The sequence below is a fragment of the Oncorhynchus gorbuscha genome, linkage group LG16, assembly GCF_021184085.1.
Source record: "Oncorhynchus gorbuscha isolate QuinsamMale2020 ecotype Even-year linkage group LG16, OgorEven_v1.0, whole genome shotgun sequence".
Classification (NCBI taxonomy): domain Eukaryota; kingdom Metazoa; phylum Chordata; class Actinopteri; order Salmoniformes; family Salmonidae; genus Oncorhynchus; species Oncorhynchus gorbuscha.
This window is the reverse complement of record NC_060188.1, coordinates 47793551-47865639: the sequence shown is the minus strand read 5'-3', so window position 1 is coordinate 47865639 and position 72089 is coordinate 47793551. Positions and strand designations below refer to the sequence as shown.

Here is a 72089-nt window from a genome sequence, read left to right as displayed (position 1 = left end):
ATTTGGCCTTGTGTTTTAGGTTATTGTCAGGCTGAAAGGTGAATTCATCTCCCAGTGTCTGGTGGAAAGCAGACTGAACAAGGTTTTCCTTTCGGATTTTGCCTGTGCTTATCTCTATTTTATTTTGTTTTTATCCTGAGAAATTCCCCAGTCATTAACAATTACAAGCATACCCATAACATGGTGCAGCCACCACTATGCTTGACAATATGGAGAGTGGTACTCAGTAATTTCTTGTTTTGGATTTGCCCCAAACAGAACACTTTGTATGTAGAACAAAATGGTAATTGCTTTCGCCACATTTTTTGCAGTATTACTTGTTTGTTACTTGCCTTGTTGCAAACAGGATGCATGTTTTGGAATAGTTATATTCTGTACAGGCTTCCTTCTTTTCACTCTGTCAATTAGGTTAATTAGGTTAGTATTGTGGAGTAACTACAATGTTGATCCATCTTCAGTTTTCTCCTGTCAAAGCCATTAAACTCTGTAACTGTTTAAAGGTCACCATTGGCCTCATGGTGAAATCCCTAAGCGGTTTCCTTAGTCTCCAGCAACTGAGTTAGGAAGGACGCCTGTATCTTTGTAGTGACTGGGTGTATTGATACACCATCCAAATTAATTAATATAATAATAATTAATAACTTCACCATGCTCAAAGGGATATTCCATGCCTGCTTTATTTTTATACCTATCTACCAATAGATGTCCTTCTTTGCTAGGCATTGGAAAACCCCCTTGATCTTTGTGGTTGAATCTGTGTTTGGAACTAACTGCTCGACTGAGGGACCTTACAATAATCTATGTGTGGCGTACAGAGATGAGTTAATCATTCGAAAATCTAATTGTAGACCTCCACAAGTCTGGTTCATCCTTGGGAGTAATTTCCAAATGCCTGAAGGTACCACGTTCATCTGTACAAACAATAGTACGCAAGTATAAACGCAAGTATAAACACCATAGGACCACGCAGCCATCATACCACTCAGGAAGGAGACGTGTTCAGTCTCCTAGAGATGAACGTACTTTGGTGCGAAAAGTGCAAATCAATCACAGAACAACAGCAAAGGACCTTGTGAAGATGCTGGAGCAAACAGGTACAAAAGTATCTATATCCACAATAAAAAGAGGCCTATATCAACATAACCTGAAAGGCCGCTCAGCAAGGAAGAAGCCACTGCTCCAAAACCACCATAACAAAGCCAGACTACGGTTTGCAACTGCACATGGGGACAAACATTGTCATTTTTGGAGAAATGTCCTCTGGTCTGATGAAACAAAAAAAGAACTGTTTGGCCATAATGACCATCGTTATGTTTGGAGGAAAAAGGTGGAGGCTTTTAAGCCGAAAAACACCATCCCAAGCGTGAAGCACGGGGTGGCAGCATCATGTTGTAGGGGTGCTTTGCTGCAGTAGGGACTGGTGCACTTCACAAAATAGATGGCATCATGAGCTGAGAAAATTATGCGGATATATTGACGCAACATCTCAAGACATCAGTCAGGAAGTTAAAGCTTGGTCGCAAATGAATCTTCCAAATGGGCAATGATCCAAAGCATACGTCCAAAGTTGTGGAAAAATGGCTTAAGGACAATAAAGTCAAGATATTGGAGTGGCCATCACAAAGCCCTCACCTCAATCCTATAGAAAAGTTGTGGGCAGAACTGAGAAGCGTGTGCCTACAAACCTGACTCAGTTACACCAGCACTGTCAGGAGAAATGGGCCAAAATTCACCCAACTTATTGTGGGAAACTTGTGGAAGGCTACCCGAAACATTTGACCCAGGTTAAACAATTTAAAGGCAATGCTACCAAATACTAATTAAGTGTATGTAAACTTCTGATCCACTGGGAATGTGATGAAAGAAATAAAAGCTGAAATAATTCTCTCTACTATTATTCTGACATTTCACATTCTTAAAATAAAATGGTGATCTTAACTGACCTAAGACAGGGAATTTTTACTAGGATTAAATGTCAGGAATTGTGAAAAACAGAGTTTAAATGTATTTAGCTAAGATGTATGTAAACCTCTGACTTCAACTGTATATGGGGGATACAATCTTCCCAGCTCTGCAGATTTTGCTGCAAGGAGGCAGAATCCTTCAATCATTTATTTTGGTACTGTCCATATGTAGCTCATTTTTGGTCACAGGTCCAGGACTGGCTGAAGAATTGCAACATTTACCGACAACTAACGCTGCAGATAGCCATACCGGGTGATTTGAAGTCACTTTACAAATTAACTGGAATAACCTGTACCCCCTCACATTGACTCGATACCAGTACACCCTGCATATAGCCTCATATAGCCTCGTGATTGTTATGTAATTTTAGTAAATATATATATATATTTTTTATTTAACTTTGTTGGTTAGGGGCTTATAAGTAAGCATTTCACCAGTTATATTTGGCGTAACTGACAAATCAAATTTGATCCTAGCCCAGGCAAATGACCTGAGAGGACGGGAAACTACCACTCAACACACCCTGTAACTCTTCTGAAGTCAATTCTCGTACCTACATCGTGATGGCTATCAACTGTAAGAAGCCAACCATACTCAAACATATTTCTCATTGGCCTATCTTTCTTCACTGCCTCAGCATAGAGCAGACATCTTCTGCACTACTCTGACCCTGGCAACCTCAACCTGCTCTCGCACAGGACACCTCCAATGACCAGCAACATGAGCACCCCTATCGTTGACACACATTTTCCCACTAAAACTACACATTCCTCTTTCCCATGTCCTCCAGCACACTTCCCACATCTTGGATTCTCCCTCCAACACACTGCTGCAACATGCCCATAAACATGACACCTAAACACAGCAATCTTTTTGGCACTAAAGCTCTAACAGCATAACTCATATTTAACATTATTTTGGCAGGTAAAGACTCGGAATAAAAGCTGTTTCACCACACTCCCCACCAGGTCTGCGTCACACCAAAAGTTGGGCGCCACAAACCTAAATTGCTCTACCTCCACACTTACAGCTACTGCAGAAATCACTCTCTTCAATGGTGCCCTGTACCTAAGCGCAAAGATACAGGTCTTCCACAAGTTGCACGAAGCGCCTGCTTCATCTGATATGAAGAAACAGAAACCAACCTCAAGCTCCACCGACTCAACAGCACCCACCATCTTTCCCACCCAGCCTGAAACCACCCATGGATCAGCCAAAATGCTTGGTTCCACCTTCTCCAAAAATCTGGACCAAATGTATCTTTAACATAACCATGTCCATCACAGTTAGGTTTGATAGCTAAACGTGAGAATTGTGTTCCATCGTGCAGCGTATAATGTCTGAAGGGAAACAAGTGCTTTCCGCTCTGGTGTAGTTTATTTATTTACACATGGGCTCTTTTAATGTTTTGATCACATGAGGAATGGAACTCCATAATATACTGAACAAAAATATAAATGAAACATGCAAGAATTTCTAAGATTTTACTGAGACAGTACATACAAGGAAATCCATCAACTGAAATAAATTCATTAGGCCCTAATCTATGGATTTCACGACCGGGAATACAGATATGCATCTGTTGGTCACAGATACAAAAAGTAGGGACGTGGATCAGAAAACCAGTCAGTATCTGGTGTGACCACCATTTTCATCATGCAGCCCGACATCTCATTTGCATAGAGTAGATCAGGGTGTTCATTGTGGACTGTGGAACATTGTCCCACTCCTCTTCAATGGCTGTGCAGTTGCTGGATTTTGGCGGGAACTGGATCACACTTTCGTCCACGTTGATGCAGTGCATCCCAAACATGCTCAATGGGTGACCTGTCTAGTGAGTGTGTAGGCCATGGAAGAACTGGGACATTTTCAGATTCCAGGAATTGAGTACAGATCCTTGTGTCATTGGACCGTACATTATCACTCTGAAACATGGGTTGATGGCGGCGGATGAACGGCACGACAATGGGCCTCAGGATCTCGTCATGGTATCTCTGTGCATTCAAACATCGATCAAAAAAACTTGTGTTCATTGTCCGTAGCGATTGCCTGCTAATTCCATAATCCCGCTAACAACATGGGGGCACTCTGTTCACAATGTTGACATTATCAAACCGCTGGCCCACACGAGGTCTGCCATCTACCCGGTACAGTTGAAACCAGGATTAATCTGTGAAGAGCACACTTCTCCAGTGTGCCAGTGGCCATCAAAGGTAAGCATTTGCTCAGTAAAGTCGGTTACGACGCCGAAATGCAGTCAGGTCAAATTCTCTAAAACGACGTTGGAGGCGGTAGAGAAATTAACATTAAATTATCTTGCAACAGCTCTGGTGGACATTCCAATAGCACACTTCCTCAAAACTTGAGACAAATGTGGCATTGTGTTGTGTGAAACTGCACGTTTAGAGTGGCCTTTTTTTGTACCCAGTACAAGGTGCACCTGTGTAATGATCATACTGTTTAATCAGCTTCCTCATATGCCACACCTGTCAGGTGGATGGATAGTCTTGACAAAGGAGAAATGCTCACTAACAGTAATAAACACATTTGTGCACAACATTGAAAAATAAGCTTTTTGTGCATATGAAAAATGTCTGCAATCTTTTATTTTAGCTCATGAAACATGGGAACAACACTTTACATGTGTTTATATTTTTTTTCAGTGTAGCCATCTCTGTGATATCCAAGCCAACGCTGCATGCATTTAACATAGCACAACCTTCAAGTATCAGACTACGTTACATAGAATTCAACACAACTATTATGTGGTGTTCTAATAGAAAAGACGCAATTATCACAATTTTCCAACCAAAACATTTACATAGAGGAAATGTGAAATAACACTCAAAATAAGAGGCCACTTGACCAAAATTAAGTTCTATGAACTTTTTTTTTTGTGTGGAGGGAGGCAGGTGCAGTGTTCTCAGTTTATACAAAATAAAGGGAGGGAGGGTAAACTCTTCCTTGGTTGGCCTGCCCTTGTCTTAAGTCCAGGCACAAGTGAATGTGATGTCCAGTCATAGTGCCCAGCCTGCTCTCCATCACTGGAGGGCCTCTGTGTTCCCTGGCTGAGGGCCTGTCTCAGGGAGCTCCAGCTTTTCACACTTAGTCAGTTTCAGGGTTAAGTGCTGGGAGATCTCATTGGGGTCGGTGTACAGAGCAGCAGGGACGTTCTGGAAGACAAGGAAGGAGATTTTGCAAATGACTAACCCTCTACAATAGCGGTATGATAGTATCAGCTGCACAGTGACATGCATGAAGTAGCATGAATGATTTGGACAATATGTTTTAGACAAAATCATACATACTTTTTAGCAAAGGGTGGAAATGTTGACCACTTGTGGTTAAAAGTGACCTGAGATTGGAAGTTTGGGAGTTCAAACCCTGGCCGAGTCATACCAAAGGCCTTATAATTGAATGCTCTTTCCTTATTGAAATTACATAGAATATGTGCAATTTGGAGGTGTGGCCACTTGGAGACAAAAGTTAGACCTCTCGCTCAAACCATTGTAATAGTTTTTTCTTATCCTGCACCTACTCCAAAATGTCAATGAATATTCTTATGTTCCTGAATGTATCCAGAGTATTTTCAGATTTCGTTATTGACAAATGCTTTAAAAAGTTCAGCAAATGTAAAACGCCCATCAACAGGTTAATGTTTGGATTCAATCCCCTGTCAGGTGAACTGTTGTGTCCTCACCTTCGGTGTGATAATTTCCCCATAACCTTAAAAGTGTTTTTGTTCAAATGCAATACTGGTCACACATGTTTTTTCCACGAGTGTAAGGGGGTTTAAGGATCTGAGGCATCAGTGCCCCAAGCTTTCAGGGAGAAGACTATACTAAACATGTACTCTCCAAACAGAAAATACAATTCTCACCTGCAATTCTGAAATGTTGCTTTCTCGAGTACTATACTCTCTGATCATGTAATTCTTTCCAGCCTGTAAAGAAAACCAGGGTAAGTGATGACTCATTTCATAAGTAGGCCTAGCCTTTTCATAGTTGAACTTCTTAACAGTGAATATTGTCCATTTGCTGCTAAAGATATCCACAGAAAATGACTCTCATGCACATCCACTCTGGTGGTTAATCGATTGTCATTTCTCAGGACAGCCCAGTCACACTTGCCTCGTGGTAGAGCCGCGTGTCATTTATACGGATCAGAACTCCATCCACTCGCAGGAAGAACCTCAGAAGCAGGAAGAAACTGGTGGGCATCACTCTCTGTATCACACAAGTGGGTAACAAGAGCATAAGTCATTCTTCAAAACCTCATCAGCCTCTCAGAGGCAAGCATTTCAGAAAATGCATTTAACATAAGTAGTTGAATAGGAAAATTGCCTTTTTTTTAATTCCTGGTCTTACAGCCCCCGCTTGTCACGGAGACGGACATATGGACATACGTTATCATAAAGTATCAGTTCCTGTCTGAAAGTACCACTCACTATTTTGACGCTGATCATGGACACTCCGTGGTCGTGCAGCTCGTCCTCAAACAAAAGCACGTCGTCGAAGAACATGATCTGCTCTCGCGCCTTCAGCTTCTCCATGTCAATGCGCTCCGACGTTTCTGTCGCCTGATGGAATAGCAGGTGTGTATTCATTAGTGCACACCATAGCAAAAAATATATATTTTGCCACGAATATAAAAGTTTCTCATTAGACACATTCAGGTAGGCCCCTCCCCATTCCGGCCCGTTTCATTCCTAGTGAATGCCCCCCAGACAAGAGACATCTTGAGACCAAAAAGCTTTAGAATATTAAGCCTATGCGAAAAAACTACTGCGTTCCAGGCTAACTACATTGCAGTCATTGCATTTCATCAACCGATGATTGTGTGACACATCAGTGACGGCACAGTCGGGCGTCAGGCTGCCGTATCATATGGCGTGGTTAGATGACATGTTAATCACCTATCCAAGCAATGTGAGATCTGGCAGGCATCTGCAATAAAGTCTGTCTTAAACACAGCCAATGACTTACGAGAAAATCTTCTACTTAGTCATGCATCGATGTCAATATGAGTCCAAGTTTAATTTGGACTTAAAAGTTAAGACGTGTCTCTTATTTTGTAATGTTTGTGTTGTATCCAAAGTGTGAACCCGAAAAGCCTCTCACCGTCATCTGCAGGTCCTCTCCTAACAAGGTGCCTCTGTAGTCTGTGGTGTATGTCCAGTCGTAGCGTTTAACTACCTCTTTGGAGTGTTCAGAATCAGCCCTGGGAATACAGCCACATCCACTCACTGAGATCATTTCCCATAATAGGACTGATTAGGACTAAACCAATTCAAACGCCACTGTTTTTTCTACTTCAATAGCATTTAGACAGTGAAGGTGGCTAGTGTATTATCACAGAGGTCTTATGATATGAGTTGTACCTGCTCTCTTGCCATTCCTGTGCACAGGCCACTTTCACAGAGTCATGCATGTTGTTGACCCTCTTGAGGGCATCGATGGCATTGAACTCAATGCCATAACCGTCTGTGTGCTGGATGCGTAGGATGTTGTCCCCAAACAGCATCTCTGGGAGCGAGGGCATGTGCATCTCCTCCCCTAACCTGGGACGAAACTGTCAAGCTTGAAACCTGAACAACTAACCTCAATGCAATTGATGAGATTTGAATGACTAAAAGTAAGTCTAAGTCGATAAACAAGCTCCCCAATGTAGACTAAACCTTAAGAATATTAAACAGAGAATAAAAAAGACAAAATACTTGGAATATCTTACCGTTCAATGTCCTTAGATTTCATAATGTGGGTTTTTGCAGCAGTTACTTTCCATGGTCCGAATGTGAAGTCTTGCTTACTGCTCTTAAACCCATGGGTCATCATGGCTGACAAATTGGCAAACATCAACTGTAAATACAGACACCAAACCCATCAGAGACAGAAGTAAAGGACGCCACGATAGCCTAGACAGCCAATAGTGGCCGCTAGATCTGCACTGTCTAGGATTCATGTGTATTCCTGGTATTACACTAGCGTCCCCGTGGACCGGCTGGTAAATAAAACATCCGTCATTGGGCCTTCTAAGACATCATTTTCCTTAACTAGCTTTAAACGGTGAGCTGTTGGGTAAAAATGGTACAAATGTGTTATGTCCTAATAAAACACATTTTCCACCACTCTTTTCAGATTCTGACAATTTATGCCCCATTTATGCCCCACACGGATTTCCTTACGCTGTAGTTCATGTTTACGGAGTCTTGCCCCGCTACTGAACAGACAAGTGTAAGTTAGTGTTCGTAAACAAAAGATGAAGGAGAGCCTGTCTTGTCAGAGATGGCATTTGTTTTGTACAAATGCTAAATATGACATTTCCATTCAAGACAGGATAAATATATTGTTTCAGGTGATAAGCATGTTTTGTTTAGTTACTTTTTCATCAACTTGTCTAACTTTATAGCAAGTCAAGCTACCTTGCACTGCAGAGCAGCTAACTAGCTAAAAGCTAGGTTGATGATACCACTGTAGCAACCTCCACCTAATAATTATCATAAAAAACAAACGTCATTACTGTCACAATAAACTAACGGGAGGCAACAGCCATAATATAGTTGGCTTAACAGGCAATGTAACATTACTATTAAAATAGTACTCACAGGAATAGGTAATTATTTACAAATTGCTAGCTAACCCATAAAGCCATCACCGAATACCATATATTTTCATCTTCTGTGGTTTGGTAACTTCCTGTTCTTCAATGAACTCTGGCTGGACTGAAGACGACGTCAAGTTAGAAAAATGTAAAACAGGCCGACTACACCGTTCGTGTCGCATGCACGAGCGTTGCAAAATACATTTAGAAATCTATATATAGGCTAACGTCACGCTGCTTAGCGAGCACTACTTCCTCCTGATTCGACTCACACAGAGGCTTGAACCACAGTTTTATAACTAATCCAAGATAGGCTCGTCTGTTGTTTCCAATGGGAACAAATTAATCATAGTGGGCAGAGTCAAGCAAGGAGGTGGGCAGAGTCAAGCAAGGAGGTGGGCAGAGTCAAGCAAGGAGGTGGGCAGAGTCAAGCACGGAGGTGGGCAGAGTCAAGCAAGGAGGTGGGCAGAGTTAAGCACGAGCTAGTGAGATCCTAATGGCGTGTTCTATCATTTATTTGCATATTTCCATTATGGAACACCTACTCTGAAGTGTGCAATACCTCTATTAGCCCGTTTACTCTTCCTAAACTATGCACTTTTTTGAATCTTTGGCAAAGGGTCAAATCTACAAACGCAGTCCACTTGTTTGTTATAGATTTTCATTTTGGAAACAGAAAATGTGCAGAATGTCTGCCTAAATCCATCTCGCTCCATTTTCAGTGAGCTTCCTCTCATCACCATATTTGGTAGTGAGTGGAAACTCCAACTGGAGGCTTCACATTTATACATCAGGTGAAATATCTGGCTCATTGTTCTATTGTTGCTTGAACCCAGGGCCAGAATATGTGAGCGGAGCATGCCCAATTTGACTGGAGCGCGAGCGAAAATCCCCAAAGGAGCGTCAGCCTGCTCCAATTTCGCTCCAATAGTGCTCACTTCATAAGCTTAGGGCATACCCACCCCAGCATGCATTTGTAGTATACTTGTGTGCTGCTATAGCCCCTTACTCCATGACAGTAGCTAAAGTTCGCTAGATATTTTCATACAGAAACTGATAAAACATACAGGTGCTACATCAAGGTGACTTACAAAGATGAGGACCAAGAGCAAGTGAGGGAGTGCGATGATGTAGTGTCCACAACTAAAGAATCATTTTGGGATCGGAAAAGAAACTTATCCCAAAAGCATGATGGTGTATTTACTACCGGCACATGCTAAAAGAAAAGAACGAGGTGGGTAGATAAGTGCGTCATTGGAGCAAAGTATTCCTAAACTAAAAATCGGATCTCTTAAAACGATTTGTTCATTTTCGTTATATTATCTATACAATAGGCCATAATAGATTTTTGCATAATAGGCCTGGCATATTCCCACATTCAAGGAGCTTTCCGTTTTGATTGGGTTATTTTGCCTTAAAACCTTTAGACCTACCTATAGAAAAAAAGTAACTCTGCATCTCTGCACAGCCTGGCAAGAGTAGCCCCAGGGGGTGTTTAGCATCCCCAGTGGCTCTGCAAGTGTGGAGAGGATATTCACCACTGCTGGCCGGCTCTCCAGGCACCATCGCATGAGCCTGAAGCCCCAGACCGGCCAAACTCTTGTTTCTAAAAATGAACCCAAAGGCACTTAGTCATTTTAAATGTAATTTGTATTTAATTCTAAGCAAGTCGTAGCCTATATGTGCAATGCATATGATTAAACGCCAAGCACTTTGTTCCTACCAGCCTATTGTGTCGCACTCGCAAATGCTTCACAATGTATTTCTTTGTAGGCTATAGCCTTGAAAAAAATATAGCCTAAATAATGAGGCTCCCTGTCTGGCTCCTGACCTATTTAGTGTTCATATACTGTTTAATATGACATGTAGCTTACTTGAAATTATGTTCACTTTTTACATTCCCCTTTCCATGTTTATTCAAATACTATTCATTGAAATCCATATAGGGGTCCAGGTAGTCACAAAAGTGGCTGTTGGTTAAATTTGGATTTTTAATGAAAGGAGTTTAGAAGTGAAAAAAAAAAACTGAGCACCGAGAGGTTTTTAGCTGAGTGGTAGGAAAGGACACAAAGCACATCTCAGATGAGTAGGATTTCCAACTGCTCACATGCTCTGCCCAAGGGCTCTGCTTTGCTAGCACAGATGTCCTCCCTCCTGAAGCACACGTCCGCCCTCTTGAAGTGGGACACTTCATACCTAGCATTACAACAGAACACAATTCCTAATGATTCTCAATACCCCATGAAAGTCAGTCATTAATAGTTACCACAATCACAAGCCAGACTTTGTGGGACTATCGCCCCGTAGCACTCACTTCCGTTATCATGAAGTGCTTTGAGAGACTAGTCAAGGATTATATCACCTCCACCATACCGGACACCCTAGACCAACTTCAATTTGCTTACCGCCCCAATAGGTCCACACGCTGCCCTAACCCATCTGGAAAAGAGGAATACCTATGTAAGAATGCTGTTCATCGATTACAATTCAGCATTTAACACCATAGTACCCATCAAACTCGTCTTTAAGCTCGAGACCCTGGGTCTCAACTCCGCCCTGTGCAACTGGGTCCTGGACTTTCTGATGGGTCACCCCCAGGTGGTGAGGGTAGAAAACAACATCTCCACCCTGCTGATCCTCAACACTGGGGCCCCACAAGGGTGCGTTCTCAGCCCTCTCCTGTACTCCCGGTTCACCCATGTCTGTGTGGCCATGCAGGCCTCCAACTCATCATCAAGTTTGCAGAAGACACTACAGTGGTGGGCTTGATTACCAACAACGACGAGACGGCCTACAGGGAGGAGGTGAGGGCCCTCGGAGTGTGGTGTCAGGAAAATAACCTCACACACAATGTCAACAAAACCCTGGAGGTGATCGTGGACTTCAGGAAACAGCAGAGGGAGCACCCCCCTATCCACATCGATGGGACAGTAGTGGAGAAGGTGGCAAGTTAAGTTCCTCGGCATACACATCACGGACAAACTGAAATGGTCCACCCACACAGACAGCGTGGTGAAGAAGGCGCAACAGCGCCTCTTAAACCTCAGGAGGCTGAAGAAATTTGGCTTGTCACACAAAACACTCAAACTTTTACAATGCATAATCGAGAGCATCCTGCCAGGCTGTATCACCGCCTGGTACGGCAACTGCTCCACTCACAACCGTAAGGCTATCCAGAGTGTAGTGAGGTCTGCACAACGCATCACTGAGGGCAAACTACCTGCCCTCCAGGACACCCACACCACCCGATGTCACAGGAAGGCCATAAAGATCAAAGGACAACAACCACCCGAGCCACTGCCTGTTCACCCCGCTATCATCCAGAAGGTGAGGTCAGTACAGGTGCATCAAAGCTGGGACCGAGAGACCGAAAAACAGCTTCTATCTCAAGGCCATCAGACTGTTAAACAGCCATCACTAACATTGAGTGGCTGCTGCCAACATACTGACTCAAATCTCTAGCCACATAATAATAAAAAATTGGATGTAATAAATGTATCACTAGTTACTTTAAACATTTTATATCATGTTTACATAACCTACATTACTCATCTCATATGTTTATACTGTACTCTATACCATCTACTGCATCTTTCCTATGCCGTTCCGCCATCGCTCATCCATATGTACATATTCTTATTCCTTACACTTGTGTGTATTAGGTAGTTGTTGTGAAATTGTTAGATTACTTGTTAGATATTACTGCATGGTCGGAACTAGAAGCACAAGCATTGCGCTACACTCACATTAACATCTGCTAACCATGTGTATGAGACCAATAAAATTTGATAAACCCAGCCTATTTCTACAATTTCTTACCCTTAACCACACTGCTAACCTTTGCTTTTTGGTCCCAATTTAAGGTTAGGAAAACAAAAATGACCATAAACATCCCACCTACTTCTTTTTCAAGTCCTATACTTAAAAAAAATATATATTATTACAAAATTCCCTATAAAAAAAACACACCACTTCGATACAGCTACGACCGATGATCAGAATGATGAGGAGTCTGACTGTAGGAGTGTTTTTGGAAAAAGTGTATTTTTGCTGATCCATGTGCTTTCAGGGTGGGTGAAAGCGGAGTTGGATGCTGTGGAATCAGTGAGGGTAACCAGAAGTGGTCTTGTGATAATAATTTGTTTCTGCTGGTCAGAGGGAGAAGGCACTCCACATTAATACAAATGGGGGCAAGAAATATTAATTGTTTTGCACTCAAGAAAAGGGTGCCATTGAAAGGAGTGATTGATGGGGTAGCAGTAAATGTAAAAGTTGACTAACTGAAGGGGAAGATTCCCAGTGGTTGTGATATTTTTCCCTTGGTGCGATGCACACAGGGTGGCGCAACAGAAGAGTCATTGTCTGTTCTTTTGAGTTTTGATGTTGAGTCTTTGCCCGACAAAGTGATGTTAGGATATATAAGTTTATCCTGTACGAGCTTTTGTGCCAAATACATTACATTGTTACAGGTGTCAAGCTTATGTGCATGTGGCAGCAGTGTGTAGGAGGGAGGTTCCTGTGTGTGAGAAGTGTTCAGAAGGGCATGAGACAAATGACTGTGTAGCATTAGGGAAAGTAGTGGTATGTGTTAATTAAAGGGGTGCCCATTGCGCTGGGGATCAGAAGTGAGAGGCAGGTTGAGGTTTCCAGGGTTAGAGTAGCGCAGAAGTTGTCATATGCTGAGGCAGTGAAGAAAGTAGAGGAAGATGGTAGATGGTAGTAGATATGTACCAGTACAGAGCAATAGGCCAACAAGTGATATGTTTCAGTAAGATTGGATTTTTAGCAATGGTTATCAACTGTACTGCAGGGATGGAAGTAAGTCGCAGAATTTGTAGGTTGTGGTGGCAGCTGCAGAGAGGGATTTGGGTGTGTGAGACTTCAGAAGCATTACAGGGTGTGTTAAGTGGTGGTGTCCCATCCCTTCAGGTTGTTGGCCTGAAGTAGGACTAAATAGATTTAGTGGACTAGGGTAGTGTTCTTTTTTTATTTTTATTATTTGAGTGTTGTGTTAGATGGTAGGGTATTTGTTTATTTATGTAACTCTGTGTTGTTTGTGTCGCACTGCTTTGCTTTCTTGGCCAGGTCGCAGTTGTAAATGAGAACTTGTTCTCAATTGGCCTACTTGGTTGAATAAAAATAAAAAATAAAAAGTTTTACAGTCTAGTAGGTGGAGGTAATGCAACATTTATTGAATAACAATTGCCATTAAACCTCATCAAAGAAGAACAGCTACGACCGGAAGTTATTTTTGAGCAGGTTATAAATTATGCAGCAGGTTAAGATAATTAAACAAGCAGGTTTGAAGAATTGGGTTAAGATTAGGGAAAACCCGACCATCCATACTACTCTGGACGGCTCGGACTTAGAATATGTGGATAAAGACAAATACCTAGGTGTCTGGCTAGACTGTAAACTCTCCTTCCAGACTCACAATAAGCATCTCCAATCAAAAATGAGATCTAGAATTGGCTTCCTATTTCGCAACAAAGCTTCCTTCACTCATGCTGCCAAACATACCCGCATAAAACTGACCATCCTACCGATCCTTGACTTTGGCGATGTCATCTATAAAATAGCCTCCAACACTCTACTCAGAAAACTGGATGTAGTCACAGTGCCATCCGTTTTGCCACCAAAACCCCATACACTACTCACCACTGCGACCTGTACGCTCATAGGCTGGCCCTCGCTTCATACTCGTCGCCAAGCCCACTGGCTACAGGTTATCTACAAGTCTCTGCTAGATAAAGCCCCGCCCTATCTCAGCTTGCTGGTCACCATAGCAGCACCCACTCGTAGCACGTGCTCCAGCAGGTATATCTCACTGGTCACCCCCAAAGCCAATTCCTTCTTTGGTCACCTTTCCTTCCAGTTCTCTGCTGCCACTGACTGGAACGAACTGCAAAAATCACTGAAGCTGAAGATTCCCATCTCCCTCACTAGCTTAAAGAACCAGCTGTCAGGGCAGCTCACAGATCACTGCACCTGTTCATAGCCCTTCTATCTACCTCATCCCCATACTATATTTATTTATTTTGCTCCTTTTGCACCACAGTATCTCTACTTGCACATCCATCTTTTGCACATCTACCATTCCATAATTGCTATATTGTAATTACTTCGCCACCATGGCCTATTTATTGCCTTAACTCCCTTATTTGACTTAATTTGCACTAACTGTATATAGACTTTGTTTTCTACTGTATTATTGACTGTATGTTTTGTTCATTCCATGTGTAACTCTATGTTGTTGTATGTGTCAAACTGCTATGCTTTATCTTGGCCAGGTCGCAGTTGCAAATGATAACTTGTTCTCAAATAGCCTACCTGGTTAAATAAAGGCGAAAATAATTATTTAAAAAAACAGAAAGTAGGCGGGGCTCATCATAGCGGCGAACGTCTAGCTATTGCAAAATTCAACGCTATATAAAAGAAGCAGCAGGTAGCTGACAAACGGGCACGGATGTTTATTCAAAAGGAGTAGCAAACAACCATGCAATAACTTGATCAAGCATCCCACAAACGTATTTATCTAGCTGGCTAACACTAGCTGCGCCTCCGGCTTGTTTTGTGACAAGCTGGCTGGCTCACCATCACCATATAAGCTTGTTATCTTAACTTCAGTACTAATGGATAGCCATCCCAAATGAATAACCTACTGAAAAGACAGATAATTGAAATTAAAATCAGATATTACATTAAGAAGATAGCTAAAAGTACACAACTTACTCCAGTATTTTGATCGTCAGATAACGTCCATGAAAGAGAGCTTCACAGAAATGCTTCCGACGTACTTTTCACTCTTGTATTATATGGTTCCGCATAATTTAGCCATATACTAGCTGCTTTGTAAGACAGGTCCCAAAAATGAATTGAACAGAAATAAAATGCTTAAGAAAATATTATCTTAGAAATGTTTTCATATTTATTTATATTTTATTTGAAGTGTATGGCAGTTTTACTTTTTATATGTTGTGGTGATATTCTGCGCTGTCACCCAGACATAAGAGAGAGAAGATGACTGGTATCAATGACATAATCAGAGGCATTACAGTCAAGTGTTCCAAAATGGTAGTTGTGAGAATGTCCTAAGTAATTGATCCCATCCTAGGATTTGGTACAGTGGATGGTACTGTCTATGGCCCGATTGGTACAGTACAGCTTGCTCGCTTTTATTTTATTTATTTATTTAACTAGGCAAGTCAGTTAAGAACAAATTCTTGTATACAATGACAGCCTACACTGGCAAAACCCGGACGATGCTGGGCCAATTGTGCACTGCCCTATAGGCCTCCCAATCACAGCCGGTTGTGATTCAGCCTGGATTCGAACGAGGGTGTCTGTCGTGACACCTCAAGTACTGAGATGCAGTGTCTTTAGACAGCTGCGCCATTCGGGAGCCCCTTGTCTATGTATGTATGGCAGTGGAGAGAGGGATTGAATTATGGTCTCCCAGTTTTGAGTAGACATGGGGATGCTCAGTCCCAGGGGATACACTGAGGCCCGTTTCTTGGGACGTTGCCAAGAGGAGAAAGGTAAAGAATAGAAAACAGTACATGTGACATTCATAAACTGAACAAAATGCATTTCTTTGGGAAAAAAATCACAAATAAGTCCCCTACAAAAAGCCTGACCCATAACCTACGTTATATGTTTATGACTCGTACTGTAGTTGGAAATGTGCGATAACAGTGAAGGTTTTATTAAATTTGTACTGTTTTCTAACTCATTCTAATCAAATCAGTGTATTAGTCACATGCTTACTTAACCCTAACCAGCAATGCAGTTTAAAATAAGAGTATTTAAAGAGCAATAAAGAACAATAACCAGACTATATACAGGGGTACCGGTACAGAGTGAATGTGTGGGAGCACCAGTTAGTCGATGTAATTGAGGTAATATGTACATGTAGGTAGAGTTATTAAAGAGTCTATGCATAGATAATAACAGAGAGTAGCAGCGGTGTAAAATAGGTGGTGGAGAGGGGGGTGGGCAATGCAAATCATCTGGGTAGCAATTGGATTAGATGTTCAGGAGTCTTATGGCTTGGGGGTAGAAGCTGTTTAGAAGCCTCTGGACCTAGACTTGGCACTCCAGTATCACTTGCCGTGTTGTAGCAGAGAGAAGAGTCTATGACTGGGGTGGCTGGAGTCTTTGACAATTTTTAGGGCCTTCCTCTGACACCGCCTGGTATAGAGGTCCTGGGTGGCAGGAAGCTTGGCCCAGTGATGTACTTGGCCGTACGCACTACAGTTGCCATACCAGGCAGTGATGCTCTTGATGGTGCAGCTGTAGAACCTTTTGAGGATCTGAGGACCCATTCCAAACCTTTTGAGTCTCCTCAGGGGGAATGGGTTTTGTCATGCCCTCTTCGCAACTATCTTGGTATGCTTGGACCATGTTTGTTTGATGGTGATGTGGATACCAAGGAACTTGAAGCTCTCAACCTGCTCCACTCCAGCCCTGTCGATGAGAATGGGGGCATGCTCGGTCCTCATTTTCTTGAAGTACACAATCATCTCCTTTGTCTTGATCACATTGAAGGAGAGGTTGTTGTCCTGGCACCACACAGCCAGGTCTCTGACCTCCTCCCTATAGGCTGTCTCGTCATTGTCGGTGACACGGCCTACCACTGTTGTGTCATCGGCAAACTTAATGATGGTGTTGGAGTTGTACCTGGCCGTGCAGTCATGAGTGAACAGGGTGTACAGGAGGGGATTGCGCACGCACCCCTGAGGGGCCCATGTGTTCAGGATCAGCGTGGCGGATATGTTGTTACCTACCCTGACCACCTGGGGGCGGCCTGTCAGGAAGTCCAGGATCTAGTTGTAGAGGGAGGTGTTTAGTCCCAGGGTCCTGAGCTTATTAATGAGATTTGAGTGCACTATGGTGTTGAGCTGTAGTCAATGAAAGGCAGTGTGGAGTGCAATCTGTGGATCTGTTGGGGCGGTATGCAAATTGGAGTGGGTCTAGGGTTTCTGGGATAATGTGTTGATGTGAGCCATGACCAGCCTTTCAAAGCACTTCATGTCTACAAACGCGAGTTCTACGGGTCGGTAGTCATTTAGGCAGGTTACCTTAGTGTTGTTGGGCACAGGGACTATGGTGGTCAGCTTAAAACATGTTGCCATTATAGACTCGGATTGGGAGAGGTTGAAAATGTCAGTGAAGACACTTTCCAGTTGGTCATGTCCTGGTCATGTCCTGGTAATCCGTCTGGTCCTGCGGCCTTGTGAATGTTGACCTGTTTAAAGGTCTTACTCACATCGGCTGCGAAGAGCGTGATCACACAGTCGTTCGGAAAACCTGGTGCTCTCATGCATGTTTCAGTGTTATTTACCTCGAAGCGAGCATAGAAGGCATTTAGCTCGTCTGGTAGCCTCGTGTCACTGGGCAGCTCTCGGCTGTGCTTCTCTTTGTAGTCTGTAATAGTTTGCAAGCCCTGTCACATCCGACGAGCGTCGGAGCTGATGTAGTACGATTCGATCTTAGTCCTGTATTGACGCTTGCCTGTTTGATGGTTCGTCGGAGGGCATAGCGGGATTTCTTATAAGCTTCCGGGTTATAGTCCTGCTCCTTGAAAGCGGCAATTCTAAATCAAATCAAATCAAATTTAGCCTTTAGATCAGTGCGGATGTTGCCTGTAATCCATGGCTTTTGTTTGGGGTATATACATACGGTCACTGTGGGGACGACATCTTCAATGCACTTATTGATGAAGCCAGTGCCTGATGTGGTGTACTCCTCAATGCCATCGGAAGAATCCCGGAACATATTCCAGTCTTTGCTAGCAAAAAAATCCTGTAGCTTAGCATCTGCTTCATCTGACCACTTTTTTATTGACCGTGTCACTAGTGCTTCCTGCTTTAGTTTTTGCTTGTAAGCAGGAATCAGGAGGATAGAATTATTGTCAGATTTGCCAAATGGAGGGTGAGGAGGGCTTTGTACGTGTCTCTGTGTGTGGAGTAAAGGTGGTCTAGAGTTTTTTTCCCTCTGGTTACACATTTAACATGCTGATAGAAATGAGGTAAAACTGATTTAAGTTTCCCTGCATTAAAGTCCTCGGCTACTAGGAGCGCCGCCTCTAGATGAGCATTTTCCTGTTTGCTTATGGCGAATACAGCTCATTGAGTGTGGTCTTAGTTCCATTATCGAATGAAAACTCTTTGGGCAGATAGCGTGGTCTACAGCTTATCATGTCATACTCTACCTCAGGTGAGCAAAACCTCAAACTGTTGTTTACAAATATACATAGTCCGCCCCCCTTGTCTTACCAGACGCCACTGTTCTATGCTGCCGATAATGTTGTCGTTCAGCTACGACTCCATGAAGCATAAGATATTTCCGTTTTAAATGTCCCATTGGAAGTTTAATCTTCCTCGTATGACGTCGATTTTATTTTCCAATGATGGCATGTTAGCTAGTAGAACCGAAGGCAGTGGGGTTTATCCTACAAATTCTCATAAGCCCGAATTTCGTCCTCTTTTTCTCCGTCTTCTCTTCCAGCAAATGATGGGGATTTGGCCCTGTTCCCGGGAAAGCAGTATGTCCTTCACGTCGGACTCATTAAAGGAAAAAAAGCTTCTGCCAGTTTGTGCTGAGTTATCGCTATTCTGATGTCCAGAAGTTATTTTCGGTCATAAGAGACGGTAGCAGCAACATTATGTACAAAATAATTTTAAAAATAAGTTACAAATAACGCAAAAAACAAACAAACACAGTTGGTTAGGAGCATGTAAAACATCAGCCATCTTCTCCGGCTACACGTCTAGTGTTTGATACTTCATAAATCATGTTATCACTATTTCCTGCATGAGAGACAGAAAAGCTGAATACTCACTGAAATTAGTACACTTGATGATCCTAATAAGGACCACTACAATCAACACCACTACAATAACGATCGCAATCAATATCCCACTCACTGGGAAACCTGCAACATAATCAGTAAAAGTGTGTGATATAAATCAAATCATGAGAGAAAAGTCATTGACATGCAGTATTCACAGAACATAATCATGCCAGAATAGAAATTAGATCAGTATTGGAAAATAAACTTCTCTTAATATGGTGATGATGGAAAAGTACATCATTTTTACATTTACAATTTGGTCATTTAACAGACAATCTTATCCAGAGTGACTTAAAGTCAGTGCATTCAACTATATAGATTAAACAACCACTGTTACAGTCAATATCCAGGTTTCCTTCCAACCAGGGCCATAAGCAGGGTTTGAGTTTTACTGAGATCCATAAGGAGGGGTTGAGTGGGGGGGTTCCCCCTCCCCAGGAATTTGTTTAAGTGAAGCTCATTTACAACATTTCTATGCAATTCCAAAACTTTTCAATGCTATTTGGAGAACAGCAAACACAAGCCAAAATGACAGCCATTATCACCTTGGATGCTGTAGGTTCATTCACCTCCATCAGGCTTAAATTGTTTACTTGCTAGTTAGGTTGGTAAATAAGGCTAAACTGTAACATTAGCTAGAAAAACACATTTTAGCTAACTGACTTTAGCTTGCATCACATTTAGTATTTCATTAATTATTTAGACTAGCTGAAAAAAGGGCATTAATATGCTAAATGAATACCTTGCTATCTATATTCAACTTACCTTGTTTTGCTTTGTTGCTGCTCGTTCCTGCAGAATTTTGTTCTTCCACTTCTTGCCTCACTTTTTTTCTCCCTCAAATGTTTTCGAATCCCGTCACATGACAAGTCTACTCTCCCGCCTGCTCTGTTTGTTTTCATTGTTTGCCTGACACAACCAATAATAATCCTTTCTGCTCTGAGAACATGTTTGAGTAAGTTAAACTTCCATTAGTCAATGAGATTCACAAACAGTTGGATATTCAAATGAGCTCTTCCCACATTGGGGCACTGGGGCAGACTGCCTGAGCCCGGCTAAATAGTATGGATGTTTTGGAAATACAGATGGCACTACTACGTACTAGGGCACTTTATTAGAACAGCAATAAATGCAGGATGATTATTTCACAAGCCTGAGCCATTTCTGTCCTTTGCTTTGTCATTATGTTATTGATATTTCCGTTGTAAGCCACATAATAAGATAGTCGTGAAGCTAGCTAACTACTACTGCTATCTATCAGTCAATAACAGTTAACTAGATTTCCTCTTGACATAAAACTTTTAGCTACAAACCCCATGATATAAAATAGAAGAGAATGGTGAGATTGTTGTTGTGTAGAGGAATTGCTTTGACATTATTTAGGGTTTCAGATAGCCGCTAATGTTATGCAGGTGAATGAGGACCCAAAAGCGACTTGGCGAAAACAGAGTCTTTAATCCAGTAAAGGAAATATGCAATACTCCTAGACAAATCGGAGCGGGAAATAAAGCATAAAAAACAATTCCACTCGTAATGACGAGAACAGACTGGAGACTCGATCATAAACTGTAGGTTGCCTCGGGAAGGCACTTGACCGTAGCAGACTCAGACACCTGCTCACCACGCAGCATCTGAGGGAAACACGACACGACAGGGCGATACAAAGACACAGCACGGTGAACAATATACAAGGATCCGACAGGACAGAAACGGAAGACAAGGGGAGAAATAGGGACTCTAATCAGGGGAAAAGATAGGGAACAGGTGTGGAAAGACTAAATGATTGATTAGGGGAATAGGAACAGCTGGGAGCAGGAACGGAACGATAGAGAGAAGAGAGAGGGAGGGAGAGAGAAAAAGGGAACGAACCTAAAAAGACCAGCAGGGGGAAAACGAACAGAAGGAAAAGCAAAATGACAAGACAATATAAGACAAAACATGACAGTACCCCCCCACTCACCGAGCGCCTCCTGGCGCACTCGAGGAGGAATCCTGGCGGCAACGGAGGAAATCATCAATCAGTGAACGGTCCAGCACGTCCCGAGACGGAACCCAACTCCTCTCCTCAGGACCGTAACCCTCCCAATCCACTAAGTATTGGTGACCCCGTCCCCGAGAACGCATGTCCATGATCCTACGTACCTTGTAAATAGGTGCGCTCTCGACAAGGACGGGAGGGGGAGGGAAGACGAACGGGGTGCGAAGAAAGGGCTTGACACAGGAGACATGGAAGACAGGATGGACGCGACGAAGATGTCGCGGAAGAAGCAGTCGCACAGCGACAGGATTGACGACCTGGGAGACACGGAACGGACCAATGAACCGCGGAGTCAACTTACGAGAAGCTGTCGTAAGAGGAAGGTTGCGAGTGGAAAGCCACACTCTCTGGCCGCAACAATACCTTGGACTCTTAATCCTACGTTTATTGGCGGCTCTCACAGTCTGTGCCCTGTAGCGGCAAAGTGCAGACCTCACCCTCCTCCAGGTGCGCTCACAACGTTGGACAAACGCTTGAGCGGAGGGAACGCTGGACTCGGCAAGCTGGGATGAGAACAGAGGAGGCTGGTAACCCAGACTACTCTGAAACGGAGATAACCCGGTAGCAGACGAAGGAAGCGAGTTGTGAGCGTATTCTGCCCAGGGGAGCTGTTCTGCCCAAGACGCAGGGTTTCTGAAAGAAAGGCTGCGTAGTATGCGACCAATCGTCTGATTGGCCCTCTCTGCTTGACCGTTAGACTGGGGATGAAACCCGGAAGAGAGACTGACGGACGCACCAATCAAACGACAGAACTCCCTCCAAAACTGTGACATGAATTGCGGACCTCTGTCTGAAACGGCGTCTAACGGGAGGCCATGAATTCTGAACACATTCTCGATGATGATTTGTGCCGTCTCCTTAGCGGAAGGAAGTTTAGCGAGGGGAATGAAATGTGCCGCCTTAGAGAACCTATCGACAACCGTAAGAATCACAGTCTTCCCCGCAGACAAAGGCAGACCGGTAATGAAGTCTAGGGCGATGTGAGACCATGGTCGAGAAGGAATGGGAAGCGGTCTGAGACGACCGGCAGGAGGAGAGTTACCTGACTTAGTCTGCGCGCAGTCCGAACAAGCAGCCACGAAACGGCGCGTGTCACGCTCCTGAGTCGGCCACCAAAAGCGCTGGCGAATAGAAGCAAGAGTGCCTCGAACGCCGGGATGACCAGCTAACTTGGCAGAGTGAGCCCACTGAAGAACAGCCAGACGAGTAGAAACAGGAACGAAAAGAAGGTTACTAGGACAAGCGCGCGGCGACGCAGTGTGCGTGAGTGCTTGCTTAACCTGTCTTTCAATTCCCCAGACTGTCAACCCGACAACACGCCCATAAGGAAGAATCCCCTCGGGATCAGTAGAAGCCACAGAAGAACTAAAAAGACGGGATAAGGCATCAGGCTTGGTGTTCTTGCTACCCGGACGGTAAGAAATCACAAACTCGAAACGAGCGAAAAACAACGCCCAACGAGCTTGACGAGCATTAAGTCGTTTGGCAGAACGGATGTACTCAAGGTTCTTATGGTCTGTCCAAACGACAAAAGGAACGGTCGCCCCTCCAACCACTGTCGCCATTCGCCTAGGGCTAAGCGGATGGCGAGCAGTTCGCGGTTACCCACATCATAGTTGCGTTCAGATGGCGACAGGCGATGAGAAAAATAAGCGCAAGGATGAACCTTATCGTCAGACTGGAAGCGCTGGGATAGAATGGCTCCCACGCCTACCTCTGAAGCGTCAACCTCGACAATGAATTGTCTAGTGACGTCAGGAGTAACGAGGATAGGAGCGGACGTAAAACGTTCTTTTAGAAGATCAAAAGCTCCCTGGGCGGAACCGGACCACTTAAAACACGTCTTGACAGAAGTAAGAGCTGTGAGAGGGGCAGCAACTTGACCGAAATTACGAATGAAACGCCGATAGAAATTAGCGAAACCTAGAAAGCGCTGCAACTCGACACGTGACCTTGGAACGGGCCACTCACTGACAGCTTGGACCTTAGCGGAATCCATCTGAATGCCTTCAGCGGAAATAACGGAACCGAGAAAAGTAACGGAGGAGACATGAAAAGAGCACTTCTCAGCCTTCACGTAGAGACAATTCTCTAAAAGGCGCTGGAGAACACGTCGGACGTGCTGAACATGAATCTCATCTTTAACCACTGCGTGGAGTCCCTCCGGAAAACGAGCGAGCAGCGCCGGCTCGTTCCAGTCACTAGAGGCAGCAAGAGTGCGAAACTCTATAGAGTAATCCGTTATGGATCGATCACCTTGGCATAGGGAAGCCAGGGCCCTAGAAGCCTCCCTACCAAAAACTGAACGGTCAAAAACCCGAATCATCTCCTCTTTAAAGTTCTGGTAATTGTTAGAACAATCAGCCCTTGCCTCCCAGATAGCTGTGCCCCACTCTCGAGCCCGGCCAGTAAGGAGTGATATGACGTAAGCAACCCGAGCTCTCTCTCTAGAGTATGTGTTGGGTTGGAGAGAGAACACAATATCACACTGGGTGAGAAAGGAGCGGCACTCCGTGGGCTGCCCGGAGTAACAAGGTGGGTTATTAACCCTAGGTTCCGGAGGCTCGGCAGACCAGGAAGTAACAGGTGGCACGAGAAGAAGACTCTGGAACTGTCCAGAGAGGTCGGAAACCTGAGCGGCCAGGTTCTCCACGGCATGACGAGCAGCAGACAATTCCTGCTCGTGTCTGCCGAGCATGGCTCCTTGGATCTCGACGGCAGTGTTACGAGCGTCTGTAGTCGCTGGGTCCATTCTTTGGTCGGATCCTTCTGTTATGCAGGTGAATGAGGACCCAAAAGCGACTTGGCGAAAACAGAGTCTTTAATCCAGTAAAGGAAATATGCAATACTCCTAGACAAATCGGAGCGGGAAATAAAGCATAAAAAACAATTCCACTCGTAATGACGAGAACAGACTGGAGACTCGATCATAAACTGTAGGTTGCCTCGGGAAGGCACTTGACCGTAGCAGACTCAGACACCTGCTCACCACGCAGCATCTGAGGGAAACACGACACGACAGGGCGATACAAAGACACAGCACGGTGAACAATATACAAGGATCCGACAGGACAGAAACGGAAGACAAGGGGAGAAATAGGGACTCTAATCAGGGGAAAAGATAGGGAACAGGTGTGGAAAGACTAAATGATTGATTAGGGGAATAGGAACAGCTGGGAGCAGGAACGGAACGATAGAGAGAAGAGAGAGAGGGAGGGAGAGAGAAAAAAGGGAACGAACCTAAAAAGACCAGCAGGGGGAAAACGAACAGAAGGAAAAGCAAAATGACAAGACAATATAAGACAAAACATGACAGCTAATAGCCGGCTTTTGACCAATAAAAAAAATAGAAAAGGCGGTAAATAAAATAGTCTCTGACCATTGTCCGGGAGAAGAAGAAAAGTGTGACATTTTTTTGGCTATTCATTGATGGAAATACCAGACTGTGAAAATAAATTTGACTGGTCATGCATAATGTTGTGGAATAAATTGGAGCATGCACAGTATATTCGTTATGCATCTTATTTATGACACACATACAGAGCATAACAAAAATCTGTCAGACAGTGTGGGAGCTGCTGTTACAGCATCTCAATCTGAAAATGCATAGGCAACGGAAGGCAGGCTTCATCAGCATGTCACACACCACTTTGCAATGAGCTGGAGGCAACATGCATTTTGAAAACACAAAGCTACTCAATAGTTTGAAACTTGAACCATTTACTACATATTATGAGGCATGTCTTACCTTGCTTCAAAGTACCCTAGGCTAAATCAGACCATATCTGTGGAGGCAATTATTTTATATAAACTTTCTTCATTGTCCAGTAGCCAAAGGCACAATCCTAGTCATATTAGGAACCTATACTAGTTATTGCATAGAAGAGCTCCCCTCTTTCACATTTTCTAATGGATATTTTCATCTCTGTCACATAAAACCGCTGGCGTGTGCAGTTCGCTTTTAACAACAGTGTTTGACCGCTAATTGCATGATGGAACATACATTCACACGTAGCCTACCACCTTGTGCGCATTGCTGTGCTTATAATGTGAATAAATAATCATTTATCAACATTTTAAGCTAAATGTTCTGTTGTGTTCCATCAGACTCATTGCTTGAAAAAATAATAAGCATTGTAGCCTAGGCCTACTGGTTGTATGAATTTGGGATTTTATCGTCCCACAACTGTCCCAGAGTCTGTTTGGAATAAGCTATTTCTTTCTTGACAAGTTTAACCCAACGATAGAATGTCACAAGTGTTTCCCTAAAAGCTGCCTTGGTTTAAACATCTTATATTGGACAGAAAGTTAATAGCTTAATCAATTGATAGTGAAGTAATGAGATTACTTCCCAAGCAAAGTAAAAATGTTGTCTTCTCAGCTATAGAAGGTTGTAGCTAAGCCTCTGAATTTGAAAGAAACAGAACAATGTTATCCCCATATGCATCAGAGTCACATCTGTCCCGGGTATTTTACAGCTTGTTTGTAGCATAAAGCATCTCGGACCAAAGTGCTGCTATAAATCACTTTATATAAATCTGATCTGTTTATTTTTTTTCAAAATCTTAAGCTAACAAGGGGTAGGCCTGTGGTTTTTGCCATTTTCTTTAATAAAAGGCAGGCCTACGGCATACCCTCTCATCAGCCTGATCTCAGAGCATTTCGTATTATTCTGAACATAAATCCGAGACACTCCATTTAGTATGATATATTACATTTAGTATGGTTACTAAGACAGATGGTCGCAAAATCAAAAGTAGGGTGGTTGGTGGGGGTGGATGGGTAGGCATTAAACGCAAATGTCTAGCAACCCAAAGGTTGAGGGTTCCCATCTTATCACATACAGTATTAGCAAATTGGCAACTTTTCAACTACTTACTACTTTTAACTACTTAGAAAGTACTTAGCATGTTAGCTGACCCTTCCCCTAAACCTAACCTTAACCCTGTTTGCAAACCCTTCCCCCAACCTTAACCCTTTAATGTAACTCATAAACTTAACCCTAACCCCTAACCCTAACTCCTAGCCTTTACACATTTGTAACACATAACACATTTATTAAATTCTTAACATATTGGACATTTTGCAAATTTGTAACATATAATACGAATTGTAATTTGTAACATACATTAATACATCCACATATTAATACATACCATACAAAATGTAACATATCATACTTAACAGCCCTTCACTGACACAGAGGTAGGCTATTTAAATATAATTTTCTAGGGGTATTTATGTCCGCTGCGTTATGCTAATTCGTTTGAGGCTATGATTACGCTCCCGGATCCGGGATTGCTAGTCGCAAAAGGTTAAATAGTGAATCGTGGGTGGGGGAATTGGCCGACAAATCTATGGTTATAGCAGCTTTAGCCCAATTTCCAACAATATGTTTCAGGGCAAGAAACACATTGTTTTTATTCAAATCTATTTTAGTAGAAGCAAGTTATCAAAATTGACCTCAGGTCCTCCTTCTCATCTTCTTGCTTTCCTTCTCAAACTGAACAGTCCGCCTGCAAGTTATAGAATTTTTTGGACTAGGCCTAATAAAAAAAATACTTTTCTGATTGGTTAGGCAGCACACAAAAACTTTTGATCAGCAAAATCAGAGCAGGCCGGAGCTTAGGGTTGTAATATCCATTGCAGTGTGTAATACAGCCTAGTTTAATTTACACCATCCCAACAGAATATTAACTTTTAAAAGTGTGATTTTCACTGTACAGTTACTTTAAATAAACCACACAATAAAAGGGCATTTTTTATCACCCTAACAGATCCACAGATGACACAATTGCCATTGTACTGCACACTGCCCTATCCCACCTGGCAGGAGGAATACCTATGTAAGAATGTTGTTCATCGACAACAGCTCAGCTTTCAACAATATTATGCCCTCCAACCTCATCACAAAGCTCAGGGCCCTGGTTCTGAACACCTCCCTGTGCAACTGGGTCCTAGACTTCCTAATGGGCCGATCCCAGGTGAGAGCCATTGAGAGCATTCTGTCGGGCTGTATCAACACCTGGTATGGCAATTACACAACCCGCAATCACAGGGCTCTCCAGAGGGTGGTGCGGTCAGCCCAACGCATCATCAGGGGCACACTGTCTGCCCTCCAGGACATCTATGGCAATCAGTGTCACAGGAAGGCCAAGAAGATCATAAAGTACCTCAGCCACTCCAGTCAAGGCATGTTGATAAATCAAACACTGATAAACTCCTGTATCTGTTAGGCAAAATACCTCCTTGTGCAATCACAGCAGCAAGATTTGTAGCCCATTTCCATGAGATAAGGGCAACCAGCAGAGCACGAACAGCATCGTAAATACCACTAATATTTAACTGTTTATTTATCTTCCCCTACTATTCATACAACAACTATTTGCACATTACTAAAACACTGTATATACCTGATAATTTCACACTTGAAAGGTTCTTTATCTATTTGAAACCTTTTTGAGTGCAATATTTACTGTTAAATTCTAATCGTTTTTTGTGGATATTGTTTTGTGTCTTCTCACCTGCCTGTTTATTTCACCTGCTTTGGCAATGTAAACACGTTTCCCATGCAAATAAAGCCCATTTGAATTGAATTAAACAGCTTCTATCTCTGGCCGGCCTTTGACCAAGTACTCTGCCCTGGACCGTAGACAATGTCACTAGCCGGCTTTCTCCCTTTATTCTACTCTGCACCTTATAGACTGCTGAACTATGTACATACAATCATTGAACACTGGTCACTTTAATAATATTGACATACTGTTTTACCCACTTGAATGTACAGTACCAGTCCAAAGTTGAGACACACCTACACATTCAAGGGTTTTTCTTTATTTGACTATTTTCTACATTGTAGAATAATAGTGAAGACATCAAAACTATCAAATAACACAAATGGAAACATGTAGTAACCTAAAAGTGTTAAACATATAAAAATATATTTTAGATTCTTCAAAGTAGCCATCCTTTGCCTTGATGACAGCTTTGTACACTCTTGGCATTCTCTCATACAGCTTCACCTGAAATGATTTTCCAACTGTCTTGAAGGAGTTCCCTCATATGCTGGGCAATTGTTGGCTACGTTTCCTTTACTCTGCGGTCCAACTCATCCCAAACCATCTCAATTGGGTTGAGGTCGGGTGATTGTGGAGGCCTGGTCATCTGATACAACACTCCATCACTCTCCTTCTTGGTCAAATAGCCTGTAGACAGCCTGGAGATGTGTTGGGCCATTGTCCTGTTGAAAAACAATGATAGTCCAACTAAGTGCAAACCAGATGGGATGGCTTATCGCTGCAGAATGCTGTGGTAGCTATGCTGGTTAAGTGTACCATGAATTCTAAATACATTACAGACAGTGTAACCAGCAAAGCACCATCACACCTCCATTCTTCACGGTGAGAACCACACGTAGGGAGATAATCCATTCACCTACTCTGCACCTCACAAACACACAGCGGTTGGAACCAAATATCTCAAGTTTGGACTCATCAGACCAAAGGACAGATTTCCACCAGTCTAATGTTCATTGCTCTTGTTTCTTGGCACCAGCAAGTCTCTTCTACATGTTGGTGTCCTTTAGTAGTGGTTTCTTTAAAGCAATTCGACCATGAAGGCCTGATTCACGCAGTCTCCTCTGAACAGTTACAGTGTAACGATTTGCACTAAGAGTCGGGAAGCAAGTTCAGGGAGTGAGTGTTTTAATAAATAAAACGCAACTAAATACAAAACAAGAAACAAAAACAACATACCGAAATGACACTGGAAAAGAAACAATGACACCCGGGGAAGGAACCAAAGGGAGTTCAAAACAACAAAAATCTCGTAATTAAAATTCCTCAAGCATACAAGTATTTTACACCATTTTAAAGATACAATACTCGTTAATCCAGCCACAGTGTCTGATTTCAAAAAGGATTTACAGCGAAAGCACCACAAACGATTGTTAGGTCACCACCAAGCCACAGAAAAACAGCCATTTTTCCAGCCAAGGAGAGGAGTCACAAAAAGCAGAAATGGAGACAAAATTAATCACTAACCTTTGATGATCTTCATCAGATGAAACTCATATTTATATCAAAATAACTGAGTTAACATTGGCACGTTACGTTCAGTAGTTCTAAAACATGCGGTGATTGTGCAGAGAGCCACATCAATTTACAGAAATACTCATAATAAACATTGACAAAGATACGACTATTATACATGGAACTTTAAATACACTTCTCCTTAATGCAACCACTGTGTCAGATTTAAAAAAAACTTTACGGTGAAAGCAAACCATGCAATATTCTGAGTACAGCCTTTAGACAACAAAGCAGCCAAAAAGATACCCGCCATATTGGGTAGTCAACATTACTCAGAAATAGCATTTTAAATATTCCCTTACCTTTGATGATCTTCATCAGAATGCACTCCCAGGAATCCCAGTTCCATCATAGACTGAGGCTGTGGCACTCTGCCAGACCACTCACGCAAAGAGCCCTTATGAGTCCCTCCTTTAGAGTAGAATCCTCAAAACAGGTTCTAAATGCTGTTGACATCTAGTGGAAGCCCTGGGAAGTGAAACATAACTAATATCCCACTGTATATCCCACAGTGGAGGTAAACCTGTGTGTTGAGTGACGATGAGAGAGGTTTCGTCTCTGGAGGGACAAGTTAAGCCAGGTGAGGTCTCCACATGTATGTGGGGTGGGACGAAAGAGCTATCTAAGTCATTTTGAGCGGGACTGAAGGCTGTACAGTGAAATAAAACAGTAAAAACTAGCCAAGACAGTGATCATAGGGTCAAAAGAGCAGCAATAGGTGACTCAGGGTGCTGTTCGGTAGTCACTACTACGCTAGGCAAGAAGGGGACACAGCGTTCTGAAAAGCTAGCAGGCCGGGGCTAGTAGCTGGTTCTTCGGCGACATCGTAACAGAATAGCCTGTTGAGACCACATCAGGGGATCACGTCGGCAGTCCAGTCGTGATGGATCGGCGGGTCTCATTGTTGACAATAAAGAGTCCAGGCCAATTGGCAAAGGAGGTATTGTAGCTCTAGAATTAGCTGGTATATCGGCCTAGCTCGAGGCTAGCTCAAGGCTAGCTGGTGATTGCTTAGGGACAGAGGCATTCGCTAACAGTAGCCACTCGTTTGCAGCTAACTAGTTGCGATGATCTGGAGTAATGATCCGGTGTAAGGATCCAGAGCGGCAGGAATCCGGTGATATGGTAGAGAGAAGCAGCTTAGGCTGGCTGATATCGGGGGAAAAAGGCGAGGTGTTTGTGTTTCTTGTTTGTATGTAGTTGCGTTTTTTACTTAAATTACTCTCTCCGTGAACTTGCTTACCGACTCTCAGCGCACATCGTTACAAAATGACTCCCCACCAAAGGGAGGCATCAGGGAGTGTTTTTTGTTTGTTTTGGAGGTGATGTCGGGTCCAGATGTGAGAACCGGAGCTACCTGGGAGGCCTCAGCCGGTATGTCAGATTCCAATGCCTTGGTGGGTTTGATGTTTTCCCCTGCCTCAGCTGGCTCGACCGGTTTCCATACCTCAGATAGGCTCCCATGCTTCAGCTGGCTCAACAGGCTGCCATGCCTCAGCTAGGTGAACAGGTTCCCGTGCCTCGACCAAGGCTACCGGGAGGTCTCAGCCAGCTCATCAGGTTCTCCCGCCTCAGCCGGTTCGTCAGGTTTCTGCCTCTCAACGGAGGTAACCGGTCCGCCTCCACTGTGCAATCTGGTTTCTGAGCCGGTCACGGGTGCGCCACGCTCAAGGTACTAAACAATATCATAACCGCCATCGATAAAAGACAGTACTGTGCAGCCGTCTTCATCGACCTTGCCAAGGCTTTCAACTCTGTCAATCACCATATTCTTATCGGCAAACTCAGTAGCCTCGGTTTTTCTGATGTCTGCCTTGCCTGGTTCACCAACTACTTTGCAGACAGAGTTCAGTGTGTGAAATTGGAGGGCATGCTGTCCGGTCCTCTGGCAGTCTCTATGGGGGTGCCACAGGGTTCAATTCTTGGGCCGACTCTTTTCTCTGTATATATCAATGATGTTGCTCTTGCTGCGGGCGATTCCCTAATCCACCTCTACGCAGACAACACCATTCTGTAATACTTCTGGCGCTTCCTTGGACACTGTGCTATCTAACCTCCAAACGAGCTTCAATGCCATACAACACTCCTTCCGTGGCCTCCAACTGCTCTTAAACGCTAGTAAAACCAAATGCATGCTTTTCAACCGTTCACTGCCTGCACCCGCACGCCCGACTAGCATCACCACCCTGGATGGTTCCGACCTAGAATATGTGGACATCTATAAGTACCTAGGTGTCTGGCTAGACTGTAAACTCTCCTTCCAGACTCATATCAAACATCTCCAATCTAAAATCAAATCTAGAGTCGGCTTTCTATTCCGCAACAAAGCCTCCTTCACTCACGCCGCCAAACTTACCCTAGTAAAACTGACTATCCTACCGATCCTCGACTTCGGCGATGTCATCTACAAAATAGCTTACAACACTCTACTCAGCAAACTGGATGCAGTTTATCACAGTGCCATCCGTTTTGTTACTAAAGCACCTTATACCACCCACCACTGCAACCTGTATGCTCTAGTCGGCTGGCCCTTGCTACACCTCATTTGGCCGCCTTTCGTTCCAGTTCTCTGCTGCCTGTGACTGGAACAAATTGCAAAAATTGCTGAAGTTGGAGACTTTTATCTCCCTCACCAATTTCAAACATCTGCTATCTGAGCAGCTAACCGATCGCTGCAGCTGTACATAGTCTATCGGTCAATAGCCCATCCAATTTTACCTACCTCATCCCCATACTGTTTTTATTGATTTACTTTTCTGCTCTTTTGCACACCAAATGTCAATATGTCAATACATTCAAACTAGCAAGAGCAATGCTAGCTAGCTGTAGTTTATGTACTTTTCTGCTCTTTTGCACACCAATATCTCTTCCTGTACATGACCATCTGATCATTTATCACTCCAGTGTTAATCTGCAAAATTGTAATTATTCGCCTACCTCCTCATGCCTTTTGCACACAATGTATATAGACTCTCTTTTTTTTCTACTGTGTTATTGACTTGTTAATTGTTTACTCCATGTGTAACTCTGTGTTGTCTGTTCACACTGCTATGCTTTATCTTGGCCAGGTCGCAGTTGCAAATGAGAACTTGTTCTCAACTAGCCTACCTGGTTAAATAAAGGTGAAAAAATAAAATTAAAATTAAAATAAAAACATATGTCAGGAAGTTAAAACTTGGTCGGAAATGGGTCTTCCAAATGGATAATGACCCCAAGCATACTTCCAAAGTTGTGGCAAAATGGCTGAAGGACAGCAAAGTCAAGGTATTGGAGTGGTGATCACAAAGGCCTAACCTCATTCCTATCTAAAAGTTTTGTGCAGAACTGAAAAAGCTTGTGCGAGCAAGGAGACTACAAACCTGACTCAGTTACACCAGCTCTGTCAGGAGGAATGGGCCAAAATTCACTCAACTTATTGTAGGATGCTTGTGTTTGACCCAATTCAACAATTTAAAGGCAACGCTACCAAATACTGTGTAAACTTCTTACCCACTGGGAATGTGATCAAAGAAATAAAAGCTGAAATAGATCATTCTCTACTATTATTCTGACATTTCACATTCTTAAAATAAAGTGGTGATTCTAACTGACCTAAGACAGAGAATCTTTACTAGGATTAAATGGCAGGAATTGTGAAAAACTGAGTTTCAATGTATTTGGCTAAGGTGTATACAAACTTCCGACTTCAACTGTAGATACATTTGTATTACTGTTACCAGGGATTACTGTTACCAACTTTCACTAGAGATGGGAGGGGACACTCCACATTCTGAAATTGCATTTTTGTCTCCCCTAGTTTTATCCTTGGAATGTGGTACAAAATGAGCCAAAACTGTACTTTAGGGCCATGCGGACGCTTCAGAGTGGTAGGTAGGCTTTTTGGAGTGTTTATCCGATCGGATAAAAAAATATAAAAAATAATACAAAATTATGCCCCCCCCACATCTAAAACCATAGTTGCACCCCTGTCTGTTACTGTGCTATTTGAGATGTTAATAGCATTTTGCTGTACTCGCTATAACATCTGCTAAACTGTGTATGCGAACAATAATCTTTGATTTGATTTGCTTGTGTGCTGATTGACACCTTACTACCTAGAAACACATTGGCGGCTCAGCTCAGCTTTAGTTTGTGTTGTGTTCTGTTGTGTTGCATGGCAAAGTTATGGAAATTATAATGTCATATTAGGGGTGGCAGGTAGCCTAGTGGTTAGAGTGTTGGGTCAGTCACCGAAAGGTTGCTGGATTAAATCCCTGAGCTGACAAGGTTAAAATCTGTCATTAAAATCTAGAAGTGGTTCAAGAAGTGAATGGGGGAAAAATGGTGTTATGTTAAAGGTTAACAACAACACTGTTGATTTAGCTATGAACTTTTGGTAATACTTTAGTAGATTCCTCCATAATAACACCTTAACATTGGCATAATTATGGTTGTTAGTTGCACCATAACTGTCATGCTAGAGGGTCATGTCAGGATGATCCTGCAGGAAGGGTACCACATGAGGGAGGAGGATGTCTTCCCTGTAACGCACAGCGTTGTGATTGCCTGCAATGACAACAAGCTCAGTCCGATGATGCTATGACACACCGTCCCAGACCATGATGGACCCTCCACATCTCAGCCTATTGCGGACAGTCTGAGCATAGATGGAGGGATTCTGCGTTCCTGGTGTTACTCGGGCAGTTGTTGCCAACCTGTACCTGTCCCAGAGGGGTGATGTTCGGATGTACCGATCCTGTGCAGGTGTTGTTACATGTGGTCTGCCACCACGAGGATGATCAGCTTTCCGTCCTGTCTCCCTGTATCGCTGTCTTAGGCGTCTCACATTGCAATTTATTGCACTGGCCACATCTGCGGTCCTCATGCCTCCTTGCAGCATGCCTAAGGAACGTTCACACAGAGGAGCAGGGACCCTGGGCATCATTCTTTTGGTGTTTTTTTAGAGTCAGTAGAAAGGCCTCTTTAGTGTCCTAAGTTTTCATAACTGTGACCTTAATTGCTTACTGTCTGTAAGCTGTTAGTGTCTTAACGACAGGTTCCACGGGTGCATGTTCATTAATTGTTTATGGTTCAAGCATGGGAAACAGTGTTTAAACCCTTTACAATGAAGATCTGTGAAGTTATTCGGATTTTTACGAATTACCTTTGAAAGACAAGGTCCTGAAAAAGGGACGTTTCTTTTTTTGCTGTGTTTATAATCTAACAGGCTCTTTATCAGTCTCCATACCTTGTATTCCAATGCATCCAACAATATGCATGCCCACTATGGTATGGGCAGCTATTTGACAACTCATCTGGTTTAGAAATCAAACTCCGGTTATCTTAATGCAGAGCACATTTTACAACTGTTTTTAGAGAAGATTCTATTGCAAGGTATGCTATACTGTATGTGTATGCTATGCCATATGTACTGGCAAATATGCATACGCAGCTGTCGTTTTAAAACCTCAATTCTAGCATACATACATGGCACACACACATCTTTCGATCTAGATGTTTTTAAGTGGGTTTTTCTGTAAAGTATATGATTGAATGTTTCTTCAAGCCTGCAGCTAGTTACATGAAATGAGACATACAGTATAATCATGCCAAAACATGTAATGAACTTCGTCTGTTGTTTGTAGAGATTCAGACCGAAATGCAGCGTGTAGGTTACTCATGACTTTTAATGAAGAATAATGCGGTACAAGAAATAACTGAAAATACAAAAACAACAAACGAGTGAAACTAATACAGCCTATCTGGTGACTAACACTAAGACAGGTACAATCACCCACGAATTACAACGCGCACTCAGGCTGCCTAAATACGGTTCCCAATCCGAGACAACGAGAATCAGCTGACTCCAATTAGGAATCGCCTCAGGCAGCCAAGCCTAACTAGACACACCCCTAATAATACACACTCCCAATTAATACAAACCCCAATACGAAATACAACATATAAACCCATGTCACACCCTGGCCTACCCAAACAATTAACAAAACACAAGATACAATGACCAAGGCGTGACAGAACCCCCCCCCCTAAGGTGCGGACTCCGGGACGCACCTCAAGAGCATAGGGAGGGTCCGGGTGGGCGTCTGTCCATGGTGGCGGTTCTGGCTCGGGACGTGGACCCCACTCCATAAATGTCCTAGTTCCTCCCCTTCGCGTCCTAGGATAATCCACCTTCTCCGCCGACCATGGCCTAATAGTCCTCACCCTGATCCCCACATAACTGAGGGGCAGCTCGGGACAGAGGGGCATCTCAGGACAGCAGGGCAGCTCAGGACAGCAGGGCATCTCAGGACAGAGGGGCATCTCAGGACAGAGGGGCAGCCCGGGACAGAGGGGCAGCCCGGGACCCGAAGCAGCCCAGTACTGAGGGGAAGCCCGGTACTGAGAGGAAGCCCAGTACAGCTAGGAAGCCTAGTACTGAAAGGAAGCTCAGTACTGAGAGGAAGCTCAGGCAGGTAGTAGGCTCCGGTAAATCCTGACTGGCTGGTGGACCTGGATGATTCAGGTTGTCTGGCCGATCTAGAAGATCTTGGCAGACTGGCACTTCTGGCGGATCCTGGCAGACTGGCACTTCTGGTGGATCCTGGCAGACTGGTGACGCTGGGCCGACTGGCGGCGCTGAGCAGACAGGAGACTCCGGCAGCGCAGGAGAGGAGAAAGGCTCTGGCTGCGCTAAACAGGCGGGAGACTCCAACAGCGCAGGAGAGGAGAAAGGCTCTGGCTAAATAGTCAACAGTATTAACTCTTCATACGATCAAGACAATTCAAATTGTATGTTGCATATTTCAAGTGCACTTGAAGAAATATATTTATCTAATTTCAGTCTTTGGTAGCTAGCTATATCTGCTCCTCCAGCCTGGTCTCGTAGACTAGACGTAACATAGTACATATAAATCTGTAACATACAAATGATTATGATATGTTACGTTTGGTATGGTTACATAAGACATAATGTTACTTAAATACAACAAACAGTATTACTCTCAAAGACATGGGGCTGACTTAGGACAAGTTTAGGCTTTTTTTTATCTCATCACAATGAATAAGATTATATGGACAGGAGTGACCTAATCTTACTGAATCCTTGAACAGCACTCCTACTCTGAGATATTTGATTCCTATACCTCCCATGGTGTATTGGGTGATGTCATATCACTGATATGATTCACTCTACACCCAAATGAAGACAACTAGAAGTGTTCTCAGAAATAACTTGTGGTTCAAACACATACATTGATGTTCACTTCACCCAGATCTGACGTGTGTGTGTGCGTACATGTGTGTGTGTGTGTGTGTGTGTGTGTGTGTGTGTGTGTGTGTGTGTGTGTGTGTGTGTGTGTGTGTGTGTGTGTGTGTGTGTGTGTGTGTGTGTGTGTGTGTGTGTGTGTGTGTGTGTGTGTGTGTGTGTGTGTGTGTGTGTGTGTGTGTGTGTGTGTGTGTGTGTGTGTGTGTGTGTGTGTGTGAGAGAGAGAGAGAGAGAGAGAGAGAGAGAGATAGAGAGAGTGGGGAGAGAGAGATAGAGAAAGAGAGAGAATCAAACCATCCAATGTGTAATCTCAATGTGAATGTTATGCCTAGGCATCTGATGTAGGCTATGTTGAAATTGGCAGGCAACAATGAGGGGTTGTGTTCCTCAAGTGAGTATATTACCATAGAAACATGTAGAGTGATGTAGCACCTCATGTAGTGAAGGCTTAACAATATTCGTTCACCAAAAGTTTTTGCAGACACAAGCCATTTTACTGTCTAATGCAATAAGACTGTTAAATGGCTAACAAGAAATAGCATGTCCTTTATTGGTCCACTGTGAAGTATTTTCCCAACCCCTGGATACCACACACACACCTGGCTGGAGCACAGATTCTTGACTAGAATTATGATGCGTTCGTGTTAGCATCCACACTAAATCTGGAATCTTTACTTATGCACTTCTAAGCATGCGTGAGCAGCACAAAGTGATATTGTCTGTCTGCATTCTCAAGGGAGAATTCTATATTTAGATGAACCTGTCACTTTTATATCATACAGTGTACATGATGTGTATTTTTGTTTTCTGAAAACCGATTCAACAAAATGCTTACACACAGGGTAGACACAGTAGCCTAATTATGCACAGAAAATCTTTGGATATAACCTTTTTGTTTGTTGTTGCATAGGACCTGTATGACATAGAATTCCTGCACTGCAATTACAGTCAATATTTATTGCATTAAGTGAGAAGTTAAAGTGAACCTTTGCCCACTCAGACTCACCAAACTGCACTGTCTAAGGGCGTTGTGTGGTGTTTGCTCCTGAAATAACACCAAAGAAGAAGAGAAATGAAAGAGGGAGTGGAATCATATATTATCATAACACCCCAGGGTAGAGAAGGTAGTGGAGGAACATGGGGGCTGAAGTTACTCATGATGAACATCATACAGAGAATGGAAAGATCCTATGGGAAATTAGGTTTTCACTTCTACTGTACCGTGGTACTGTTCTACCTAAACAAAGCGTGAAATGTTAGATACAGTATGATATAAGTATTATGAATGCAAAAACAAAATGTTGTTTATGATTATCCATTATCATGTTTTTCTTATCAGCAAAATAACCCTGCATTGTGTAGGCTTACAAATGTATAATTCAATTGATTGGACATGATTTGGAAAGGCACACAACTGTATATATATGGTCCCAAAGTTGATCACGCATGTTAGAGCAAAAACCAAGCCTTGAAGTTGAAGAAATTGTCCGTAGAGCTCCGAGACAGGATGGTGTCGAGCCACAGATCTGGGGAAGGGTGCCAAAAAAATGTCTGCAGCATTGAAGGTCCACAAGAACACAGTGGCCTCCATCGTTCTTAAATGGAAGAATTTTGGAACCACCAAGACTCTTCCTAGAGCAGGCTGCCCGGCCAAACTGAGCAATCGGGGGGAGAAGGGCCTTGGTCAGGGAGGTGACTAAGAACCTGATGGTCACTCTGATAGATCTCCAGAGTTCCTCTGTAGAGATGGGAGAACCTTCCAAAATGATGACCATCTCTGCAGCACTCCACCAATCAGGCCTTTATGGAAGAGCGGCCAAATGGAAGTCACTCCTTAGTAAAAGGCACATGACAGTATGCTTGGAGTTTGCCAAAATGCACCTAAAGGACACTCAGACCATGAGAAACAAGATTATCTGGTCTGATGAAACCAAGATTGAACTCTTTGGCCTGAATGCCAAGCATCACGTCTGGAGGAAACCTGGCATCATCCCGACGGTGAAGCATGGTGGTGGCAGCATCATGCTGTGGGGATGTTTTTCAGCGGCAGCGACTGGGAGACTAGTCAGGATCCAGGGAAAAATGAACGGAGCAAAGTACAGAGATTCTTGATGAAAACCTGCTCCAGGGCGCTCAGGTCCTCTGACTGGGGCGAATGTTCCCCTTACAACATGACAATGATGCTCATCACACAGCCAAGACAACAACAGGAGTGGCTTCGAGACAAGTCTCTGAATGTCCTTGAGTGGCCAAGCCAGAGCCCGTACTTGAACCTGATTGAACATCTCTGGAGAACCCTGAAAATAGCTGTGCAGCGATGCTCCCCATCCAACCTGGCAGAGCTTGAGAAGATCTGCAGAGAAGAATGAGATAAACTCAAATACAGGTGTTTCAAGCTTGTAGTGTCATACCCAAGAAGACTTGAGACTGTAATCGCTGCCAAAGGTGCTTCAACAAAAAAACTGAGTAAAGAGTCTGAATACTTATATAAATGTCATATTTCAGTTTTTTACTTTTAAGAAATTAGCAAAACATTTCTAAAAACCTGTAAATGCTTTGTCATTATTAGGTATTGTGTGTTGATTGATGAGGGGGAAAACAATCGGTATGTAATATTATGAGGATCATGAGGGAAAATTCATTCTACAATAGATATTTTCTATTTATATGTGATATTCCCATCAATGCTTTTAATTACTTATAACCTCAAAATGTTCTTACACTTTTGTAATGTTTTGTTTTGTGATCATAGGGCAGAGCAAGGACAAGGTCAGAGGTCGTTCCTGCACTGCTAGCAGCTGATTGCAGAATGAATGTGCGTAAGCTACTGTACCGTTTGAATCACTTTCATTAGGGGACTTTTATTTTGATGGCGAACTGAAAATTCCACTATTGTGGCTAGCTTCACACAGGCACTGCCATACAGGAGTAGAAGAGGCACGGGAGAGAAGCGCACGAACGGAGACGGGGATTGTTCATAAATATCAACCAAAAACTCTGAGAAGTTAACTTTACGTTTCTATATAGGATTTTTGTTTTCCATTCTCTCGCAATGGAATGTCTAAATGTAAGTATCGATCTCGGCTATTTTGTAAAAATTATGAAGTGCAAGCATTTAAAATGTTGAACTTTATTTATTATGTTTTAGGCTACTTTGTTAGTATTTCATAATGAAAATGACAGGAGACAAGTTGAAATAATGGTTATAGTAGGCCTAAATAATTAGGATAAAACAACATTCAGGCATCCAGGCACAGTTTAGTCCAAGAAAATTGGCGTTCCAAAGTCAGTGCGTTTTTGCTCAGCAAAACAAAAGCTGACCTGTGACTCAATGCAAAATTGCACCACAAATGTAGATCCATTTAGAAACAATGATGAGACATTGTAGTTATTGGCTGGGTTCGCCTGCTAATCATGGAGGTGGGAGAGCAGCTGCAGGCTCAGACTGGCATTATGTGATTATATTCATATCAAACGTGCATAGAACTGTTGAGAGATGTGTTTAACCACTCAGATGTATTTATTTTACATCCTGTTTTTGTACTGTTTTAGTCAACTGTGTTTTCAGCTGTATGTAATTTTCAGTCCGACATTCATTTGCTTGATAATTATTGGAAAGATAGGATGAGAAGTGACAAAATTTGATAGGGGAAAATACCTTGTGTGAGCTTTAGTATAATAAGCACAGGCGCATGCAAATCACTCATGAAAATCCAAGCTTACTCCAACGACTGGTTTGTGGGATAATGCAGATATAATGTATAACTGTGTTATAATGCAGCGTAAGACTTGTCATAAGCATGCATCACACCTTATAATGTCTCATCATTTGATAATGATTCAGACTCAATTATTCTGACTCAGTTAAAATGTTATTTGTTGTTATTCGCAACAAGCAACCTGGTCTCAGAAAAAGATGTGTAATATGGTAGTTCTTCCAAGATGTATAAGAAGGTACATCATCCAATTCGTATGTATATTGTATAACCGAATAAGACGTAAGACACTATATGTCCTGTAATTTGGATATTGTACGACCACTATTCCATTTATAATATGACGTAATGTACATCACACTAAATGGGGTGTCACACATTTACATACAAAATAATATGAATTACCCTGAGACCCCACTATACTCACTGAATTGTACTATGTGAATCATTTTGGAATATGAGATCTTCAAAAACAATCCAAAATAGGCAACTTATTCTATTGGGATTTAGGCAAAGGGAGATAAATATATTCAGTAGGGGTTGAGGATTTCTTGCAACAACAAAAAAATCTGGTATGGATAGCACCAGTTGGTACGCTACAAAACTCATCCTTACTGAACTGCGTGGGCTCGAAGGTTGTCTGTTTGTGGGAGGACCCTAGACTTTCGAGTTTCAGAGAAACAGCAATTATCTGTGTATAATTTGAAGACTTGCTAACCGTGTGCTTGTGACTGAGTAGACAGATGGTCATTTGCATACTAACTCTCCCTAGTCATTTGACCTGCATAGTTTGAAGATCCATACTGTCAGAGGTGACTTGGACAATGATTGATAATTACATTAAAAGTGTATATATTGACAGAGCTTGGATTGTTTTAGCTAAAGTACATTGTTTGTTGTGTTTCCGCCCTAGAACATTCCATTGAAATATTGAAAAGAGATGGGGTGACACTCAATTTAAATATGCCCTCTTTAATCTCTTGTTTCCATTTATAGTATACTCTGAGAAATGATGTGTTTGTTAAGTGAACAATGGTTCTTGGCAAATGTAACTGCCACCGATATATTTAAGTTATAACCACTACTCAAATCCCTCTTTTGTCTTTGGTTTTGGTTATGTGACCAGATAATTGAAATAACTCAGGTCAGCGGGTATAATGCATTATAACTTGTTGTAAGTATGTATGAGCCTGTATCATGTTTAATTACGCAGTCATAACATGCTATACCTTACTCAATATGGCTGATTTTTCAGGATTATCGTGAAATAATGCTAAGACATCATAAGGGCTCATATATGCTTACGTCAACAATGCATAATGCATAATTATCAATGCACCATAATTCATTATATCATTTGTCTTTAAGTAAAGTGTTCGAGGCCAATATCAAGAAAAGGAAACCGATTTTCCTCTGTAAAAGTCAGATAGTTTAGGCCACACTTTGTGTATAACATACCCGTGGTTTCCTCGGCTTAGCGATAGTATGTGAAACTCACCCGAGGATGTTGCTTTCATTTCACTAAACGACCTTCATGTCTAGCAAGCCTTATTGTACGAGGAAGTCTTCTGGCCTCTGATTCCCTGACACTGAAACATCATCTGTGTCCAAAATGGCACCCTATTCCCTATATAGTGCGCTACTTTTGACCAGGGCTCTGGTCAAAGCAGTGCACTATATAGGGAATATGATGCCATTTGGGACTTAGCCATCCCCTAACAGCCAAGAGGAAATAGATGTGCTGATGGAAACTGAAGACCCCATAGGACCTGGGTGGAGAGGCACAGACAGAGCACAGGAGGCTTGTGTGCTTATAAACAAAGCATGAGGGATTCTGTTCCTAAGCATATTCCTTAGAGTTGAACAATGCACTCTATGAGACGGTCTGTTTATCCGCTCCGCAATGATATGACGGTGCAATGTTTCATGTCACTATGTTATTTGTATGGAATGATAAATTGACATATTAGTATTTCATTTTTTATATATCTTTTAGGGTATAGGTTATTAATGTCGATTACATCATATTTTACGTGACCCAAATGATCATTACAAGTTGATAAGCAGGTATATGTGATAACCTATCTACTGTTATTCTATACCTGTCACGCCCTGATCTGTTTCACTTGTCCTTGCGCTTGTCTCCATCCGGAACGATGGACGGTTACGAGAACGTAAGACTCACTCACTCAAGGATCCCACCTTGCATCTGGTGAACTCTGGAATTCCCCGAGAGGATCCGAGGTTAGCCAAGTTCCTCCAAGATCCTCCGAAGACAGCCGAGTTGCCTCTTCCCGAGCCGATGCAGCTCGGCAGGGCTGCCTCCAGTCCAACGCGTACGCAGACTGAACACCCAGAGTTGTTTGTATTGCGCTACTGTCGGACATTATGTGTCTACCTGTCTCTTCAAGAGACCCAGCTCATTCGTTGGAGTGAGTACTCTGGTGGGTCTTAAAGATAAATGTTATTCTCTCCTTACTTGCCCCCCTCTTCATGCCACCCTACGGTGGGGCGGCCAGTCCAAGTCTCTCCAGGTACTCATCGACTTGGGGGCCAGTGTGAGAGTCATGGACATTACCCTGGCATCCGAGCTGGGCATCCCCACTCAACCAATCTTCATTTCCATGGGTGTTAGAGCGCTCTATCGGCCGGGTCACCCACCAGACCACCCCTGTCAACCTACGAGTGTTGGGGAACCACAGTGAGATGATCCAATTCCTGCTGGTTGAGTCTCCGCAGGTTCCCATGGTATTGGGATTCTCTTGGCTCCAGCGATACAATCCCTCCATTGACTGTGCAACTGGTGCCATCATGGGCTGGAGCCCATCCTGCCACACTAATAACTTGAAGTCAGCTCTGCCTGTCCTGGGTGCTTGGACATTTCCCCAGGCCACTTCTCTACCGCAGCACTGACCGGTATCCAAGAAGGTCAAGCCTGAGGCGCTGGCACGCTGCTATAGTGCCGTGGCTACTGGCCCAGAAGCCGATACCCCCCCCCCCCCCCCCGCTCCAAGATCATTAGCCCCTCTGCTGTTCGTCCTCTGTTACTCCGTACCCTCTGTATTTTCCCTACCTTTTCTGTGTCCAGAGTTAAAATCATGACTAACTGCCCCTAGTCTCCTGTTTCCAGGCCCATCCCTCTCCCTTGTCTCATCGACAGCAGCTCGGCGTACATGGTGAGACGCCTCCTGAAGGTTCAACCTCGGGGCAGGGGATTCCAGTACCTGGTTGACTGGGGGGGGTTATGGCCCGGAGGAGAGGTGCTGGGTCTTCGTTAAGGACGTCCTGGACCCAGGCCTCATCTCTGAGTTCCAGTGCCGGCACCCCACTCAACCAGGTATGCGCCCAGGTAGGACGCCTAGTGGCATCCCTTGGGGGGGTTACTGTCATGCCCTGATCGGGTTCACCTGTCCTTGTGCTTGTCTCCACCCCCCTCCGCGTGTTGCCCAACTTACCTGTTATCCCCTGTGTATTTATACATGTGTTTTCTGTCTGTTGCCAGTTCGTCTTGTTTGTTCAAGCCTACCAGTATTTTGTCTCAGCTCCTGTTTTTTCCCTAGTCTCTCTTTTTCTCGTCCTCCTGGTTTTTGATCTTTGCCTGTCCTGACCCTGTACCCACCCACCTGACCACTGCCTGACCCTGAGCCTGCCTGCCGTCCTGTACCGTAACCTCTGCTCTGGAATATTGACCCCTGCCTGCCTTGACCTGTCGTTTGCCTGCCCCTGTGGTTACAATAAACATTGTTACTTCACACAGTCTGCACTTGGGTTTTACCTTGATTCCTGATAATACCAATACTGTGTTCTAGCCCTTGTCATTCTGATGTCTTTTCTATTTTTTTTCTATTTTAAGTCAATTCTGAGCACCATTTGTGTGCCACTTTCATTTGTATCAAAGTGTTTGGAAATTATACCTCATTACATGGAGTAGAATATTTGGTCCACTTGACTCATAGCCATACTTCTTGCCCAACTCTCCTTCATGCAGATCATACATATTCAAACTTTCAATATCAGACCATCAAATCATCTTATCAGTGCTAGATAGCAACCTAAACGTTTATCAGCTGTCTTTATATATTACTACAGTAAGTTACAGCTGCCCTAGGCAGATACAGTTACGGCCAAGTATATTGGCACCCTTGCACTGTACTTAAATAATTCCCCATTTCTTCTAAAATAAGCTGAAATAAAATGTTTTTAAAAATAGTCTCTACAACTTGTTATTGGATTTTCAACATTGCAGAACCAATTGTATTTGTGTACACTTAAATGTACAATTGTAACTTAGAACATAAAGACAAATGGCATGCCCCGAATTATTGGTACCTAGGAGCTAGCTACTTGGATGTCTTGTTGAGGGGTAGAAAGACAGATTTTTACCTTGTCAGCTTGGGGATTCAATCCAGCCAACTTTCAGTTACTGGCCCAATGCTCTAACCACTAGGCTACCTGCCACTCCTGAGGAAGGTTGCGGTGAGGAAGACCCCATTGCTGACGAAGACACAAGAAAGCCTGATTGAACTTCTCATAAACCCACCTAAACAAGCCGAAATCCTGGGGGAAATGTTCTGTGGACCAATGAAACAAAATTACAACTCTTTGGCAATACATATCTGTGCTGTGTTTAGTGATGACCAAATGAAGCATTCAATGAAAAGAACCCCCTCCCTCCAATCAAAGATGGGGGAGGGTTGATAATGCTGTGGGGTTACCCATAAGATGCGTCTCAATTGAAGGTTGTGGGTATTCCAATAGGACAAGGACCCCAAACACATAAAAAGCACCCAGGGATGGTTCAAGACTAGATGCTGATTTGCTCTGGAGTGACCAGCGAAGAGTCCAGATCTGAATTACATCCAAAACTTTTGGCGCATTCTGAAAACAGCAGTTAGTGGAGGGCACCCCTCAAAACATTGAAGAATCAGATCAGTTTGTTGCTAAAAAGTTGCCCAAATTGCCAGTAGAAAGGTCCAGCAAGCCCATTGATGGTTATAAAAAGCCTTTGTCTGCAGTTATCTTGGCCGTTGGCTGTGCAACCAAGTACACGTTCCCGGGGAGTCAATAATTTGTGACAGCGCCCTTTTTTTTCAATTTTCCCCTAAAATGACATACCCAAATCTAACTGCCTGTAGCTCAGGCCCTGAAACAAGGATATGCATATTCTTCGTACCATTTGAAGGAAATACTTTGAAGTTATTTGTAAATGTGAATTGAATGTAGGATAATAAACACAATAGATCTGGTAGAAGAAAATACAAAGAAACAAACAACAGTTTCTTTCTACCATCTTTGAAATGCAACAGAAAGGTCCCAAATCTAGCCATCACTCTGAGCAAACTACATGCCATTTAGTGTGAAGTCACCCAGGTACATTTGGACAAATCATGAAGGAGACATTTACATTCACATTACATTTTTCTGCAAGAATATCGTCAAATCTGTATTCTTGGACTTTGATTTAGCTTTTCCAGTATTAGTAGCCATATTACAAGTTCAACATTTGCAAAACATCCAGTTTTCATAACTTCATAACTCTCCATATTCTTATAATTTTTATCCAAAAGGAAAAGGCTTGATGTCGCACAAGGTTAGCAGCAACATTTTGCAACAGATACCCCCGTAAAGCCCAGCTCATTGGCTATCTAGCTAGCTTTGTTTGACCCCGATTGGTGCTTATTCGACAAAGTCAATCAAGTGAAGACCACCCACATCATTGGCGTGCCATGAAGGCGTCGCTCTCTAACCAAATTTGGTGTCCTATAGGATATACTATACTCCTAATGTTATAGTGAAGTCTGGTTATGTTCTAGGATCTCTGAGGAATAAATACGAACGTGATTTGAATGGTTGAAACAATGTTTAGGGTTAGATTTTCAAGGCTTCCTTTCATTGCAAATTGAATGAGTGGAAATACAAAATGGATCGTCCATGCTATATGGACCTTTTTAGGATATGAAAAAGGAATTTATCTAACAAAATGACACTTCATGTTATCTCTGGGACCCTTTGGATGATAAATCAGAGCAAGATGTCAGAATGTAAGGACACATTTCACCTTCAGAGGCGAATTTATCAAACCTATCGCTGTGAAATCTGTTACAATCTGTGACTCTATTCAGAATTACACGTTGCCATCCATTGTATCGCTTAACAGCAACAAGTTGTCTAAAGCAGAGACAGACTGGCACCCAGGCTGGCTTTCAAATGGTACAACAGTCAATCAGTGAATGGGATGAGAACAGCTGATATTGGCCTTGTTGTTTAAATGAGAAAAAACATTGAATTGGAATTTCACTTAATTGAATTAACTGAATTGAAGTGGAACTGACCCCAACCGTGTTGTTTGTCCCTCTCAGGACGGGTGTTCCAAGACCCACGAGGAGGACATCATGGACATCCCCTTGGATGACCCCGAGGCCAACAAGGCTGCTGCCAAGATCCAGGCCAGCTTCCGTGGTCACATGACTCGCAAGAAAATGAAGGAAGACAAACCCAGGGAGGAGGTGAAAGCTTGAGCAGAATTAGGTTGGCAAAATGCTGGTAACTTTTCCAGAATTCCCAGAATATTCTGGAAACCCTGGGAATTCTGGGACAGTTACCAGAATTTTGTAACCAGAAATCAGAACTGTAATTGCCATCAACAATGTTGACAGAAATGTGTATGGGTGTAGTACAAGTTGTGGAAAGAGCTGTAAGAGAGAGGGATAAGGTTAAGAACTTTGGTCTTAGGAGGGAAACTGAGGGTGTATTATGATTTAGGATACTAGGTGTATTTCACGCGTATGTCACACGTCACTACTTCACAAGAGAGAAAAGGAAAGGGGGATACCTAGTCAGTTGTACAAGCGAATGCATTCAACTGAAATGTGTCTTCCGCATTTAACCCAACTCCTCTGAATCAGGCACTTTCTAATCAAAATGCATTTTTTGTCAGAAATGCCTTCTGGAACGTGTGAATGTTCATGTGCCTTAATAACAAACTTGTATGTCATCTGTAAATACAAATAAAATTGTTAAATTACGAGCTTAGATTGTTTAGCCACGGAAAAATACAGGAACCTTCCCACTAGCCATGATTGGCTGAGATAATGGATGAGCTGGAAATACCGAGAGATGAGTTTGGATTGGTCTCCCATGTAGCACGCTTCTGTCTATAACATGAGCTGGTCAGTATGTCTAGGTAATCCTTTCTAACGCTGCAAAAGTGTTGGTCTCCACTTTCTGGAGGACTGAGTTTTGAAAACATCGGAATGGCCGGTGGAAGCAGAGTATGATAGCTAAGGAAAATTCAGCGGTTTGATTGCAAATATGCAGAGAGAGTTGAAAAGAGAACGCACAGAAGACTGTTGTATAAAACACCTATCTCCGAATTACATCTTCAAACTAAGGCCAACCATGGCATCCGTGACAAAGAGGGAGAAGCATCTGTCCAGAACCTAGTGGTTCTGTAGCTCAGTTGGTAGAGCATGGCGCTTGTAACGCCAGGGTAGTGGGTTCGATTCCCGGGACCACCCATACGTACAATGTATGCACACATGACTGTAAGTTGCTTTGGATAAAAGTGTCTGCTAAATGGCATATTATTATTATATTATTATGTATATGGGTAAGATAGTCTAGCTCGCTACATTTTCAGATATTATACGTTTCTGGCTGGCTCGCTAGCTAACGTTACTTGTATGATCTGTGTAGTAATATTATTCATATCTCAGAGGCATTTGCATTGCTAGTTATAGCCTAAAGTTAGCTAGCTAGCTAACATTGAAGCTGGTTGGTTAGCTACCTGCAGATGCAGGGTAGTAATATTATGAGTTGGTTCATTGTTTAGCTAGGTATCTATATGTCTAAACAAAAGACTATGCAAGTAACAATTTCACTACACCTTCAGTATCAACTTTGATTTTATATAGTATGTGTTTACCAGATGCCCTGCAAAGTCAAATTATGATATTTATTTTATTTATTTATCTAGGCAAGTCAGTTAAGAACAAATTCTTATTTTCAATGAGAGCCTTGGAACAGTGGGTTAACTGCCTGTTCAGGGGCAGAACTACAGATTTGTACCTTGTCAGCTCAGGGGTTTGAACTTGCAACCTTCCAGGTACTAGTCCAATGCTCTAACCACTAGGCTACCCTTACTCTTTCTATTACTATTACTTTTACTAGAGTGATGCACCCATGTAATGCACCAATTATTTTACAGGGGGCACAATGTATGTGAAAGTGCTTTTTCCTGCAATCTAGTTCCATAATCATTATATACTGTATGTCTATTTTTCTGCATAAGTTATTTAAGCATACCTCTGTTCAGTTATAGTTTTAATGAGGGTGTCATTTGACTGTAAATCACTCATCTCAATTTACTGCACTAACATGCCTAGGATATAGCTTCCAAATTACAACACGGTACATGGGATCATAACACACATCATCAATACAGGCACATACCAGTCACACTGATATGTTTCTGTCTTTGTGCTTGTCTCCACCCCCCTCCAGGTGTCACCCATCTTCCCTATTACCCCCAGTGTATTTATACCGGTGTTCTGTGTTTGTCTGTTGCCAGATCGTTTTGTTTCGTGAAACCTACCAGTGGTTTTCCCCTTGCTCTTGTCTGTTCTAGTTCCTGTTTTCTAGTTTTTCCCGGTTTTGACAATTCTGCCCGCCCTGACCCTGAGCCTGCCTGCCGTTCTATACCTTGCCACACCAGACTGGATTATTGACCCCTGCCTGCTCTGACCCTGAGACTGCCTGCCATTTTGGACCTTTTGCGCCCTATCTGGATTACTGACCTCTGCCTGCCCTTTCTCAGAGGTACCACTCCGCCTCGGGGATGATTGTACTCTGTTGTGTCCAGAGACCAAGGCTATGCAGACCTACAATGAGGACCCCCTAGCTGCAGGGTTCATCCGTCCTTCTGCCCCAGCGATGGGTTCTTTGTGGAAAAGAAGGACAAAACCCTGCAATGACAACATGGTGAAGAACCGCTACCCCACTACCTCTCATCTCTGAGAGCTGCTCCAGGGGGTCACCGTGTTCTCCAAGCTGGACCTACGGAATGCCTACCACCTGGTGCGGATACGGGAAGGGGACGAGTGGAAGACTGCCTTCAACACGGCCAGTGGTCACTAAGAGTATCTGGTCATGCCATTTAGTTTTACTAACGCCCCTGCTGTGTCCCAGGCTCTGGTTAATGATGTTCTCCATGACATGTTGAACCGGTTCGTCTTCGTTAACCTCGATGACATCCTCGTCTTCTCCCACTCCATCCAAGAACACGTGCTCCACATCTGACAGGTTCTCCAATGTCTCCTGGAGAACCAGCTTTTTGTAAAAGCAGAGAAGTGCAAATTCCATCACTCCATCATCCCTTTCTGGGTTACAACATAGCTGCAAGGAGTGTACAGCTGAATCCCGGGAAGGTGAGAGTGGTGGTGGATTGGCCCCAGCCTACATCCAGAGTACAGCTGCAACGTGCCTGGGATTCGTCAACTTTTATCACCGCTTTATCCGGGGTTACAGCACCCTGGCTTCCCCCCTGTCTGCACTCACCTCTCCCAAGGTTCGGTTCTCGTGGTCCCCGGCTGCTGACCGGGCGTTACAGGATCTCAAACACCACAGCTCCCATCTTGGTTCATCCTGACCCGTCTCGCCAGTTTGTGGTGGAGGACGATGCTTCGGATTTCAGAGTGGGGGCTGTCCTGTCCCAGCGATCTAACCTGGACCTCAAGTTACATCCCTGTGCCTTCTTCTCCCACTGCCTCAACACCACGGAGAGGAACTATGATGTGGGGAATCGTGAGCTTCTCGTGGTGAAGATGGCATTGGAGGAGTGAAGGCACTGGCTGGATGGGGCGAAACATTCATTCATTGTGTGGACAAACCTGGAACATCTCCACGCCTCAATTCCAGGCAAGCTAAGTGGGCCCTGCTGTTCACCCGGTTCAACTTCACCCTCTCATACCAGCCGGGATCCCAGAATGTCAAGCCGGATGCGCTGTCATGCCGCTATAGCCCCACGGGTACAACCCCGGGAACCCGAGACCATCCTTCCCACCTCGTGCCTGGCAACGGCAGGAGAATAGGGAAGCAGGTTTGTGAGGCGCAGCGTTCCCAGCCGCACCCTGGGTCTCCCCCTGTCTGATGGCAACACCTCCATCCTGACTGTAGTGGATTGTTTTTCCAAAGCTGTCATCTGCCAAATAGACGACCCAGCTCATGGTTCAGCACGTCTTCCGGATCCATGGACTCCAACTGAACTGGGGTCCTCAGACCTCTTCCCGTTTCTGGCAGGTGTTCTGCACTCATTGGGTCGTCGGCCAGCCTGTCCTCCGGGTTCCACCCCCAGTCAAATGGCCAGTTGGAGCAAGCCAACCAAGACCTGGAGATGACTCTGCGCTGCCTGGTCTCCGCCAACCCCACCACCTGGAGCCAGCAACTAGTGTGGGTCGAATATGCCCGCAACACCCTTCCTTGCTCTGCCACGGGTCCGTTGCCCTTTGAGTGTTCCCTGGGGTATCAGCACCCGCTCTTCTCTAAGCAAGATTAAGAGGTCAGTATACCTTCGGCCCAGATGTTGTCTGCCTCTGTAGCCGTACCTTGGAAGAGAGCCCGGTCGGTCCGTCTTAGGTATCATTTTTCCCCCCTTGCTCCTGTCTGTTCTAGTTCCTGTTTTCTAGTTTTTCCCGGTTTTCGTCCATTCTGCCTGCCCTGAACCTGCCTGTCGTTCTGTACCTTGCCACACCACACTGAATTTACCCCTGCCTGCTCTGACCCTGAGACTGCCAGCCGTTCTGGTCTTTTTGCGCCCTATCTGGATTACTGACCTCTACCTGCCCTTGACCTGTCGTTTGCCTGCCACTGTACTAGTAATAAACTTTTGTTACTCCGACACTGTCTGCATCTGGGTCTTACATGAAACGTGATGCATATCATGGCATCATAAGTAATACATGAATATGATTATCATAAGGTGCCAGATAACATTTAAACCAATTCTTTTTTGCATATCTAAGCATACCGGGGGCGGCAGGTAGCCAAGTGGTTAGAGCGTTGGGTGAGGAACTGAAAGGTTGCGAGAGCCAACAAGGTAAAATTCTGTCATTCTGCCCCTGAACAAGGCAGTTAACCCATTGTTCCTAGGCCATCATTGAAAATAAGCATTTGTTCTTAAACTGACTTGCCTAGTTAAATAAAGGTATAAAATAAATACCCCTTAAACTGTCTATATCCTCCTGACTGGTGGTTATTTTTTCTAATAAAGGAAATATGCTTCTCTGCTAATATTTGGGTGAAAGATGGAAAGGAATGTGAGTCTTATTTAGTAATTGTTTGCTTTTCTAAAGTCTAGCAACCTTTCCAGCTAAGATAGTTAGACACGCTACTCTAACTTGATTGAGAACCTGAAATGGCTTGGTAGCTAGTTTGGGAAACTATCTAACTGGCTAGTTAAAGCCAACTTCATGAAATTGCTAGGTGGCTAGTATTACAGAAACAGCAAAACATTTTAATTGTATTTATTCATCAAGAAGGAATCAATAGGCTACATAGCTTGATCAAATGATTTTACAAATATGCCTCCTACGAGTCCTGCTCAACACTGGCAGCTCAAATAAAATCAAACGCTGTGGGTGTCACTACACTCTCATTGTCACTGATGATACTGCCTGCACGCACTAACTAGTGTCTAACGTCCTGCCTAATTTATCTTTGCTATGTGGTGCACCTTGGAAGGAACCACTTCCTTAGGGAGAATGGGGAGGTACTCTTTGCCTGGTCAGGTCAGTGTGCCTCCTCCTCAGACAGATCTTTCTATAAATAATTCTGATAAAACGTGGACTTAAAAATAAAGTTTAATAATTCATTTAACATCAGAAAAATTACAAAACAGGGAAAATCTGAGGGGGCATGTGCCCTTGTTCCGGCTATGAGCATGACACATCTACTGTGAGTGTTCCACAAGGAATCAGTAACCCAGCCAGCCTCCTATCACCAATCCCCAGATGGGGAAAAAAAGCTTTCCAAGCATGCAGACTTAATTGTGTGTTGCTAGGCAATAATTCAGATGGCATCCAGTTAATGTCATGAGAGTGCAAGATCTCCACTGAGTAATAAACGCTCACACCAGTCACATACTGTATATTTGAAGACAACGAGGAGTTTTGCACATACAGTATTTTCTATCATTTAAGTTATAGCATCATGTCTGACAGTTTTTCAGAATATTATTTACTTCAAAACATTTGATAAGACACCATGATGTTTAGCTATAATAGAGTATATTTAGTATATCATTTTCTTTGGTGTCATAATGTCCTCTCATAACTTTTAGGAATACAGATTTAAAGGATTGACCTCTGTCATTCATGTTCAAAAAAGCTTCATTTTTTTTCTTTGTTTCTAGCTTTCTGTCTTTCTGTTTCTTTATCATCATCCAGTGAACCTTTTAAAAGCTGTCTTTTAGATCGCCATCATTATGCTAATGAGTTCGACCCATTCATATCCTGCCATTACACCCTGTGATGCGTGTGTGTGTGTGTGTGTGTGCTTTTCAGAAGCGACAGGAGCAGAAGTAGAGGAGAGAGAGAGGTTCCTGTACTGTGAGGTAGCGGATCCTGGCAGAAACACGCACGCTACTGCAACATCAAGACCTGTTATCATGAAGAGAAAAAATGTCACCGTACCACACAAATAGAACTAACTAGATGTAGGTTTGGTGTACCTGATCAGTGAACTCTCTCCTTCTCACTAACACACATACACTCACACACACTCTCTTGTTCACAAACACACTCCCCTTCCTCCACTAGTATCAGGGTAAATGTCTGTGACCCAAAATAATATTTCACGCCATGATTTTTTGTTTTTGTAAACAAAACAAGTGCACTCAAGTGAAAAGTATGTTTTGATGGATGACGTGGGACTTTGCTCCTTCCAGAGCAAGTGTAATGGCAAGGTGGACAGTTGATTTGGGAAATGTATATTTGTGCTCACTTAACTGGCTATATAATCATATACATTTTACAATATAAAAGTAACTTTCTTTGTGTGTGTTTTGTGTCACCCTAATAAAGTGACATTGATTGAAGTAGAATTGTAGAACTGCTCAGGATGTGACATATTGATTTATGTTAATGTTTCGTTATTTATGGGAGTATGACCCAATGGCACCATTTTCTTTGTACCTTTTTCTTTGACTTTGTTTCTTTGGTTGTCCCTGATATATATATATACATATATATATATATATTTATTAAAAGTGAAGTATCTACATGGTTAAATAAAAACGGACAAGTGTGAAAGTCTGTATGGTGTTTGGCTGGTTTGATAGCTGTGAAAACCAAATAAATAGAGGAATAATGATTGAGGCAAGTTTGTTTCCTTCTTCTTGCCGTAGGCCCTTAACAGCTTGATTTCCTTTCCTTGAGTTGTGGCTAATCAATCTTTTAAATCTAGCAAATTTTTCTCCCATGTAGAACTGATGCTGGTTAAAAAATGTGTACAGTGAAATGCACTCGCTATGTTCAGTCTTGCAGAATAACACATCAGAACACCTTTACACTGCATGTTGGGATTCATCCGTTTGGAAAGCTTTTAGGAGGATATAGCTCCTACTGCAACAAAGGAATGTACGCCCGCCCACCCTTTATTTTCTCCTGCCTCTCTTTATCTCTATTTTCTCCTGTCTCTCTCTCTCGCTCACACACACACACACACACACACACACACACACACACACACACACACACACACACACACACACACACACACACACACACACACACACACACACACACACACACACACACACACACACACACACACACACACACACACACACACACACACACACACACACACACACACACACACATATTGACGCCCCTCCCCCAAAACACACACATACTGTATGTACATCACAGGAGGTTGGTGGCACCTTTAATTGGGGAAGACGGGCTCATGGTAATGGCTGGTGCAGAATAGGTGGAACTGTATCAAATACATCAAACACACATCCTCCCATCAGCAACCTATGCTGATGTACATGAGAACAGCAGCACCATGCATCTTCCCTAAGCTAATGCACACTGTGTGTAACTTTATACCGGCAGCTCTCATGTTTTAATTACTATGCACAAATCACAATGGTAAAGGGAGGACAAGGGAAACTGGAGCGTGTGGTAATTATCTTGTCCTATTTTCTCTCCTGACAGTAGCTACCTCCGTTATATTTAACGCCAGCTAAAAGGGCAAAGGCTGAAGCACGCTACCGATACAGGATTCATACGTTAGCCACATCAGCAACTGTTAAGTGAGACAGATCATTTCGGTGCTATTGATTGGGGTGGTGGTGGTGGTTGCTATGTAGATGTTAGAGTTGGTGGTTCTTTTGGGGTTGCCATCTCAGTCAAGGAGTGCTTGGCTGTACAAATTGTGACCTAGCTTTGCAACCGTTTCTTTGCTCATCCTCGAGGATAAGAACAGTTTGCTGGTGATTGCCTCAACTGTTTCCTTTTCTGAACTGAAACCCCCTCCATGAAATAGACACTGTAGTGTATAGCCACAGACGAAGAAGCACCACAGATTCATTCAAATATCCTCATTACTAACTATAGTGCATGTAGCCAGTTTTCCCAATTGAATTTGAACCCTCAACCTCAGGCACCGAGATAGCAAAGACACAATAGCCCCAGCCGTATGGCATGGAGCCACAGATCAGATATTTTTATGTTGCTCTTCTTGAAGTTGAACCCTCCTGTGTAGACTTGCACTCGGGTCGCTCTGAGCCCAACGGCCGCCCACGTAGGCTCCCACTCACACTGCCATGGAGTGGGAATCAGCTCTGGGATGCTAATGCAGACTCGACTCACCGAGGTGAGAGTTATGAAAGATTCATTTTTCAGAGGGTTTCCTATAGCAACCCACCACAGCAGCCACTGTTATTTTACTCCTCCTCTGGTCTTGTCGGTTTGAAACACGGCACTAGGAGTTGTGGAGAACGAGTGAGTATAGCTCATGTTTAGTGAATTAACACACAGTTTAAACAGAGTCATCGTAGCACAATTTCTGAGGTGTGGTCGGGCATATGAAGGTTGAGGTGAGCATTGAGAGGAGCAGGGGGGAATGAGTGGATCAACACAATGGCACCCTTACCATAGAGCCTTAAAATGTTTGACAGTAGCATTGAACAGTACAATGGTTCCCAATGGATGTGTGTATTAAGCCTAATGAAAAAGTAAAGACATTTGTCAAAGTAGATAAAGTGGGGTTCGAGCTAGGCCAGATGGTATCTCTGGGATAGTTTATAATGGTGTCCCCTCTCAGGTCTCACTCACCCACTACCACAAATGGGAAGAGCCTGTCAATGGCTACAGTAGGCAGGGCACTTGAAGCATGTTAAAACACAGACAAGCATTGACACAGCCAAACACACTCCTGTGCAGAGTATCTGCAGGAGTTAGCATGGGGGTGGGGTGTAATGGAATTGAATTGTACCACTCCAGGTTGGGAGACAGCACATAATGGAAATGGAACCGTTTACAATAGAGTACTCATTAAAAAGCACCACAACTTACAAAATCCGAATCTAAGCCCCTTATAGGCGAGGCTACTAAGTGCACACAAAGTACTGTGTCATATTCACTGGGAACTAAACAAGAAATGCTCATTTACATTTTCTGTTATAAAATGCTTTGCAATGGTGTGCATTAATGAATACCATCCTGCTGATTTGTGTCCACAAATTTACTGAGCCGGATATGTTGTTTTCTTCGTTTTCTACATTTCTACAATGAAAATGTTTGGTTTTGTCACTTTTCGCCACTATTCGTTGAACTAGTCGTGGCCACGTGAGCTTGCTATGGTGTAAAGCAAACAGCAGGGGGTGTCATCAGAGCATAAGAACTGTGATAAGTGCCAGAGGTCGATGAAGACTAACAAATAGAGTAGCCCAGAGGTCTTACACCCATGGATCTGTGAAATGTATATTAATTGATATATCTCAATATAAGACTATGCTGGTATCAATGAGACTTCATTGATGGGCAGGGGGTATTTTGTTTACATTCAGTTAAAGATACTGGGTTTCCTAGTGGCGCAGCAGTCTAAGGCACTGCATCTCAGTGCTAGAGACGCTGGTTCGATTCCAGGCTGTATCACAGCCGGGTGTGATTGGGAGTCACATAGGGTGGTGCACAATTAGCCCAGTGTTGTTAGGGTTGGCCGGGGTAGGCTGTCATTGTAAATAAGAATTTGTTCTTAACTTACTTGCCTGGTTAAATATATATATACATTTTTAAATAGATCAGGGGTGTCAAACTCAATTAGTGCAAGGGCCATAATGAAAATAACACAACAAATTTGCACGCCAGACATAACCTATTATGTTTGTTTTTACACAAAAAGGTACATACAACTGCAACCCTAACTGCCCATTGTTTTAATTTAAAAAATATTAACCTTTATAATATCCACTTAAAAGTACGGTGCATTCAGAAATGATTCAGACCCCATCCCTACTTCCACATTGTGTTATGTTACAGCCTTTTTCTGAAATGAATTAAATAAAAGAACGTCCTCATCAATTTACACACAATACCCTATAACAACAAAGCAAAAACAGGTCTTTTTAATTTTTGGGGCAAATGTAATAAAAATAAAAAAACATAAAGACCTTATTTACATACGTATTCAGACCTTTTGCTATGAGACAAAAAATTTAGCCAGGTGCATCCTGTTTCCATTGATCATCCTTGAGATGATTCAACAACTTGGAGTCCACCTGTGCTAAATTCAGTTGATTGGACATCATTTGGAAAGGCACAAACCTGACTATATAAGGTCCCACAGTTGATCACGCATGTCAGAGCAAAAACCAAGCCTTGAAGTTGAAGAAATTGTCCGTAGAGCTCCGAGAACAGATTGTGTCGAGGCATAGATCTGGGGAAGGGTACCACATTTTTTTACAGCATGGAAGGTCCCCAAGAACACAGTGGCCTCCATCATTCTTATCTGGAAGTAGTTTGGAACCACAAAGATTCTTCCTAGATCTGGCTGCCTGGCCAAACTGAGCAATCGGGGGAGAAGGGCCTTGGTCAGCAAGGTGACTCAGAACCTGATGATCACTCTGACAGAGCTCCAGAGTTCCTCTGTGGAGAATGGAGAACCTTCCAGAAGGACGACCATCTCTGCAGCACTCCACCAATCAGGCCTTTATGGTAGAGTAGCCAGACGGAAGTCACTCAGTAAAAGGCACCTAAAGGACTCTCAGATCATGAGAAGCAAAGATTCTCTGGACGGATGAAATCAAGAATGAACTCTTTGGCCTGAATGCCAAGCATCACATCTGGAGGAAACCTGGCACCATCCCTACGGTGAATCATGGTGGTGGCAGCATCATGCTGTGGGATGTTTTTCAGCAGCAGGGACTGGGAGACTAGTCAGGATCCAGGGAAAAGATGAACGGAGATCCTTGATGAAAACCTGCTCCAGAGTGCTCAGGACCTCAGACTGGGGTGAAGGTTCACCTTCCAACAGGACAACAACCTTAAGCACACAGCCAAGACAAAGCAGGAGTGGCTTTGGGACAAGTCTCTGAATGTCCTTGAGTGGCCAAGACAGATCCTGAACTTGAACCTGATCGAACATCTCTGGAGAGACCTGAAAATAGCTGTGCAGCGATGCTCCCCATCCAACCTGACAGAGCTTGAGAGGATGTGTAGAGAAGAATAGGAGAAATTCCCCAAATACAGGTGTGCCAAGCTTGTAGCGTCATACCCAAGAAGACACGAGGCTGTAATCACAGCCAAAGGTGCTCCAACAAAGTACTGAATACTTATGTAAATGTGAAATTTCAATTTGCAAAAATGTCTAAACCTGTTTTTGCTTTGTCATTATGAGTATATTGTTTATAGTTTGATGATGGTAAAAAAAAACAATGTGATCAATTTTAAAATAAAGCTGTAACGTTACAATATGTGGGAAAAGTAAAGGAGTCTGAAGACCTTCCGAATGCATTGTACATAGGATGCTGTATATAACATTGTTACTGTGGCGACCCGTCATTCAGGGCAGGTGGGGCAGAGCAATTTAATACATGTATGTATATATTTACATTTACATTTAAGTCATTTAGCAGACGCTCTTATCCAGAGCGACTTACAAATTGGTGCATTCACCTTATGACATCCAGTGGAACAGCCACTTTACAATAGTGCATCTAAATATTTTAAGGGGGGAGGGGGTGAGAAGGATTACTTTATCCTATCCTAAGTATTCCTTAAAGAGGTGGGGTTTCAGGTGTCTCCGGAAGGAGGTGATTGACTCCGCTGTCCTGGCGTCGTGAGGGAGTTTGTTCCACCATTGGGGAGCCAGAGCAGCGAACAGTTTTGACTGGGCTGAGCGGGAACTGTACTTCCTCAGTGGTAGGGAGACGAGCAGGCCAGAGGTGGATGAACGCAGTGCCCTTATTTGGGTGTAGGGCCTGATCAGAGCCTGGAGGTACTGAGGTGCCGTTCCCCTCACAGCTCCGTAGGCAAGCACCATGGTCTTGTAGCGGATGCGAGCTTCAACTGGAAGCCAGTGGAGAGAGCGGAGGAGCGGGGTGACGTGAGAGAACTTGGGAAGGTTGAACACTAGACGGGCTGCGGCGTTCTGGATGAGTTGTAGGGGTTTAATGGCACAGGCAGGGAGCCCAGCCAACAGCGAGTTGCAGTAATCCAGACGGGAGATGACAAGTGCCTGGATTAGGACCTGCGCCGCTTCCTGTGTGAGGCAAGGTCGTACTCTGCGGATGTTGTAGAGCATGAACCTACAGGAACGGGCCACCGCCTTGATGTTAGTTGAGAACGACAGGGTGTTGTCCAGGATCACGCCAAGGTTCTTAGCGCTCTGGGAGGAGGACACAATGGAGTTGTCAACCGTGATGGCGAGATCATGGAACGGGCAGTCCTTCCCCGGGAGGAAGAGCAGCTCCGTCTTGCCGAAGTTCAGCTTGAGATGGTGATCCGTCATCCACACTGATATGTCTGCTAGACATGCAGAGATGCGATTCGCCACCTGGTCATCAGAAGGGGGAAAGGAGAAGATTAATTGTGTGTCGTCTGCATAGCAATGATAGGAGAGACCATGTGAGGTTATGACAGAGCCAAGTGACTTGGTGTATAGCGAGAATAGGAGAGGGCCTAGAACAGAGCCCTGGGGGACACCAGTGGTGAGAGCGCGTGGTGAGGAGACAGATTCTCGCCACGCCACCTGGTAGGAGCGACCTGTCAGGTAGGACGCAATCCAAGCGTGGGCCACGCCAGAGATGCCCAACTCGGAGAGGGTGGAGAGGAGGATCTGATGGTTCACAGTATCGAAGGCAGCCGATAGGTCTAGAAGGATGAGAGCAGAGGAGAGAGAGTTAGCTTTAGCGGTGCGGAGCGCCTCCGTGATACAGAGAAGAGCAGTCTCAGTTGAATGACTAGGCTGAATATATCTCTGTATGTTTTTTCTAAACACAGTAAATGTGGCTGAATGAACTGTTTCACTGCCAGTCAAGGCTTCGCTGATAGCCAGGTGGTAAGATGTTGGTGCTGCTGCTGGAAGTAAGGAACAGCTTTATGTATCCCTTTATTATATCCCTAAACAGTTTGTGGGCACCGTTTGTCACCGGAATTAGTGTATTGTTTAGTGTTGTGTTGTGTATTGCTTTTGTTGGCATGCATCCCACTTTTATTTTTTTTGCCCCACCAAGATTTACATGCTAAAATCACCACTGCATTTTTAACACGTTAAAACAAAACAGGAAATGAATAATATTTGTCCAGCCTTTGCTGCTATGCTTGCAGATATGCATATTATTCTGTGTCCCTAATCAAGTATTTAATAACTCCAAATAACAAAAACGTAGCTTGGTTGTTGTAACATGTTGTCATTCTTTTGCACTAGCATGGATCACCAGTACGGTTGAATGCAGCGTTGCTATATGGCAGTGGAGGCTGTTGGATGGTGTTATAGGAGTTAATGGAATAAATGAAACAGAGTCAAACATTTGATTTCCATATGTTGGATGCAGTGGTGAAAAGCGCTTAAGTAAAAATAATACTTAAGGAGGTTTTTGGGGTATCTGTATTTTACTTAACTATTTATATTTTTGACAACTTTTACTTTTACTGAACTACAATCCTAAAGAAAATAATGTACATTTTTACTGCTTACATTTTCTCTGAGACTCAAAAATACTTGTTACATTTTGAATGCCTAGCAGCACAGGGCAATTGCCTAATTCACACACTTATCAAGGGAACATCCCTGGTCATCCCTACTGCCTCTGGTCTGTCAGACACACTAAACACATGCTTCATTTGTAAATTATATCTGAGTGTTGTACTGCGCACCTGGCTATCCGTAAATTTAAAGAAAAGAAAATTGTGTTTTCTGGTTTGTTTAATATAAGGAATGTTAAATGATTTATACTTTTACTTTTGATACTTAAGTACATGTAAAACCAAATACTTTTAGACTTTTACTCAAGTACTATTTTACTAGGTGACTTTCACTTTTACTTGAGTCATTTTTTCTTAACCCTAGAATGCACATGCAGGCCAGATGAACGTGGTACCTTCTGGCGTTTAGAAATTGCTCCCAAGGATGAACCAGACTTGTGGAGGTCTACAATTTTTTCAATGTCAATTGCGCTGCTTTAGTGTGTCCCGTTTACCACGTGCAGTAGATGGAAAATGTACAGACACATGCCACATCCTAGCTAGGCTACTAAAATTATGCCTTCTAGCTTCCATTTTTAAGCTTGACAATGAATAACCAAAAAACTAAACCTGCAACAAAACACCATGCAAAGGATAAACATTGAAGGCATGTTACAGCAACATTTGAGCAGTAGCCTAGACTGGCTACTCAACTACAAGACATTGTGACTGCACCATACAGCAATGGAGGCTGGTAGAAGGGGCTTTAGGAGGACTCTGAATGATTGCTATGAAAAGTCAACTGACATTTACTCCTGGGGTGCTGACCTGTTGCACCCTCGAATACCACTGTGATTATTATTAATTTGACCCTGCTGGTCATCTGTGAACATTTGAACATCTTGGCTATGTTCTGTTATAATCTCCACCCGGCAGAGCCAGAAGAGGACTGGCCACCCCTCAGAGCCTGGTTCCTCTCTGGGTTTCTTCCTAGGTTCTGGCCTTTCTAGGGAGTTTTTCCTAGGCACGGTGCTTCTACACCTGCATTGCATGCTGTTTGGGGTTTTAGGCTGAGTTTCTGTACAGCACTTTGTGACATCAGATGATGTAAGAAGGGCTTTATAAATACATTTGATTGATTAATTGACAGATTATCAGGATGACCCCAGGGCCAACGAGAAATGCCATATCCCGGGTTGATGACAAAAAAATCCTGCCACTATTTAAACATTTGAAATGGTTTCAAAACAAATGTCCTTGTTAAACTTTGACACAAAGTAGTCTGTGATAAATAGCACAATATGTTTCATGTGAGTATTTGTTATAGTCAAAATAATCCATACCTGTGCTTTTTTTTAAACTCAAAAACAAGTATGAGCTAAGGTCAATGATTCCTAAATCAAATCAAATCAAATCAAATTTATTTATATAGCCCTTCGTACATCAGCTGATATCTCAAAGTGCTGTACAGAAACCCAGCCTAAAACCCCAAACAGCAAACAATGCAGGTGTAAAAGCACGGTGGCTAGGAAAAACTCCCTAGAAAGGCCAAAACCTAGGAAGAAACCTAGAGAGGAACCGGGCTATGTGGGGTGGCCAGTCCTCTTCTGGCTGTGCCGGGTAGAGATTATAACAGAACATGACCAAGATGTTCAAATGTTCATAAATGACCAGCATGGTCAAATAATAATAAGGCAGAACAGTTGAAACTGGAGCAGCAGCACAGTCAGGTGGACTGGGGACAGCAAGGAGCCATCATGTCAGGTAGTCCTGGGGCACGGTCCTAGGGCTCAGGTCCTCCGAGAGAGAGAAAGAAAGAGAGAATTAGAGAGAGCATATGTGGGGTGGCCAGTCCTCTTCTGGCTGTGCCTACAAGCTATAAATAGCAATTGGAAGTTCAAAACTTGTAATGTTCACAATAATTTAAGTTGATACAAAGATCTAACACAACATTGGGTGATAATATATGTATTATTATGGATTTATTGTCAGCTATAATGGGGCGGTCATTTTGGACAGGGAACACAGAATGAATTAACATGAAACGAACACAACAGGATAGTTAATCTGTTCTATTGTAATCATAGTTTAGCGTCTGTTAAATGACTTAAATGTAAATGTAAATGATGAGTACTTAATGCAATGAGTAGGCTACATAAAGGGACGTTACAAGTTTGTCAGATGTTTATAGACCCCTAAAGTATTCTCATGTTGTGGGATGTGGATTCAACTTGACATTACTCTACTTTTGAGATCTGGTTCCGTTAAGGCTACCAAATAAAACAGTATTTTTCTTTCCTCTCTCTCACATACCTAGAATATTCTGCAAATAAATGTAATTTTATCAACCCACCTATTCATAAAGAACTGTATTTGGCCCATATACCCTGGTTGTGTCCCAAATGGCACCATATTTCCTATGTAGTGTTCTTTTGGCCATGGGCCCTGGTCAAAAGTAATGAACTACACTGACCAAAAATATGAAAATATGTCAAATGTTTCATGAGCTGAAATAAAAATCCCAGAAATCTTCCATACACACAAGAAACGTATTTCTCTCATGTTGTGCACAAATTAGTTTACATTCCTATTGACCATTTCTCATTTGCCAAGATAATCCATCCACCATGATAGGTGTAGGATATCAAAAAGCTGATTTAAACAGCATGATCATTACACAGGTGCACCTTGTGCTGGGGACAATAAAAGGCCACTTTAAAATGTGCAGTTTTGTCACACAACACAATGCCACAGATTTGTCAAGTTTTGAGGGTGCAGTTGGCATGCAGACTCCAGGATTGTCCAATAGAGCTGTTGCAAGATCATTTAATGTTAATTTCTCTACCATAAACTGCCTCCAACGTTGTTTTGAAGAATTTGGCAGTATGTCCAACCGGCCTCACAAATTGAGGATTATTTCTGTCTGTAAGAAATACCTTTTGTGGGGGAAAACTCATTCTGATAGGCTGAACCTGGCTCCCCAGCGGGTAGGCCTATGGCCTCCCAGGCCCACCCATGCTGCACCCCTGCCCAGTCATGTGAAATCCATAAATTAGGGCCGAATGAATTTATTTCAATTGACTGATTTCCTTATTTATTTATTTATTTATTATTTCACCTTTATTTAACCAGGCAGTGTCACACCCCGATCAGTTTTACCTGTCCTCGTTATTGTCTCCACCCCCTCCAGGTGTCGCTTGTTTTCCCCAGTGTATTTATCCCTGTGTTTCCTGTCTCTCTGTGCCAGTTCGTCTTGTTTGTTTCCAAGTCAACCAGTGGTTTTCCCCGTTCTCCTGCTTTTTGTATTCTCCTTTTTCTAGTCCTCCCGGTTTTGACTCTTGCCTGTTTCTGGACTTTGTACCCGCCTGTCTGACCATTCTGCCTGCCTTGACCACGAGCCTGTCTGCCACTTTGTACCTCCTGGACTCTGATCTGGTTTTGACCTTTTTGCCTGTCCACGACCATTCTCTTGCCTACCCCTTTGGATTAATAAACATTGTGAGACTCCAACCATCTGCCTCCTGTGTCTGCATTAGGTCTCGCCTTGTGCCTTGACAGGTAGGCCAGTTGTGAACAAGTTCTCATTTACAACTGAGACCTGGCCAAGATAAAGCAAAGCGTGTGACAAAAACAACAACACAGAGTTTCACATAAACAAACATACAGTCAATAACACAATAGAAAATCTATGTACAGTGTGTGCAAATGTAGAAGATTAGGGAGGTAAGGCAATAAATAGGCCATAGAGGTGAAATAATTACAATTTACCATTAACACTGGAGTGATAGATGTACAGATGATAATGTGCATGTAGAGATACTTGGGTGCAAAGGAGCAAAAAGATAAATAACAATATGGGATGAGGTAGTTGGGTGTGCTATTTACAGATTGGCTGTGTACAAGTACAGTGATTGGTAAGCTGCTCTTTCAGCTGATGCTTAAAGTTAGAGAGGGAGATATCAGTGTCCAGCTGGAACCTGCTGGAGCGCGTGCTATGGTTGGGTGTTGCTATAGTGACCAGTGAGCTGAGATAAGGCGGGACTGCAAAGACTTATAGATGACCTGGAGCCAGTGGATTTGGCGACGAATATAGCGATGGCCAGCCAACGAGAGCATACAGGTGGCCGTGGCTTGGCTGGGTCATTTTTCGGAGGACGCACGGCTCTTGACCTTCGTCTCTCCCGAGTCCATATAGACTGTAACTACCAATTGGATACCACGAAATTGGGGAGAAAATAGGCCCGCAAGACATTTCTTTTTGTCTCGTGTGCCGGATTGAAGTGGCTTCTTGACACCATGCCTGCTTAACCCAAAAGCCATCCGCACCAATGTGACGGAGGAAACACCGTACACCTGCCGACCGTGTCTGCGTGCAATGCACCCGGCCCACCCCAGGAGTTGCTAGAGCATGATGGGACAAGGAAATCTTGACCTGCCAAAACCTCTGCTAACCCGGACGACACTGGACCAATGGTGTGCCGCCTCATGGGTCTCCCATGCACGGCCAATGTGACACAGCCTGGGATCAAACTCGGGTCTGTAGTGACCCCTCAAGCACTTCGATGCAGTGCCTTAGAGCACTGTGCCACTCGGGAGGCCACTGCAAATTTATTTTAACAAACAATTGGTCCCCCCAAAAATGTGTCCCTCCGTTGAATTTCAAAATCCCGATGTGGACCTCAAGACAAAAAGTTTGCCCACCCATGCCCTAACCCTAACCCTAACCTTAACCCCTAACCCTAACCTAACCCCTAACCCTAACCACTAACCCCTTACCCTGGTAGTCTATTGGTTTGGGCGTTGGGCCAGTAACCGAAAGGTTGCTGGATCAAATACCTCAGCTGAAGGTAAAAATCTGTTCTGCCCCAGAGCAGAACAACAGTTCCCCCGGGCACCAATGACGTGGATGTTGATTATGGCAGCCCCCTGCACCTCTCTGATTGAGGGGTTGGGTTAAATGCAGAAGACACATTTCAGTTGAATGCAGTCAGTTGTTCAACTGACTAGGTATCGCCCTTTCCCTAATTGTAACCCTAACCACTAAGCTTAAAATAGCTTTTGTCCACACGGGGATGTGGCAAATTTTCCTTGTTTTCTCTCCTTGTAGGGACTTTTGGGGATGCTAGGTCCCCACAAGGATAGAAGAACCAACCAACCCCCACACACACACACAAACACACACACATCACTCTTTCTTGCCTGCTGGTGCGTTGCTTTGTTGTGCAGTGCACCCAGTCCTAGTGGAGTCCTGTCTAGGAGGAATGGCTGTGCACTCTCTGGGGGACGTGGCCAGAGTGGACAAATCATGCTAATTGTCTGGGACAGAAACGGAGTGCGAAACCCAAGATGAAGGCAGAGAGAGAGGCTCTCTCAAAAGCCATAGCCGCTCCTCAACTTTTGCTATTCTGGTGTCTCCTTGTTTCGTCCCAGTCAGGTAAGGGAAACTTTCCCCTGTTTTTGGGAAACACAAGGCAAGGCAATGTGGGTGGGAGGTATTTAGAATGGAGTGGACAAGGAAATGGTTTCTGACAGAGATTTTTTTGTCTGATAGGTTGGACACATACATTTTGTGTTTTTCATATTCTACTTGCGAGAACATGTTCAATTATGCCTACTTTGTCCATGTCAAACAAGCAAATAAACGTTTCCTTATTATATATTAGCTTACACTGAGTGTACATAACATTCCTTTGGTTTCTTTGGGTCTCTACTGAGTTAGGTAAATCAGCTTTTTTTTTTTTGCACTTTATCTGTAGAACAATCTTCAAAATGTTCTTAAATGTGATGTTTTGGTACCTCTAGGTGAATTCAGAAAGCTGATTGAGGACCTTATTACTGATTGTGTTTTATTTAAATTTTTTATGAATGTGTTTTTTTATGAACGTGTTTTTCTTTCTGCTTGCATTATGTATTTATATTTTGATGTGTGTATTTTCTGTTATTTATGTCATTCAGGGTTCATCTGTAAAAGAGACCTCGGTTTCAGTATGACTCCCTGATAAAATAAAGGTTAAATAAATACAAAATAGGCACCCTTGCTTTTTCCATGACAGAGACTGACCATTTGAATCCAGGTGAAAGCTACAATCCCTTATCGATGTCACTTGTGAAATCCACTTCACTGCTCTTTTCACAGTCATTGTAAATTAAGAATTTGTTCTTAACTGACTTGCCTAGTTAAATAAAAGGTTAAATAAAACATTTACAAAATATATATATATATATATATATTGTAGATGAAGTGTACAATATATAGTGTAGATGAAGGGGAGGAGACAGGTTAAAGAAGGAATTTTAAGCCTTGAGACAATTGAGACATGGATTGTGTATGTGTGCCATTCAGAATGGGCAAGGCAAAAGATTGAAGTGCTTTTGAATGGGTATGCAGCACAGGATGCTGCTGAAGGGAGAATGGCATCAAATACCTGGAAACCATGTGTTTGATGCATGTTACATTTACATAGACATTCTTATCCAGAGCAAATTACAGTAGAGTGCATACATTTTCATATTTGTTTGTAGTGGTCCCCAATGAGAATTGAACCCACAACCCCAGCATTGCAAGTGCCATACTCTACCAACTGAATCACACAGACCCCTTCCACAAATTCCACCCCAGTCGTTACCATGAGCCCGTTCTCCACAATTAAGGTGCCACCAATCTCCTGTGGTATGCATGTAGGTGCCAGGCACACAGGTTTGAGTGTGTCAAGAACTGCAAAGCTTCTGGGTTTTTCACGCTCAACAGTTTCCCCATGTGTATCAAGAATGGTCTACCACCCAAAGGACATCCAGCCAACTTGACACAAATGGGGGAAGCATTGGAGTCAACATGGGCCAGCATCCATGTGGAACGCTTTTGACACCTTGTGGTGTCAAAAGCGTTTGACACCTTGTGGAGTCCATGCCCCCCTGAGGGCAAAATGGGGTGGAACACAATAATAGGAAGGTGTTCATAATGTTTGTACACTCTGTGTATTTTCATTCAATCTGAAAGCACAATGCCACACAGTTCAGTAATCCTCAATTACTAGAAAACCATTTTGTAGTCAAGTTGATGACACTCAAAAAACAACACATAATCTGTGGATTTAAAAATTGATGAAGATATATTATTTGTCAGAAAGCAGTCACAATAGGACCCAGAAAAAGTCCTGGAGTAAAATGTACTTTCAATGGACATTCTTCCCTGAGAATGATTTTTTTTTGTCCAGGATGGCTTAATCTGGGTTTGGGAAACCAGCCCACAAGGTTTAGACTTTAACGAGTTTAAGTGTTTTGTATTTGACCTCTGTAGAGCCCATGTGGGCACTACACTACTCAAATGTCTTCCGGTTGGTTTAGCAGGTTAGCCAAAGTCCTCCACCAGTATGAATGGTGATGTCATGGAGCCAAACTGCTCTGTGAGAATGGTACAATCAGAGGATCCTCCAAGCAGAGAGGATCATGGTGAAAGGGCAGATGTTGCTTGGTGAAGGACCTGAGCTCAGGGTATTGAGGTACGACCTAGAAACATAAAGGGGAAGATATACGAAGCATCTATACTTTTGTAAATATATCATTCTAACTTTACATGAGATATATAAAAAAGGTGTGAAGACACAAGCATAGAAAGAGGTGCGATTGTGTTGTCATCAGCAGAATCACTGGGGTCCTCTGTCTCCGGGCTCAGCCAATCGGGGATCTCGTGTTTGCTCTGAGGGCTCTTTTCATGGACTGCCAGGGAGGAAGTTGGTCCAAACAATCGCCACTTTTGTCAGCTCATCCCAGCGGTCCCAGAGAACTGTGAGCTGTTACCACGGCGATGCAGTGCTGCCACGCAGGCTCGCTTCAGCACACTCTGCCCCAATGGAGGAGGGGGCCCAGTGCCCACAGTCGAGTCATCAGCAGCCTACCGCCCACAACAACAGCCAGCAGAGCTAGATACAGTCATTTGGCTCTCACTTTATTAGCCCACTCTGAACACATACTGTAGGCTATTTCCCTCATAGAGATGAAACCTCTGGTCAATGAACTCAGAAAGTATTGCTGCAAAATCTGTTGGCCATAACTTAGACTGTTTGAAATATGTTGTTGAAATAGCTAAGGGGCTGAGAGGAGGAAGCTTAGCATATGCCCTGACAATGACCTGTTAACGATGAATGGAAAGAAGCATGCCACTCAATCAAAGACCGCCTAGTTACGGCTGGGATGGTGGTACTGGTGTGGAGATTGTGGACAGTCCAATATTCTTCAGAACACTAACATTCACAGAGTAATGGAATAGGAAAGGCAGTACGTTTCCATTAAGAAGTGGGCCAAGTCTCCTTGGGTACACGATCTGGGTAAAGCTTGTTGTTGGATGGTTTGCTACTTGGCCTATTTGAAAGCCACTTGTTACAACCTGAAGTGGCATTGTAGCTAGAGCCCTACCTGTGCCCTACTGTGGCGTAATGTGTCAGATAATCTGTCTCACATGCGTGTAAATTACATTTGTGTAATTTGACTCTAATCTGATAAGATAAAGAATACAAATATGATTACAAATATGCAAAATATAATATGTATGGTGGTGCTTACACATGTTCCAGGAGACTATAACCTGAATAAATTGACTAGATACAATAAGGTGGATCTTATACATCCAGTCTGTTCCATCTCCTCTATGACTAGGAAGTGTCGAGGGGGTCAACATCACCAGCCCTGGCTCCCTGATCCGGGGGACGTTGGGCGGGGAGGCACTCCTCTCCGTCCGCTACAGCAGCTCCAGCCCCGATGCGCCTGTCATCAAGTGGCAGCTGAAGAGGGACGACAAGCCTGTCACTGTGGTCCAGTCCATTGGCACCGAGATCATTGGGAACCTGAGGCCCGAGTACCGGGACCGCATCCTGGTGTTTGAGAATGGCACCCTCCTGCTCCACAACCTCAAGCTCTCGGACGAGGGCACCTACGAAGTGGAGATTTCAATCACGGATGACACATTCACTGGAGAAGGGAGTATCGACCTAACTGTGGATGGTAGGTGGTTCATAGTGTAAGTAAGTAAGCCTTGGAAAAGTAAGCCTTGTCCATGCCAGAATGGACCATAGGGTAGTAGCCTATGTCCTTATTCTGTAGCGTAAGGCAGTTTGATATACAAGTACACACCCTGGACAGGATGTTAGTCTGTTGCAGGACCTTATCCCTAATCCATCTCTTTAATGCTGAGTGTCAAGCAGAGGCATTGAGTACCATTTTTGGAGTCTTTGGTATGACTCTACCAATTTCAGGGTGGATACTAAGGTCACTAAGTTGGTTGGTGAATAGTCCTCTGTGACATGACTTGCATTAAAGAGGCACTGCTTGCAGGGACTTCTGGCATTGTCTGTGACAAAACCAAAAGCTTTTTGACATTTTTGTTTATATTTCTCATTCATAAGACTGGGCTGAATTGCATGAATTTGTATGAATAGGCTAAATTGTCAAGGAAAGTGCAAGAGACAGTAGCCCAAACAGTGTTGAACCTATGAAGTTATTGTCGCATGGGTCACCTGAGAAGTTGTATATGTACATTAGCTGACTCGTGACGCATTTTGTCACCATTATATCAGCATAACCTTTGACCCTGAACGAACAAGAGATCCTAATCTTTTCATTGGGGTATTTCAGAAACGTGTGACTACTATGCTTCTTCTCCATAGAGCCCATATCCAGGCCTTATGTCCACATGGAGGCCTCCTCAGTGCTGGAGCTCAGCGAGCACTTTACCCTCAACTGCTCCCACGACAATGGAACCAATGCCAAGTACAGCTGGCAGAAAGGCGGTAAACCGCTGACCAATGAGACGCGCCTACAGTTGTCACCTGACCAGAAGCTCTTGACAATTGTGCGGGTGCTGATGGTGGATGATGACATCTACGGCTGCATGGTGGAGAACCCTATTGGCAGCATGAAGAGCCTGCCCATTAAACTCACTATCTACAGTAGGCTTAACAGTGGAACTATAGGCTTGAACCAGCATTTTAAAGCCACAATCTGCAATCTGGCTTTCTGTAAAATGGCAGCCCCACCACTTGCTTTGCTATAAAGTTGAGGGATGAGGATGGAGAAATTTAGCTAACTCCTGTAATACTCTCGCACTCTCTAACCCATGATATAGGCTTCTTTAGTAAGTACTCACTAAGTAAAATTGAAGTTATTTTCATAATTTCATCTCAGAGCGCTTTCTTAGGCGTACAAGTCAGTGTTTCAAGCCTAGGGCATTAAACAAATACTTCACTGAAAAGCAAGTCCTTGTACTTTAGGGAAGGGGTGAATAAAGGCAAATGCAAATCATGATAGCTTCTGTAAAATAAAATAAACCCAAAGCCCTCACTCTAGAGGGGGAAAAAACATTATTGTAATGTACCATTAGCAAACAGAATGCGTGGGAGGGAAGTCGATCACTGGCTATACATGCAGTACATGACTACATCACAGTGGGAGGACGGGGGAGAAAGTACATACTGTAATTCTGCTTGAACATACTGTTAAGTAGCTCTCCTGTGACATTTATTTTCCTGTGTGGTTACCACCCAAATAGAACCGTATTCCCTATATAGTGCATTACTGTTGACCAGAGCCCTATGGGCCCTGGTCAAAAGTAGTGCACTGAATAGGGAAACAGGTGCCAGTTGGGACACAACCTGTGACACTGCTATCCTCCTGACCCTCCTGTGTTCCCCCCACAGGGAGGAGTTCCCTCTACATCATTCTCTCCACCGGGGGTATTTTTCTTCTCATCACCTTGGTTACAGTATGCGCCTGCTGGGGACCTTCCAAGAAGTAAGAACTAGCTTATTGATGGTTGTCTCACTCGCTACATGTTTCTGGATGCTTCTCTGTCTGTACATCAAATCAAAGTTTATTTGTCATGTGCGCCGACAGTGAAATGCTTACTTACAGGCTCGAACTAATAGTGCGTAAAATGTATTAGGTGAACAATAGGTAGGTAAAGAAATAAAACAACAGTAAAAAGACAGGCTACATACAGTAGCAAGGCTGTAGAAGTAGCGAGGCAACATACAGACACTGGTTAGTCAGGCTGATTGAGGTAGTATGTACATGTAGATATGGTTAAAGTGACTATGCATTTATGATGAGCAGAGAGTAGCAGTAGCGTAAAAGAGGGTTTGCGGGTGGTGGGTGGTGGGTGGGACACAATGCAAATAGTCCGGGTAGTCATTTGATTACCTGTTCAGGAGTCTTATGGCTTGGGGGTAAAAACTGTTGAGAAGCCTTTTTGTCCTAGACTTGGCACTCTGGTACCACTTGCCATGCGGTAGTAGTGAGAACAGTCTATGACTGAGGTGGCTGGGGTCTTTGACAATTTTTAGGGCCTTCCTCTGACACCGCCTGGTGTAGAGGTCCTGGATGGCAGGCAGCTTAGCCCC

At 43.4% G+C, this 72089-nt stretch overlaps 3 protein-coding genes across 3 annotated transcripts in view; 2 read left to right on the top strand and 1 right to left on the bottom strand.

The window, feature by feature from the left end:
- Nucleotides 1–4545: 4545 nt before the first annotated feature.
- On the bottom strand, nt 4546–15380 carry LOC124000168 (TIP41-like protein). The gene is made up of 8 exons (XM_046306358.1): nt 15298–15380; nt 7696–7823; nt 7346–7525; nt 7086–7185; nt 6413–6544; nt 6096–6191; nt 5846–5908; nt 4546–5138 (listed from the first exon to the last, which is right to left on the bottom strand). The coding sequence occupies exons 2-8, from the start codon at nt 7818–7820 to the stop codon at nt 5007–5009; spliced, it is 828 nt and encodes a 275-aa protein (XP_046162314.1). The 5' UTR covers nt 7821–7823; nt 15298–15380; the 3' UTR covers nt 4546–5006.
- A 24329-nt stretch (nt 15381–39709) lies between these two features.
- Nucleotides 39710–53884, top strand: nrgna (neurogranin (protein kinase C substrate, RC3) a). The gene is made up of 3 exons (XM_046306823.1): nt 39710–39861; nt 46870–47016; nt 53068–53884. Exons 1-3 carry the CDS (start codon nt 39847–39849, stop codon nt 53086–53088), a joined length of 183 nt encoding a protein of 60 aa, XP_046162779.1. The 5' UTR covers nt 39710–39846; the 3' UTR covers nt 53089–53884.
- Nucleotides 53885–65877: 11993 nt separating this feature from the next.
- LOC124000896 (hepatocyte cell adhesion molecule-like) overlaps nt 65878–72089 on the top strand; it is a 9870-nt gene continuing 3658 nt past the window's right edge. The window contains exons 1-4 of the mRNA XM_046307572.1: nt 65878–66133; nt 69352–69696; nt 70359–70640; nt 71388–71481. Coding sequence (XP_046163528.1) covers nt 66046–66133; nt 69352–69696; nt 70359–70640; nt 71388–71481 — 809 coding nt within the window. The 5' untranslated portion in view covers nt 65878–66045. The remainder of the gene's footprint in view (nt 66134–69351; nt 69697–70358; nt 70641–71387; nt 71482–72089) is intronic.

Bases quoted from the DNA above. Each gene is read 5' to 3' on its own strand.
- nrgna (XM_046306823.1), top strand. The intron at 47,017-53,067 runs GTGAAAGCTTGA...TGTGCTTTTCAG, and splicing joins AAGACAAACCCAGGGAGGAG to AAGCGACAGGAGCAGAAGTA.
- LOC124000168 (XM_046306358.1), bottom strand. From the start codon at position 7,820: ATGTTTGCCAATTTGTCAGCCATGATGACCCATGGGTTTAAGAGCAGT. The intron at 7,526-7,695 runs GTAAGATATTCC...GTTTCGTCCCAG, and splicing joins AAATCTAAGGACATTGAACG to GTTAGGGGAGGAGATGCACA. The intron at 6,545-7,085 runs GTGAGAGGCTTT...CTATTCCATCAG, and splicing joins GAGAGGACCTGCAGATGACG to GCGACAGAAACGTCGGAGCG.